Source organism: Crotalus tigris, unplaced genomic scaffold, assembly GCF_016545835.1.
Source record: "Crotalus tigris isolate CLP2741 ecotype Arizona unplaced genomic scaffold, ASM1654583v1 scf7180000017573.2180621, whole genome shotgun sequence".
Classification (NCBI taxonomy): domain Eukaryota; kingdom Metazoa; phylum Chordata; class Lepidosauria; order Squamata; family Viperidae; genus Crotalus; species Crotalus tigris.
The window spans coordinates 165,499-237,587 of NW_024096483.1; the positions used below are offsets into that span (position 1 = coordinate 165,499).

General features: G+C 36.9%; 2 protein-coding genes across 8 annotated transcripts in view; one reads left to right on the forward strand and one right to left on the reverse strand.

Annotated features, from left to right (window-relative positions):
• Positions 1-2,766, forward strand: part of SGCG (sarcoglycan gamma) — a 22,546-nt gene extending 19,780 nt beyond the window's left edge. For all 3 annotated transcript variants that reach the window (XM_039356106.1, XM_039356117.1, XM_039356128.1), the window contains exons 7-8: positions 583-706; positions 2,576-2,766. In XM_039356106.1, coding sequence (XP_039212040.1) covers positions 583-706; positions 2,576-2,746 — 295 coding nt within the window. In that variant the 3' untranslated portion in view covers positions 2,747-2,766. The remainder of the gene's footprint in view (positions 1-582; positions 707-2,575) is intronic.
• Positions 2,767-4,601: 1,835 nt separating this feature from the next.
• Positions 4,602-38,173, reverse strand: SACS (sacsin molecular chaperone). 5 transcript variants are annotated; one of them, XM_039356164.1, is made up of 11 exons: positions 37,994-38,173; positions 30,299-30,449; positions 29,092-29,179; positions 27,297-27,382; positions 25,611-25,722; positions 24,969-25,115; positions 22,882-24,364; positions 21,576-21,667; positions 20,875-20,901; positions 19,224-19,343; positions 4,602-19,136 (listed from the first exon to the last, which is right to left on the reverse strand). In XM_039356164.1, coding segments are annotated over exons 1-11 (13,659 nt in total). In that variant the 5' UTR covers positions 37,996-38,173; the 3' UTR covers positions 4,602-7,785. The 5 variants fall into 5 exon arrangements, with proteins under 5 accessions (XP_039212098.1, XP_039212079.1, XP_039212089.1 ...); XM_039356145.1 differs by having other exon boundaries at positions 4,602-19,343; XM_039356155.1 differs by lacking the exon at positions 20,875-20,901 and having other exon boundaries at positions 4,602-19,343.
• Between the last annotated feature and the right edge of the window lie 33,916 nt (positions 38,174-72,089).

Below are 72,089 nucleotides of genomic sequence, written 5' to 3' on the forward strand. Positions count from 1 at the left end.
TGCAGGATGTGTCGTTTACAAAATGACATTAACATGGCTGATGTACTTTCCAATTAAATGGACAATTGGGAATAACTGATTTTAAATGCCAGCTAGTCAAAGAGGGGCTTTCACTGTTTCCAAATATACAGTACATACAAGCCTCCAGGAGCTGCACCTCTTGTCTCATTATAGCAAATTATGTAATTTGAGTCTAGTTTCTAAAAAGGGATGTTTGACCCTTTGCAATCATAGAGTTATTCAGGCAAGCCAGATAATTAATAGACCAGCTGTTTGTGGAATTCTGGGAACTGAAGACCACACATCTTAAAGTTGGTCAGGTTGAGCACCACTGCTATACAGAATATGTTTCAGGCTCCCATTGATCAGGCTTGCAATACTTCCTAGGAAACTTAATATTCAGATTAAAATCCTACCATAAGAATTTAAGAGGGCAGGATGACATCACACTAAGGAAATCTGCCTCCAGAATCACTTTGAAAACATTATTATAAAACCCAGTTTTTTGTTTGGATTGAAGCAGAAAATACTTTTTTTTTCTTTTTTGTAATATTAAGATTACTCTTCTTATGATTGTTTCAGACTTGAATCACCAACACGGTCTCTCACCATGAATGCTCCAAGAGAAGTTCACATCAAAGCAGAAAATGGAGATGTTATTGGACTCTCTCATTTGGATATCACATTCCATAGTACCAATGGCATGGTGAGATGTTAAAGATTTATTTAACATTAATACATTTCCTACTCGCAGTTGGTATTCAAGGGGGGTGGTTGCTGCACGAGTCAAACTATCAGTTTTAATTCCAGTAAATAAAGACTACTATGGCTTTGGAAAGTTCAGGTTTATGATAAAGGCTATTTGATCCTTTAGAAATTCTGTTATTTCTATATTTTTATAATTTATATAAAGGCTCACAATATTCTTAGATCATTATCAATGTCAACAAAATGCAGGAGGAAAAAAGAGGAAACTTAGTATACAAAGGGATTTTTTTTTTTCTTAAATGCAACATTGTCTAGTTAGTGTTATTAATTTCCCATATTAAAATCCTTACTTTTTCGAATGTTTCATGTCTCAGAAATCCTTACATTTCCTGCACAGGGAGATTTGAAAGAATATCAGTTTCAGTGCAAGATTCCTGTTTTGCACAATTTGATTGAGCAATACAAAGCATGGTAATGCTGGGTGGAGAGACAGTGAGGGAATTTTAAAAGATGGCTAGATACAGGTATAGGCAGTCCTTAGAGTGCTCTGCAGGTGTTTGTTATGTGCTTGGCAACTGCCAATAGTACCAGATATAGCATGCTGTGGTGCAACTTGACTGGATAAGCACTGGTATGTGCACAGATCCATATTTGTTTCATTTGAGTTTGTTCCTAGTACTTATTTTCCAACATGATGTTAGCAGAACCTTCTTTGGAATCCACCATGCATCATCTAAGCCCCACCTGATTTTATTTTTATGTACTTTTAAACAAACAATTCTTTTAAACAAAAATTAATTGGAAAGCTAATATTAGGTAGAGCAAAGCACCAGACTCAAGCAAATCCTTTATTTTTAAGAATGCTTCTGAATCTCACAAATGAAAGTAGCAGAAGATTTCATTCCAGTGATTTCTTTAGAAAAAGCCAGTTAAAAGGGCAGAAGTAAATTAAGGTGATTGGAAGGCTAAAGGGAAACAAATTCACCAGTTTGTCTTCTGGTAAATTAATATTTTGTAACCAGTGACATCTCTTGCAGTAGCCAACCTATGAAACTGCCCATCATCTTCTTAAAATCCCATATAAACCCCCTGACCCCCAAAGAATCTCTGTTTTACCAATAAAAGCACCCTGGATGATGGAGTAGAAATGCATTAGAAATGTGTAATAGAAACTTTCTATGTATATAAAGCATCAACAAAATGTGCTGATTGGAATAGCAATTGACTTTCAAATTAAGAAGAGACAAGACTGTCTTCTTAATATACTGAAATAGAAGACCTTGATCCAAACAACTGCTCCTCAGACTGACCTGTTAGCTGTGAATAAAAAAACAAAAAATATACTTTTTTTTCCCTCTCAGCAACTTGAAGAAATGGTAGATGTGTTTTAAATAAATGAAAGCAGCAGCATGCTGAAATGTTTACAATTAGGAACACATATCTTTGGGTTAACTAAAGGGTCAATTTGAAATACTTTCCAAAGGTTTGGGGCACGATCTAAAGGAGACTTTCTTCAACAATTTGACAGTGTTTTCAGAGTGGTTTTCCAGGCTATATTTAAAACAATTTTAGCTCATTAGGACATATTGAATAATGTAAAGGAGGCTTTGAACTTTCATTTGCAAATTCATAATAAAGCTTCCATTAAATTGCTCAGTAATGAATCAAAGAAAAGAGTGGGCCCACTATAGCAGTGGTTTTTGAACATTTTTCCTTCCTAATATCTCTCTTCTTTTTAGGCTGAAGTTGTTTCTGGGGATATATTTGAAAACAGTTGGATATTTCTACCTGGTAAATGTTGCACAGCAAGAGTTCTCTCTGTTAACAGTAAAGCTACAAAGTAGATTGGTGTGCTTTTTCCTTGCAGATCTTTGATGCTCAAAATTTGCTACTGCCAGATTTGCTTCAAGGAACAAATGGAGAGTCTGAGAGATCTGATGGACTTTATGAAATTTGTGCTTGCCCAGATGGAAGGTTATATTTATCAGTGGCTGATACAGTTTCTACTTGCTTACAATACAGTCATAATTGTCAATAAAGCACCAGAACACAACTTGATATTCTTTGGCATTCTTGCTTGGTTTGTAAAACCATCAAGTGGAAGATTAAGATAATGTAATTTAATTGTTTAGAAAACATGAATGATTTTAGGTTATATCAGGTAGATAAGCATATGATTTGTCATTTGTACCTTGAACTCCTTCTTTCCCTTCATCTTAAATTTCTTGAATATATTCTTTTCTACTTTGTGACTTTGGCTTCTTCATAAGTACAAGTAGTCCTCAATTTATAACCATGAGATTAGAATTTCCATTGCTAGGTGATATAGATCACTAAGTGAGTCACAACTGATTTTATGAGGGGTTTTTGCTGTGGTCCTTAAGCAAATCATCGTGATCATTGACTTGCTTGTTGGAAGGCCCCTGGGAAGATCTGATCCTGGGTAATAAATACATGTTGGGGACCAGGCATGTCTAAGGAGTTGGGTTTAAGTAAGGGAGCAGTGAAAAAAAATTGCCAAGGTAAGCTGCTCTGAAATAATTCCTTGGTTGGATTTGTTAATCATTTTTCATCTACTCCCAAACTAGTAATTAAAAATAGGCATGGGAACATAGAGTGGAAGACAGGAGGTGAGCTGTTCCTGGGGAAAGCAGATTCCGCATTTTTCCTATGGTGCGTTCCAGTCTTTGTGCTCAGCCCCAGGTCTTGTTGTGGTAGCTTTGATGACTGTGGATTTTCTCTGTTGCTGCTTAATGCCTCTAATGTCAGTTTGTAATCAATCCTACCTCATCCTCAATTTGCTCTCCCAGTTTCTATTGAAAACCCACACAAAGCCTCTGGTAGACAGAAGTATCATCAGTATGCTGATAAAATCCAGGCATAGATCTCTGCCTCAGGCTGTTCAAGTGATGCTGTCTTTTCCACTGCCTGGAAGCTATGAGAGTCTAGAAAGAGAAAAAAGGCTTCAAGGCAAGAAAGACACCTTGCTATTCTTCTAAGCAAATTCCTTTATTGTCCCTTAGCTATAGGCAGAAATCTTGCCAAACTAAAGCAGACTACTTGCACCATAAAACATAAGGGAACTATTGGGGAGGAGCCATCCTCACCCTCTTTCTCTCACACAAACTATTTAAACTATGTTATCTCTTGCTTTTCCAGAATGCAATCTCTCCCTCCTGGGAAACTGAACAACATTCCATAAACCTAACTGGGTGGCTGTGGGTTTTAGTGCATGTACAAACTCCAGTCTGGTGATCTTCCATAAAAAAACCTCTGAAAGGGGTAACATTCCCGCAGACAGAATGGTGTGCAATATGGCAGACATGTCAAACACAAGGCCCGGAGGCCAGATGCGGCCCGTGGTTTCATGTGGCCCGCGAAGCCATCCTGGAAACAGTGAGGGAATGACCCCCTCTACTTTGGCTCTGGCCCAGGCCAGCCGGGAGCCAATGTACAATTTTGTGATGGCCATCTATGCTGAAACGCATTCAGTCTTAGCTCCACAAGGCTGTCTGGAAACAGGGAGGAAGCAGGAGAACGCTGAGCAGCAGCCTTGAGGAAGTGGAGCTGGACTTCGTGCCACGGGTGATCCAGGGCCAGGCTGGGCATTTGACCTCGCTGCCCAGGCTCCGGGCAGCCCGCACCACCATCCAGCCCCCCCCCCGCATGGCCTGAGAGGAACAGTGAGGCTCTTCCAGTGGACCATGCCTTGGCACTTGCCCTGGTCCCACCCCCTTCTGCCAGAGACCCTCAGATCTGTCCCACTCCTGCCCAGGCCCCCATAGGCACCCTTGACGTGAACGATGTAGAGCTGGCCACGCCCACCCAGTAAGTCACACCCACTCTATCCATGCCCACCCAGTAGGCCGCACCATCCTGGCCACACCCATTTGGCCCCGAGGACAACCGCAATGCTGATGCGGCTCTCAATTAAATTGAGTTTGACACCCCTGCAATATGGGGTCCTTATGGACTCACAGCTGTTGTTTAAGCAGAAGTGGCACTAAGGCCAGGAGACTTAATTCACAAATCCATTTGATACACCAATTATATTCCTATATCATGAGCCACTGTTCACAGTCACAGGTTAAATCACTACCCAGTTGCACCCCATTTGGGTTATTACAACATGCTCTACGTCCCTTTGAAGAACATTTGCCTGCTTCATCTGCTCCTGAATGTGGTATCGAATTTTGGGCACAGCACATGATGCCCATGCAATATTACTGCTACATGAGCTACACTGGTTTCCAGGCGCAATTCAAGATGTCAGTTGCATCTTTATAGCCCCATGTAGTCCAGGCCCAAGTTAATTGTGGGAATGCTTGCCTATAGTGACTTCTGCCTATCCCACCAGATTTGACAGTTTAGGCACACTTCAGGTCCCTTGTGTGAAGCAGTGTAATTTGATGGGACCAGGAGGCATGCTTTTTCTGCCTGTCTTCCTGTTGGACTTTCACAATACCCTAAAGACTTGGTTCTTCCTTCAAACACTGGGGCCTGGTATATGCGTTTTGCTTTTATGCTGATACAGATAAGTATGCCTCAACTATGTTTTCATAGATTGTTTCTGCTATTTTACACTGTGTGTATGTATACTCTTTTAGCTGCCTGGTTAAGAGGGATTGCTACATGAATTTGCTTGCTTGCATGCATGAAAGAATAAATGAACAGAAAACAAAAAACTTCACAAAAGTATGGGAGTCAAGGTGCTAAAATAAAGGGCAAATCCAAGATATGAACTCTTTTCTCAAAAGCAAGAGACATGGTAATTTTTCCTTCAGTGAATGTGTTCAAACAAATTGTTAAACAACCATCTGAATGTTTTAATCTGGGACCCTGCCCTGAGTGAAAGGTTGGATATGATAACCTAAATGATCCATTCCATCTTCAGCAGTTCTAATACAAAAGTTTCAACCTTGCAAAAGTGGTAAACATGGTTGAATATTTTTTCGGTTTGCTATCCTCACTAACCTACTTTCAATTTTTGGAAGCTCAAATTGACTCCCAAGCTTCTCGCTATGAGAGAATGAATTACAATCTTGTAATCATTTGGGAGGCCCTTTCCAGGACACTGAAAGCAATTTGGAAATTGCTATTTCCTTCTCACGAAAGCAAAACGACAAAATAATTAAAAATGTTCAGGTGGTGGGATGGACAGGTGTGTTCTTTCCTGAACACTACTGTAAAACAAATTATTTTAAAACCAACACACACAGCCTGAAGACTTTTTGAGTTTTATTATTAAATTTATTTTATGGCACTTAGCAGCAGAAATAATCACATGGCTTTGCAATCAAAGCCTTAAAGATTTCAAAGCCTAGAATTTGCTGAGCTATTTTTCCGAACACCTTTTTACATTTGTTTCAAGAGCTTCCATTTTTTTCTTCTGTATTGCAATTACATTTATTTTCTCTGTAATCATTTTTTTGTTTTGCAAATTACATTTTTTAAGTGAAATGATAGTTTCAGTGTACTAATCAGTGAAATTTACAACCATTATATAATGGAATACAGTACGAACTACAAGAAGTTTATTGGTACAACTTGTTTTACAAATATTTAATAATGTACATGGCATTATCAAAAGTATAACAATTTATAAAAGAAACAGTATGAACTAAAAAACTCAAATTTCTTTATGTGCCACTGTGTGAGACAAAATAAAAAAGCGTAATATTGCAGCACCATTTAAAATGTATTTTTAAAAAATACCCCACTGAATACCAAAATACTTTTAATTTTATATTATTTCTAATGGTGATTCATTAAAATAAATAAATAAAACACAAAGCTAAATCAAGGCAAGGTCTGAAAGATGGCTTGGTGTGCAGTTTTAAAAATTCGTACAGAAAGTGAAGTTTTTTGATATGTAATACACATGCAATTCTCATCCAACCAAAGACGTGAACATGTCAAAAGCACCTAAAGTTAATTATATGAAAAATATATTGTGTTGAAAAGTCAATAATTAATTAGGATTAAAATGATATGCAGTCCACGGTAACCTTTTCATGTAAAAATGCAGCAGAGGTATAACCATATTCCATTTGGAATAAAATGAATGTCCATAACAAACAAATGTATACAGATTATTCCAGCAGAAATTTTCTCCACAGATTTTTGAACTTCTTAAAAAAGAATAATATACTCAGTCTTCCATTAGTACACTGAAAATGACACCTCTTGGGAAAAAGTTGGATGAATACATACAAGCAAATTTTACCAACCATAATCCAAAGCAGTGTTTCTCAGTCTTGGCCACTTCCAGGTGTGTGGACTTCAAGTCCCAGAATTCCCCAGGCAGCAAGGGGAATTCTGGGAATTGAAGTCCACACATCTGAAAATGGTGATGGTTTAGAAACACTGGTCCAATGCTCTGGTTATATAAAGTGCACTTTAGCCGTGTTAATTGTGTACATATTTTACAGCTCAGTCTCCAACAAATCTTTAAATACATATTCTACTATACGCTAATAGGCTCAGATTTTTACAAAGTCTCTATATTCTTAACTTTGCATGCCTGAAGACAGAACATGGCATTCAGTGAAAGAGATAAAAGTTCTCATGGAAATGTTGCAAAGTAGCAGAGAATGGCACAACTTTTAGCAGGTAACGTTTTAATCATGATAAACTACAGAAAGATTCGGGACTGTTCGCCTGCCTAACGCTTCTCGGCTATAAAGCCAGCCTCTGCTGCTTTCTAGTAATGGACAGAGTCACTTATCCAAGTCTGCAGGACCACCTACTTTTGCCCTAATCAACACAGAATATATTACATTTACAATTTGCTAAAACCTGTGTATCCTCTGAAGTACAGTAACTACACAACTAAATCACATTTTATTCCATCATATTTAGTTAATTACTTCTTGCTTAACAAAAGTGAACTCAAATGTACTCTTATCACAGCTACAGCAATTACCTTCCATGGGGATAAACAAATGACTTCCATTCCTGTTAAACAAAAGCATCTGACTGAATACATGACATACCTACAATAACATGCCACCAAAAAGTAGCTTTTTAAAAAAAGGTGAAAAATATGGTGTGAATTCACCATATTTTTAACATCTCTCATATCTTCTGTTGTATAAAGTTTTCAAGTTTTATAATAATACACGCTGTACACTCCATTACTCTCATGGCAACTTCAGAAGTGAACCTGTCATTTGGAACCTGTGGGAAAGGAAGGAGGTCTGGATAGCGAGTTTTTAAGCTATCCACTCCATATGCTTCCAGTGTGTGGACATCATTTGTAAGACCTTCAAGCTGTTGGCTATATTCTTCAATTTTTTGTGCTAATGCAGTTGGTTTCACATCTTTATCTGACTTGCCCCTTACCGCATAATCAGCAGCAATCAGAGCTAATTTAGTAGATAAGTAACATTTAAAGCAGACCCATTCATTGGCATTTTTATGTAGATCATTTCTGGCAGCTGAAAAATTTGCTCTAGCTTGCCTCAACCATCTACGTGCTTCAACAGGATTTCCAACAGACTTGAACGTAGGTGGCATAAAAAATCGCTGTGAATATGAAGGCCCGGTAGAGGAATGACTTTTTTCTTTAGACTGCTGCCTTTCAGACTTGTGGCTTGTGGCTTCTTGATTCCACGAGGTATAAAACCTTTGAAATGAAAATTTGTCTGATTGAAATCGAGAAGTGGAGGATGAAAAAGTCCGCCTGGATGCCCTGTCTGTATTTTGATCGATAAACGCCTGCTTTTCTAGTCTATTAATCTCATTTTGTAAATGCTTGAAAACCTCATTGGCTATATCAAGGTTTTCTGCGTTTTTGTCTGGATGCCATTTAAGATAAAGCCTTCTTATAATCTTTTTCCTTTCAGATTCTGGAAGCTTCCAGGCTTGTTCTACCACTGATGTAACTTCCCTTAAAATTTCTGGTAGAGAATTTGCCTTTCCCTTTTTGGGAGAATGATGTTTAGAAGATGATGATGATGATTTATGACTCTCCCTGCCAGAAAAAAGAGGAGGAATTGTCCTTGGTCCATGTGCTGGAAACTCAGTAGGACTTGTTGGTGTTGATGGTGCACTGTCCTTGCTCTGAGAACTCTCATCAGGTCTTGAAAATTTGTATAAATCAAGGGAACTTACAATTTTGTATTCACTGTATCCAATGTCAATCTGATAAATCTTCCCCAAAAAACTGGAGTTTTCAGCATCTTCTCTTACTACTTCTTGCACTATTATAGCATATGTATATGTTGGATGGTAAGATCCATAGATATCACCCCCTTCAGCATCAACAAGATACCCAACATATTCACCTGGATAAAAAACATTCATTGGATCCATGAGAAGAGTATAATGGATTTCAGATGGAATAGGAGTACCAGGCATCGGTAGTTCAAGTTTGGATGGTTCTGAAGAGTCGTACTTTACACCTAAACTGTCGAGCTTTTCACTAATTCTGTAAATATCATTGCAGCCCAGCATTGCAATTAAGTAGGAAGTATCCGAAATTAGATTATCAGTTGCAGATTTCAGGGTCATTGCTAAAGCTAGAAGGAAATTTATGTCTTTGCTATCTGAATGCTGTATGTAGAGCAGTATTACTGCATTTCCATATCGCTTTAAAAAGGCGAATGTTTCACTTCTACTATGAGGAATGGGAGCAAAACCTTTAACTCTCAAGGTTGTTTGCAACTTCTCAAAACAAGAAACTTTCAAGCCTTCTCTTAAGGTCTTGCAAAGTTTTATGGCTTTTTCTTCATTGGCTAAAAATGCATTGTCATTTTCATGTTTCATAATTCTAGTAAGTCCTGTAATGAACTGTTCAGAAGACAACAGTAATTGAAGCCTGCCCTGAAGTGAACAGAGTGCTCCAAATTGACAAATTTTAGGCGATTCTTCATCCAACTGCTCTTCAAGTATACTACTGAGGAGGCGAGGTCTCAACTTCTGAGGAAACAGCATTATCAGCTTAGTGTGAAAACCATGGTCTTTGCCCAAGTAACACTGGCTAAGATCAACCAGCATTTGGACACCAATGTTTCCTTGTATTCTACTTTTATAATGTGGAGCATCATCAAAAACTAAGATGCTTGATTTTACCAATCTACCATCCTGGCTTGGAAGATAGAGAGCCAGTTCTCGCACATTCTCAAGGTCATTTCTAACTTTAACAGAATCATTTTGAAGGCTTTTAAAAAGGCCAGAAACAACCCGCTTAACAGTTCGCATTTCATTCGGGTCAAGCTGTTTTCCTTCAGAGTTCTTGAATATGCGACTCAAAACCTCCACATACTGCTTTGTTGAAATGACATCTTCAGTGCCTAGGTGTTTAAATAGTTGGTGGAAGGTACCAAGTTCTAAAGGTAGCTTGTATAGATAAGGTTTGAAGTCAGATTCATATTCCAGATTTACTACTACTTCCTCGGGTTTCAATAACTTCCAGCCTTCTTCAACCATCACAAAAGCAACTCCTCGAAGCTGAAACCGGAATTCCTTTTTCTCTGTACTAAGAAATTCATAGATGCTCCTTAGAACCTTAGCCCTTGTTTTTATCATATCTTCATCCAAAGTTGTTATATTGCATATATTTCTACAGTTATTTATAACTTTGTCTAAAGGAGGATCTAAGTTAACATTAAGCATTGTTAAAACCTGCTCAAGTTGTTCTTGTGGACCAAGACTGCTTCCTTCTTGTTCTCTGATACTTAAAGGTGTGGCTTTTTCTGGAAGTATAGGACATGAAGTCCAAAGAAGTTGCAAAACATCCGTTTGTTTGAATTTAGGGTTTACTTGGGCTCCACTAAATTTTATAAGAGGAAGCGTGCCATTAACTTCTTGATATTGTGGATGAAATCTAACAATTTCAGCAGGAGCACGTTCTGGACACAAGAAAGCAATTAAAGATAATTCTTTAAGGAAGTTTCCAGATAATAAATCAGTTCTTTCTTGAAATATATGGTGAAGGAGGACATCCACTGTATTCTGCAGAGTATCCTTGGTCCAATTTTCAGTGTTGGCTCTCATGCTGATCTCTTTAGCAAACTGCAATAACTGCTGTTGGGAAATAATGTACTTTAGTCCCATATTTCGAAGGAATGCTACCCATGATGTCAGAAAAGCAGCACGGTTTTTGGGTTTTGTGAGCTGTTCCAATTTTTTAAAGAAATCTTGAGGTATGAACAGTTTTTCAGGAAGCATAGCTTCAAAGACTTTTACAGTCCTGTCATAAAAATGTTTTGCAGGTTTTAGCCTATTACATGCATCATGAATTATCAAAAAGCTCTCTAACTTCTCAAACAGCTGCTCCTTTATTTCTGACGATTCTTCAATGCTAGAAAGCCTATTTTTCAAGTGAATCAAATGTTCTAGTTTTGCATCGTAAGACAGGCTTTCAATCTTTGGTAAAAGGTGCTTTAAATAAACTTCAAGATCATCTACTGGAACACAGTCTAGCACAGTGTACAAATCTTTTAAGTGGATTTTTTCTTCAAGGAAAGCAACTAAAGTTGTCTGTGTCCATTTATCCACTTCAATGGAGGGAATACTTCTTGTGAGTACATAGCATGCCCCACATTTTGATAAGCTAATGTATCGTCCACTGATAGATTTGTAGCATGGAAGGGACTTCAAAACTTTTATGTCATCTTCAGAAGTCAAATGATTTAGGTTGCAACTGAAATACATCAAGACGGCCTCAAAGTCATTTTCAGCTAAATTTTCTGTTTTAAACATTGAAGTTTGAATCATATAATGTATAGCTCTTAAAATGCTTGAAGGGTTATCTATATTTGCTGTATGTCCTGACAGTAGGGGAACTAGAGGATTGTCTTTGGAGCAAATTTTGTTCAAGGCAAGTTGAATACAACCGGTTTTCATCAAAGCATGGAAAACTTTATCAGTTTGGGAATTTGGGAAGAGAGCTATGTGCATAAGGCTGAGAGGAAGCAACACATCACAATCTGGTACAATGAGCTGATTAGAAGAGACAGTAAATTTTGTGCCTGGAAGCAATGTCCAATCCTTCAGGATCTCAATAACATTTTCAAATGTTGTTTTTTCCTCTTCCTGGTCATCTTTGTCATTTACAGATTCACCAATAAAATGCCATGAATTCTTAAGCCAGGATTCAGTTGCAAAGTTCTCTTTCCATCTCATACACCCTCTTGCTTTGTATTCTCTTGGCAACACAGACGACAATAAATCAGCAAAACTGGAGATATCAAATATTTTTGCTACATTGCAATTAAGTAAGATATTGCTGTACCGCAGGTAAAGTGTGTTCATAAACAAATCTTTACGAGATGGAATTAATTCATGGTAAGTTGTTAAGAACTTTGGGCGTTTTGAATCAAATACTTGCAACACACTATCAAGCGTAATGAGCAGAGGCAGTCCTTCAATCTGGATTACATTTTCTTCTGTGTCTTTAAAACAATAATCAACAAGAAGCTTTAGACTGTGGAAAAGTTTTAAATTTGTCTGTTGAAGACGACAGGGCAACTTTCCAATGTGGCAATTAGAATCCGGAGAGGAAAATGTCATCAAGAATGATCGAACATCAGCAGGAGTTACGTAGCTCACAGGAATATCAGCATCCACAAGACAGTGATAAAGATTTGCAGTTTCATCACAGCTGTAAATCAAGTTAAAGCCAATTTCTAAGAGAAGATGTTTGAGTCTGTACACATTTTCTGCTACAGTTTTACGAGTCGTGATGTTGTACTCTACATTTTTGAGGTGCTGCAGCTCGTCTTGTAACAAATTGTCAAAGAATGGCTTAGTTTTATTTGAGGTAGACATATTAACCCAAGTGATGATAATTGCAGAATGCAAATCAGAACCGTCAACATTTGGGGTTCGCACAACAGGTAGGAGACGTTTGGATTCCTCGTGAATACAGCTGTAAACTGCTTTCACTAAGCAATACCAATCCGGTTGCAAGTCAAGTCTATTAACTGGGAAGAATGATAGAAATTTTTTCAAAGTATCTTTCATAGTGTGCATAGACGTGTTTTGTAAAACTGACACAGTTGGATCAGTTCCCTGAAAGTAACGCTTTTTCAGCTGAATTAGAAGTTCAACATAGGCTGGTGCTATCAGTGCTGTCATTAAACTATTATTCCAGTCACTTCGGACACCAACTCCGTTGTCATCACGCCACAGGTTTCGCCTGGCAGAATCCAGAGCAAAGTGTCCATTCACATGAAAAGGAAGCCCAGTTTCTAAAGACAAAGGTAAGAAACAAAATGCCCGATGTGGTTTTTTATAATTGTGGGTAATACATGCTGCAACTCCCCCTCGAGGGAAAAGCGTAATGTCCTCGTTCTTATGTGCTGATACCACACTCTTTGAAACTTTGTCAATGGCTGAGAAACCTGACCTATTGCAAATCAACCAAGTTGTAAGGTTTCCTTCAGAGTCTTCTGTATCCATAGTGTACGTGATCTGCTGCACAGGTATCTCACTCAGCTGTTTCTTCTTCGTTACACTGTCAATTACAGAAGCATGGAACTGCTTTCGTTTCAATCTATCTCCATCGGTTACTTTGCCAGTTACAGAATATAACACATTAAGGGCTCCTGTTGTTTTCTCTATTTCACAAATAGAAATTTTTTCCATGTGATTCAAAAACATCAGAAGTTCTGCACCATCTGTACGCAGCTTATCTAGAAGATTTTGTACCATCCTGTCAGAGCACGGGACAGAAGAAATTTCAGAAACTTTTGCCATGTCTCCATTTCTAAGTGGAAACCTAAACATTGTGCAGTTGTCTAGTTTAAAATGGTCTCCTAAATAAAGATCCAACACATCAGAGAACTGGGTTCTGAAATCAGCATCCAAGTCCCGAAACATGCGTCCAGGACTAATTGATGTTGCCCCTGGAGCGTATCTCGCATGAGGATCAAAGATACAAAGAATATCATTTCCAGAAATGAAAGATGGACAATCAGTTATATGATACACAGAATTGAACCCTATTCCATATTGACCGGTTTTACATGGATTGCCTTCTTTAGTGCCTTTACCAAGATTCTGAATCCCTCTAACATCATCTTCAGTAAATGGCTGGTTGTTGAAGACACACAATGCCGGACCCTGAAGAGGTGACCATTTCTCATCAAATATTCTATCGACTGGGTGCTGCCGAGGATCAAACACAAAGCAGACTTCCGTAGCTTTTGCATCATCGGCATTCTGAAGGAGCTCTTTCAGCATTTCTTTCTCGGATGGATATGCATTAAGAATACTTTTAATTCTGCTGGTCAATTTTTCTTTCTGGCCAAACTCAGTTCCAGGAGCAGTGAAGCAGATATTTGATGCATACCGTTCTAAGGCTTTGTGCCGTTTAGGTATTGTCCCAAGCTTTACTGCTACTTCTCTAGGAATGTCCGCATGGCAATATTTTACAGATGTATCTTTCATTTTTATCCAAGGACAGTCATTGTAGCACAAAGAATTGGCTGGTAGAAGGGCAAGGCGAGTATCTGGTAACAAAATTTCTCCATACTTTTTTTCACAGAATTCCTGCTTCTTCTCTCTAATAAGACCCCATATTCCTTCACTGATGATTCTCCTACAAAGTTGAAAATTTGCTTCTGTGAGTGGATTATCTCCTCTTTCCTGATTAATCACTTCAAGAACTAGAGCAAAATCTTCAACCATAAAAGCATGACGTACTCCTACACTTTCAAAGAGCTCACGAAAATTATTTCTGTATTTATTAGGCAGCTGGTGAAGATGTGGTGCTGCCTCAAAATTAAGATGAAAAGCTACCTTGGTGGAGTCAACATAACCATTTTCAACCAGAATGAAACTGTAATTTTTCAATTCTTCAACAATGGTTGTTTTTGTGGTTCCATTCTGTAGTAGTGCTTCATGGAGATATTTATAGCAAGCATTAGTGATATTTTCCTGATACAAAGTAATTCCATCAAAACATTTTGTAACTTCCTTTAATTGTTTTATAACCATAGACACTGTTGGTTTCTTAAGCAATCCTAAAAATTCTTTGACAGCCAAGGAAATAGTCCCACATCCTTTAAAAGAATAGGAATTTTCATTAAGAATGGGTTTTAGTAGACAAAGTATGTCTTGGTAATCAACTGTGTAAAGGTCCATTGCAGAAAACATTGTTTCGGGCTCAAAATCAGAGCCCTTCCATTGTAAGGAAAAGCCTACAGGTTTTGTGAGAAACGGGAGAAATGGTATTGTTTGAAATTTTACTGCAAAATCTTTAGCTCTTGGATCTTTGTTTTTAAGTTTTTCATCTATGAGGTTTAATAGTATACTGGTTCTGAGGCATGCTGAAGCATGATCAGTCCTGTTGATTTCTGCTACAGAATCTGCACGTTCTAACAAGTCTTCCCATAAAATATCATCTTTAGCCATGCCTAACTGAATTAATTTGACCAGAATTACTGGGTTAAGGTAATCTTGGCTAGTTCCATGAGGAAACCTTCCATCTTCTTTAACATAAAGCTTTGCAACTCGACCTTCAGGATAGATCAATCTGGAAGGTACCACCAGAGGATGTTCAATCAGAGAACAAGGAATGCATGGAGTAATACAAAGTATTTCTGAGAACTCACTAATTTTCTCATTCAGTACATAATGCATTAAAGGATCACGAAGTTCTGCCTCTATTTCTTGAATATTTGGAAAAAATACCTCAGAAAAAAATTGTTTCTCTGAAAAGGTATTCTCTAATAACACTTGCTTGCACCCTGCTTCTTCAAAGCCTGTTTTAACCCAAGAAGGAAGATCCACAGCACAAAGATTCTTTGAACCTGTTTTTTTAAGATATTTCAGAAAAATCTTGAAAGCTGCAGTTCCTATGTCTGGACGTTTCAACAATGAATCATCCAAGAACCTGACATTCTTTACTGATACCCAAGATGAGCCATCGGAGAACACACTGATTCCTTCTTTGCCTTTTGGGTGGGCTATTTCTTCATAAAATCCCTGACATATAACTGAAAAATCATCATGCACTGAATCAGGATCAGGCCACACTGCAAAGCAACTGTAATCTTCTAGCTCACCAGTTATAGCCATATTGCGTAAAACCACCACAGCTTCCAAATAGGCCTTTACTATAACATGCCGCATAAATACAGCGTTCCATCTTCCTTTTGTGTCAGTTTTCCATATTTCTTTTCGATTTGAGGTAATGGCAAAGGAACCATTGATATGAACAGGTAGACCTGTTTTAATTCGAAGAGGTAAATAGCAAAATACTTCTCCTAAGTTGCAGAAATTGGATTTCACTTTCCATTTTTGATCCTGTCTTTCACACAGCATAACTCCTACTGAACCACATGGGACAAGTCCTAATCGTCGTCCACTTTCATGTAATGAGAATTTTAAGGCCTCTCCAGTGTCCATACAAGCACACAGAAGCCATGTGGTAGAATCTACTGTTTTTTGCGGCAGTTCATCAGGGGGCCTTTTGGTTTGTCCAGTTTTAGCCATTTCAAAGAACGAAACAGTTTCGTCTTCTGGCCCTCTAAAAACCGGGGAATGCAAATCAACAATACGTCTAAATACATGGTGAAATTCTTCTACGGTTATTTGTAATATGCATGAAGACTTTGGCAATTCGGTGGGAAGTTTTTTTGTGCTGCTACTGCAAGTTTTCATGAGTTTAGCAGCTTCCTTTAGAACGCTTGTAAAGGGTGTAGTAATTGCTTTGGACTGACATAGATTTTTTTTAATAGTCACAGTATCTTGAGCTACCTCAGGATTGGCTTCTTCAGCTTTCAAATATTTCAAAATCATTGAGTTTACACACTGAGTAAAGATGATCAGCCTATGCCCACAAATGCTAAACTCGTCCACAAGAGAATAAATATCTGCAGTATTGTAACAAGTAGTGCTGACCTCACTTACTTTAGCTTCCTGCTGAGTTCTAAAGGATAGTCTGAAAAGGGTCCCTTTATAACTGTAAGGCTCCTCCACAGTCAAAGGTAGCTGACAATCAAATACACCTATGAATGGCTTAAACTGATTAGGAAACTTTCTAAGTCTCTTTTGTTGTTTTTTCCAATTTATCTTGATCCCAGGATTAGATTTATCTCGTATATGTTTACTGAGATGATTGATGTTTGGATCAAACATGATCATAAATTCTCTGCTCATGATGATAGGAATGTCAGTGATATGATAAACAGAATTAAATCCCAAACCAAACTTTCCAACTTTGTCAATCTCTGCTCTTTTTAGAGACTCACCTAATCGTGTTATATTTAGAAAATCTGAGTCTGAAAATTCAGAATTGTTGAAAGACCACAAAGCTGGTCCATGACAAGCTGCCATTCCTGGATCCAAAAGATTTTCTCTTATGTCATTATTTCTCCTCATGTCAATCAAAAAATTGCACTCTGTTGCATCAGCATCATCGGCATTCTGAAGCAGCTCTTTGAAGATATCAGACACCGAAGGGTATTCCTCCAAAATGTTTTTAATTCTTACTGTGAGGGGTTCTCTTTGGCCCGATTGTTCAAACCCCATATTTTCTGGATTAATCAATCTAGTACTGAGACATGGCACATTTAACCATTCTGCAGTTTTCATGGGAATATCTTCATGAACTAAAATTATTGGCTCCATAGCATCATCAAGCAAATCATTTAAGTCATCCACTTTGATATCACAGTAGCAGCATTCATGGATTGGCTTCATCGCAAGTTTAAAAGGTTTTTTGCTACAATATAGAGGAACAGGTGTATTTAAACTGGCTGGAATCTGGCTACTGTACAACCATCTTATAATATTCAACATAATATGAAGATTTTGCTTACTCTTTTCTTCAGTAAGAGACTGTTCGCTTTTGAGATATATTTTTTGAATTACCATGGAGACATGATCTGGAGTCAGTTCTTCAACTGACCCACAACTGATGAACAACTGATGGAACTTAGCCATGGTTTTTGGCACACTATGAAGATATGGTTGGAGATCAAGATTGGGTGGTGATTTTATTACTGCTTGCGATAGTGAGCAAAATGTTTTACCAGTCCAGACCCAGGGAAATTTCAAGGCCTTAAAAGCTTCTTTTCCCTCACTTAAATGATCGTGCATAAAACCATAAATCTCAAGTAAGATTTGCTGAAACTGATAGTAATCTTCATCACTAAATTTCTTGGAACTGTGCCAGTCCACTACTACTTTAAAGTGTTTTAACACTGACTTTATATTAGGCTTGATGGTAATCCCTAGTGCTTTTTCAATACTAGGTTGGACATTTTCTACAAGGGGAACAGAAGAACCTATTAAAGTTGCTTGGGATATATCACACATTTCTGGTGGTGAACACAAATAGCAATGATCACCTTTCCAAATTAATGAACTTGGGTAATTTGGAGGCCGTTGTTTGCAAGCTGGAACCCATTTAATTTTTTTCAGTGCAGCTTTTGTTTCAAGTGAATGCAGTAGTGAGCGTCTGTTCAAAATCATTAACAAAGTTTTGGCTTTTTGTGTCAGTGCATCCTGACATGTACTAGCACAGTCCTTCAACTTCTCTATTTTATGGGCTACACCTAAGATATCTTTCTCTTCTAAACTGTTCTCAGATTTTAGGCCTATTAATCTCAAAGCATGTAGAATATCTGGAGAAGTTTTAAAAGCTGTAGGGGGGAAACAAAGCTCTTCTTCCCCATAAAACAGATCTTGTAATACTTCCACCTCATGATCAAAAAGTTCACTGGCAGACACCAATTTTTCTTCTGAAATTTTAATAAATTTTAATGGTTTCAACCAATCCAGCACCTCTGCATTTTCATTTTTGAGGAAAGTCAAATTTCCTAGAATCCATAGCATAATTTGTGTTGCTTCCTTGGTAGAATAAAAATCATTCTGTACATCTTTTAAAATAAATTTTATGCAGTCAGTGGTTTTCAACTGTTCTGCTTTCAGTATGTTTACTAAACGAATGGTGGCTTCATCACTGCTGTCAACCAGTGAAACAGAGAATTTTATATCTGGGGGAAGTTTGGCATTGTGATGCAGTACCTTACAACCTTTCAGAGCAGTAAAAGCACTATCTTCATCAAGTGGTTGTTCAATTTTCCTAAATATTATTAGCTCATTAATGACTCTCTTCTCTTTTTCAGTAACATCAGTTAAACTAGCAAGAAAGCTTCTAAGTGCATTTTTGTGTGACATGGGCAATGCGGTAACCTGATTTACCAACTTCTGTAAAGGAAGTTTTTCTGCTATCTGTAAAACTATATGTGGAGATGGAGCATGTATATATTTCTTTAAAAGTGGATGTTGTATAGAGGGGTCAAGTTTCTTAACAATGATCCCATCAAGTTGCTCAATTATCTCAGGTAAAAATTCCGGAAGCTGCTTTTCAGATCCATCATCCAGAATAATTGGCGATGGAGCCCTTAATCGTATAAGATCCACTGCATCTTCTTCATCTAGTAATGTCTTCGGAATAAGTGGCAGATCTTCAAATAGAGACAAATCTTCAGAGAAATGTATATACAAATTCTTCCATACCATTTTCAGCCATGAAACAGGTGGACAATTCTTACCAGAAGTAGGAAACCATTGCACTGTAATCTCTGAACTGGGCCATAAAGTATTCATAACTTCTTTGATGAGCCGTGCAAATCGTTCAGGATTTAGAAGCTGCAACTGAGTGCACTGTCTTCCTGAAATGAAACAAACAAAAAAAGTTAAGTCATACTGAAAACTAATCTGGAAATCTTTTAGGAAAAGTAAATCAAAACAAAAGCAAAGAACATGGTTTCTTTGTGGTGTTTTTTCACCCCACAAAAAAAAGCAAACAAATGACAAAAACAGCACCCAGGTAGCCTTCTAATGCTATACTAGGCAAAAGTATACTATCCAATTATATCTTGCATGCTAGAAACCCAAGAGAGATCAGTAGCTATTGTTACCCACAAAATGACATGTAATATAATGTACTTGGCTCTAACAAAACACTCATGCTCCTTTTTCATCAAACAGATCACTTGCTTTTCAGTCATGTATCTTTTCATAGCATGAAAAATGTCAACTACTGGCATATACAGAGTCTTGATGCCATCACAATTCATTCTATTTTGTTCATGTTAACAGACAACAGAGTGTGTAAGATACCTTTACTGTCACTGCACTTTTCAAGTTTTTATTGTTCTTATTTGATCAGCCTATTTTGTTCTTACATTAATCTGGAAAGTTTAACAGAGTGCTGAGTTTAAATAATGGAATTCTATTAATGTTTATTTAGATATGTATATCAATAATACACCCTAATTAGGATGTCTTCCATTCACAGCGGAACTAAGGTCCAGCAAAGAATGGAGTCTCTCCTCTAAGTAATTCAGAGATGTCCATATGATATTGTGATTATTTTGATATACTTGTACTTATATACTTGTTATACTTGTACAGTTATTAAATCCAAGCAAGTAAACAAACAACTCTACCATGATTTTCAATATAATGCTTAAAAATTTGATAAATGCTATAAATTGGTGATTCATACTGTGGTAAACTTTGAATTTTCATTTTACCAAAACTAAAAAATTATGCAGATATATTTTTAATGCAAATGTAAATTTCAAAATGAAAGAATTGTAAACAGCAATGTCAAATCTATTGATAACTAATTTTTAAGTGCCAGATTTAAATCATTCATAAGGGCTGTCGTAAATAAAATCATGTTACTTTTTACACTATTGACATCTAAATGTCAAGATAGCATATTTCCTACAGAACCTGAAATGTATATGACAAATATTACACACATACATGTTTTACTTTTTATTTAGTTTCATCTGCATCTCTTCTAAAAATTAAGATGAAATCTTCAATTTTATTAGCTCAATATTTACCCATCTTACAAAATCCAAGTACATTCAAAAACAATTATTCCAATTTTGCTATTATGAATGTACATAAAACAAAGATTTTGCTCATCATGGATGTACATAAAATATGGATCATATATTTAATAATGCAATTTTGAACACTATTATAAGCATAACAAATTAATGGTATCATTAATTATTTTTCAAATATGTTTTAAGTAGAGTTAGTCAATTAAATTTGAAAAGCATAAGTCAACCAGCATGGAAACTGTTATGAATCTGACATTCGATATGAGCAGAATATTCAGTAAACCAACACACACAAGTGTTAGATTTCAATTCAGCAGCCATTCAGACAACTTCCTACCTTTAACTCCCCAGAGAAGCTGTTGGGCTAAAATACAATAAAATGCATTTTCAGGAAAGAAAAAAGGTTCATTTGCTATTTGGAGTTATAATAATGGCATATACTGATTGTGGGATCTAACGGTTCTGAAGTGCCAAACAAATCCAAGTAAGTAGCATTCAATCCATATACTATTTTGGTATTATGGAAATCTGATGTATTTGGGGATTCCTTGTTCCTGCAATATATGAAATTGTACGAACCAGAACAAATACGGTAAGTGTCCAAACAATGCTAATAATCAGAGCCTTTCAATTTCTGTATCAAGAACACAATCAGCACTTTTGTTACGGGACCATCAGAACTATAAATCTAAATAGGTAATTTAAATAGATTATATAACCTTTCTTTCTGTTCAATTGCACTTTATATTGTTCTACCATTAATCAATTCATTTTGTGATTTCTGTCACCCTCTCTCTCAAGTTGGTTTCATTTTTACAGAGCATGTTTCTCATTTCATTTTAAGCCAATTATATTGCTATCATGAATTAGAACAGTTGATTATCAAGTGATGTGGCTACATAAAGCGATTTCTTTTTAATTACATTCCTTTGTGAGTTTTATGCACCATTCTCTGTAACCTAATCACTTGACACTACTTGTGCTTCAGTTCATTGCAGGTTTTTTTTTATTTAATCTACAAGATAAAGATATATTTACCTCTACTTTTCGAAGCTTCTTTTAAAGCAGCTAACATTTGAGGCTTCAGGTTATCAGCAAGTAATCTTCCTTCAAGACCTGGGAAGAGGGACCTAGTAAGTCATTAAAAACAGAGTATTGATCATCTTGATATTTTATATTATTCATGTAATAATATAGGGATTTTTTCCATAGAATCTGAGTGAATAAAAGGTTTTGTTCCTTTTCACAAAATCTGTCAATGAATTCTCTCAATGAACCAGATACTTTTCAGCCTCCATAAACTTCTTCTAGTTAACTCCATTTCTAAGTATATTTTTACAGAAAATATGGATATCACTTACCGCTATTTTCTTCTTCATTTTTTTTTCAATTTCCCAATACCACCTACATATTTGGGAAGGACCCGACGGGCTCCCATAAAAATACCAACTAGCCCTTACCCTACATACCTTTTTCAAGATCAGCCAAAGATGGTTCTAAATGCACTAAGATAAGTCACAACCTGGCCTGTAGTTCAAAGACGACAGGATTACATTCCATCCAATAGCTTCATACAAAGTACTAATTTGTGATTTCTTGGTACAGAATTATACCATTTGTCAAATGATGAAAAAGATAAGGAGTAGATACTACGAAAAATATATTTGTTTTTATTATGTAAAAAATATTTCGGGAGCTAATTAAAATAATAACTTGTGTGCAGCAAGATGGGACTTACTACTTCCATCTAAGCCAAAGCTCTTATAAAAATCAATCTCTTCTCTACTGCAGGTACAAGTAACACTTGGGGCTGGTGGGCCTCTTGAAGGAATCTGGCAGGCTTTCTCCTCAGTCTGCAAAATCAAATTATGCTGCTAAAGGCAGATTGAACTATTAAACGTTATAATTAAATACAGGTAGTCCTCAACTTACAATTCATTTAGTGATCATTCTAAGTTACAACTGCACTGACAAAAGTGACTTATGATTATTTTTCACACTTACGATTGTTTCAGCATCCCCATGGTCATATGATCAAAATTCAGATGAATAGCAACTGACTCATAGTTATGACGGTTGCAGTGTCCTGGGATCATGTAATCACCTTTTGCGGCCTTCCGACAAGCAAGGCCAATGGAGAAGCCAGATTCACTTAACTCTATCATTAACTTAACAATTGCAGTGATTCACTTAACAACTGTGGCAAGAAAGGTCATTAAATGAGGCAAAATTCACTTAAAAATTGTCTCAATTAGCAACAGAAATTTTGGGCTCAGGATTGCCTGTAGTACTATCAGTATTTCAATGAAACTCTCATTAACAGAGTTTATAAAACAGGTTATACCTTGGATAAGTTTCTGAAGTGATATAAACTGCATCCTGAGCTGATGTTGATGAAGAGAATGAAATAAAATCCCCATTTTGTAATGGTAGAAGCTCCAATCCAATAAGTTCACCATAATTTCCGTCCCCAAGCACAAACTCTAGAATGCAAAGTTTTTCATTAGCAGATCCTTTATGCCCAGATTTTCTTAACACGTGTCGTACTGTTCCCGGAGTCACTTTCTTGATAGGTTTTATACCGGAAATCATAAGATTGACTGCATTACCAATATTGTCTGGCACTTTAGCAACCTCTTTTCCTGAGTCCTGAAGATAGTTTAACACAGCTTGGGTACATTCCAAGCTCTCATCCATTTCTGAAAAATATACCTCTTCCACCTTTACCCAATTGCCACTGATGGAATAAATAACATTGTGCTGGAATAACTTTTTCAGAAGAGGTTCTATAATTGGCTGCCAATGAACCTTTGTTGTATTTTTTTGTGGCCACAACTTGTAAATTAGCTCAGCTGTCAAAGGAAAATCTGAATTTGTTTCTGTTTCCATTTGCTTAATGGCTTCCAATATCAAAGTTGCATAGGCTTCAGGGGCCACATTGGCTACAAGAAGTTCATTCCACAAGGCTGCTGGATCTCGCCACTGATCAAGTTCTCGCCATTTTATACTTCTTCTGTTGTCTGTAAGGCCAAAAAACCCACTAACATGAACTGGCAAGCCAGTCTTACTTTCCTCACCAGGAGGTAATGGAAGAAAACAAAATGCACTTCCCAATAACTGGGCCTCAGCTCCTTTTTCTTCTCCACTGCTTGATAAAGACATGGCTATACCGATAGTTGGAATATATTTCAAGTCATCAGCCAAGCAGTCCAATTCACTACATATTCCTCGTCCTCCGACACTATTACATACCAACCAAGATGTCTTTTGTGCATCTTTAATGCTCTCATCTTCTAAAACGATGTTTACATGGTATGTGACACATGTTATACTATTACTTGGAATGCCTTTACAATACTGGTTTATTGCACTTCCCAAAATTTTAATAGAGTTGGGTCTTTCATGCTTCAAAGCCTTGTTTTCACTCGCTGTAACTCTAAAAATAAGCCGCTCAGTTCCATCAGTTTCTCTAACATGTAAGGAGACATCTTGCACGCTTTTAAGGAATAAAAGAATTGTGTCAGCATCCGCTCTGAATGAATCAAACAATTCTAGAATTTTATCCTTATTGTATAGATTGCTACTCAGCTGGGAAGGCTGCTGGCGAAGAGGGAAACGAAAGAATGTGCCAGGGAAGTGTCCATTTTTGAAGGTTTCTTTTGTGCTTCCAAACACACCAATAAATGGTGCAAATTGGTCTGTTAGTTCACTGATTTCTTTGATGTCATCTTTCAGGTTCCAACACTGGCCTGACTCAGAAGGTCCAAAAAGTTTTTGATGAGGATCCAACATTCCAATTTGGTCACCACTGAATATACTAGGAACATCTACAAGATAAAACCAGAAATATGTACTTTGATGTCTGCATTAAGTACAAAAATAAACATTTTGAAGACTTTTCTTTTCTTCCTTCCTTATCCAACACACCTTCCCCACTTTCTATTCCCCCCCCCCAAAAAAAACCGCTCTGTGAGGTGAATTGGACTGAGCAAGTGACTGGCCCAAGGTCACCAAACTAGCTGTGATAGCTAAGGCAGGACTTGAATTCCTAGTCTCTTGTTTTCTATGCCTGGTGCCTTAACCAGTAGACCAGACTGGCTCTAACACTATTAAGAACCATAAAAATGACAAAACAATTCAGAACCCATATCCCGCTCTCCCTTTTTTAAATTATGTGCCACAATTAGCAACCATACAGATAGCTTTTCTTCATGAAGATCTATTCCTAATCTGGTCTCTCAGGTCTTCCAATGGTCTAGACATCTTGCAATCTCATTTTATTTCAAAGAGATCTTCTGATGGACATCTTTTTCCTATTAAATTCATGTAAAAACAAACTTATTTTTTTTAAAACAGAGCAAATCCCAGTGCATACAGAGATAATATGCCTTAATGTTAATTCTAAAGTATTCAAAACATAATTGCAAATACCAGTAATGTGGTAAACTGAATTAAAACCAATTCCAAATCTCCCCACTTTGAGCGGATCATCTTTCTTTCTGCTCCTTGCTATCTCTTGAATGCCATGCCAGTCCTCAGGAGTGAAAACAGCATTGTTGTAAACATAAAGTGCAGGACCTAGAGGTGAAAAAGCAATATAAAATCAAAACTGTTATCTTACCAGATAAAATTGGCATACAATTTTGACAAGATGTGAAAGTAAATTTTGCAATGGCAAGAGTTACTTTGAGCTCCTGCCTGCTAATAAAAACCCAACATAAGATTCTTCCATCAGACCAGAAATGGGGTTAGAAGAAATATAACTAACTCTTTGCGTACATCTCAAAGGGAATTATAATGCAATTGTATATGAGTTTCTGTTTCAATATTACTACCTTTCACAAATAAAGGCAATTATACGTGTCGCAGAATAAAGTTGCAGGATCCAATCTGGGTTAGTCACCGGAACCAGAGGTTTTGTCTTCCGAGTTTTTGGATTTGTGCCAGAACCCATCCTCAAGGAACTTTTCTTACTAACTTTATATGGGCACACATGGAATTTTACAGTTTGTTATGATGTTGCAAGGAAACTGTAATTCAGACATGAAAATAAAGCTCAAAAAAATATCTTACCCTGGTACTGAGCCATGTCTTTAGACCAGAGGCTCTCTGTTCCATATTGAGTTTCATCATAAAGAAACCTAACTTCTGTGGCCTCAGCATCTTCTGCATTCTGAATTAATTCCTGGAAATAGAATGGAACAAATATTAAAATATTCTAATTCATATTAACCCAACGCTCAGTTAATTAGAATTAGTGACAGTTGTGACACAGGGATAAAGGTGAAGAAGGAATGTTGCAAAACACAGTTACACTAAAATTATATTAAAGTTACAAATAGGTATCTCTTGTCAAAGGTGGTGATGACACACTTGGAAAAATAGTTCAGCTCAGATAAAAGATTGGGGGATTAATTTTTTTTGTTTGCAGTTGGAAATGCAAAGCAGTTTGTAAATTTTAAAAAGTTAGTCCTTTATCTCAATCTTGTAATCTAAAAGTTATAAAAGGGAAGGGAACGCACAGGAAAAAGAAAGCAAAAATATTCAGGCACACAATCATGAATGACAGAAGAATTATAAAATTGAAAGGTCAGTTAGATTGCTGAATCAAACTCCATACTCCATAATCTGAATTAAAATAATCACAACATATATTTATCCATTAGGGCTAAGTGAAGTATTTAGAGGGGTGCTTTAAAAAGCAACCACCGAACATCCTTCCTCCCCCCCCCCAAAAAAGCCCCATTTTCTTGAATACTTACCACAGATAGTGTTTTTCAAACTTGGCAACAAGCCAACTGGCTGGGGAATTCTGGGAATCCACACATCTTAAAGTTGCCAAGTTAAAAAATACACTGGTCTACATACGTGAGGGCTTCCCTTCATCCTCTGAAGATACACATACATGAACAAAAAACTTTTCAACCAAGATTGCTGCCAAGGCAAAATAGGTTTGGACAGATACTTTGGTCACTCTGGATAATTGGTTCTGCTACTAAACTGATCTTACTGCTAGAAAATATTCTACAATTTCAAACTGGAATTTGCTTTCCTATAATTTAAACTGCTGTATCCTGCCCTTTAGGATGACAAATAACAAGTTTTGGCTATTCAGTAAGAATCAGTTTAAGGATATTAATCTGTTAATTAACCACAACTTTATATAAATCTTTAGATAAGAGAAAACCTTATGGAAGGTCAATGCTGACACTGTCTTTCTCTTCTCTCTTTGCCATAAATTGGATCAAATATTTTCTTATCAGCACTTAATTCTTCTGCTTCTTAAAATATTTAGGCGTGGAAAAAGGCTGTTTATACTTTTCCTTCATAGTTCTGTTTCTATATTTAAATTAAATATTCAAATAAAACAATATCCTTCACATGACAAATCAGTAAGTTACAATTTTAGATCTGCAAATTGCTATTTCTGTGGGGAAAATATATTTATAAATCTATCTGGGATACACAGTTTCATTTGGGGTCTGCTTGTGCGCAGTTAGTTAATTTGCTCTGCTATCATGATATACCATGATTTATCAAGATGGAAAAGACAGGAATAAGTCTCACGTTCCCCGTTTCTTTTAGCATTGTTGCTAATTTTTTTAACTACCATCTAGAATTCTAAACCTAACATCCTTTAGTCTATGCTCATTTCATTACAATTTCTTGGAAACAGTAGAAAGGGTGAACTGACAAACAACATTACATAACTAACAAAACAACAACTTAATATTAGATAAGTACAATACTTTTAATTACCTTAAGAATTTGCCCTCCTTCTGGGTACCTTCTTAAAATATCTTTAAGGAAATCAACAAGTGGAGGAGTGGTTTGTCCAAAGCGACCTAAATCGAAGAAATAAAACTGGTGTTTACTCCTGCAATTGAAAACATTGGGAAATACACTTTTCATTGCAGAATTGGTTTCAAATGTTTACAGGAAGAATCCCTATAACAGTTTAATTGCACTTACCAGAAGCTGTTCTGCAAATAGGCAGGTTAAAAATCAAGTCAATAGTAATCACAACCAGAGAATTAAAACAAAATGTATAAACCAAAGTGAGAAAGACATAAAACTTTAAATCCCAAATCTAGTTTCATATTATGAGGATCCTTAACAACATGAGTGTTCTTGTAGCTCTCATGAAAATATATGCTCAGGAAAGCTACAAGATCCTTGTTGTTGTTAGCTGCGAAGTTGTGCCCAACCTATTGCAACCCCATGGACAACATTCCTCCAGGCCTTCCTGTCCTCTGCCATCTTCTGGAGTCCATTTAACAAGATCCTTAGATGGTCCCTACGTGTTCCTTAGCTCTCATAAGCTCTCCCTGGGTCAGTAGAATCAAGCACTGATACAATGCAGGAACAGCATCCTGAATCAAAGCCAAGTAAATAAAAGGCCTCACCTTAGTTTTTCATATTGCTCTAGAGCAGGGGTTCTCAACCTTTTTAATGCCGCGACCCCCAACCGGTCGTAAGTCGAGGACTACTCAACCGGTCGTAAGTCGATGACTACTCAACTGGTGCAGCACCGTTTGCAGAATGGGACTTTTGGCGGGCTCAGTAGGGCAGAGACAGCCTGGACAATTCCTATTGGCTTTTGAAAGCCAATAGAATTAGATACTATTCAAGAGGGTCTATTCTATTGGCTTTCAAAAGCCAATAGAATAAAAGGGAGTAGCACAGCTAAGGAAAAGGGGGAAAAAATGGCGGACTGCGTTGTTTGGTGACCCCCATGAAATGGTCGTTCGACCCCAAATGGGGTCCCGACCCCCAGGTTGAGAACCACTGCTCTAGAGGCACTGCTATATCAGATGTATTCTGGGAATTTAAAAAAAAACTACCAAACCCAGATACATTTTAAAAAGCAAAGCCAGTGCAAACATCTCCCCAGAGAAATCTGATTTTGAAATCTGTACAAAAATAGTACATAGTAACATCTGAACTCATTACAGAAAGCGACAGCCTATAAATCCATGGTATCTTAAAACATCAAACAACCAATATTAAAGATGAATAAAATATCTGTAGCTTATTTTGTTAAGTTACAACTTACATTGCTTTTTTTAAAAAAAATTGAAATTGCATTTATACTTCTTTAGATTGGTTAAAGATCTTGCCGAAGCATAAAAACAAGCTGGAAAATCTAAGTGCCCATATTCGTATAACTTTACTATAGCAGCAATAAGTAAGCCAATATAACTATGGCCTTATACTAATTTACTATCCTAAAATGAACCATAAATCACCTTTGTAAATTATGGTTTATATGATACACAAATTCAATCTCATGAACATATATAGGACAATTACTTTTGTGGGCACCTGAGAATTTAATACTGGTTGTGGCAAAGATTTTTTTGATAATATGTTACATTTGAACATCAATATTTAACACACACTCCTGAAACAGAATGAAGCTATTGCTACAATTTGAAAGAGATTTATTTCTACATCAAATTACTAATAAACAAGCTTAATTTATAATACACAAGACTGTCTACTGTATTTTTTCATTAGATTGCATCGGATAGCATATTATGATTTACTATACCTCCTCCTTTTAGCCCCTTGGACAAAAGATTTAGAAATACATGATTCTGAGAAGACTGAAGTTCCCCAACCTTGACACAATCAAACAACTATAAGAAAAAGAAAAAACACTTTTTTAAATGTAATATATATTCCTAAATAAGTGTCAACAGTTAGTTACTTTATACGATATCAATCAAACAATGTCTACAGTTATCAAATGCCACCTCAAAAAATCATTGGGATACAGAACATTATATGCTAATAAGAAAAGTACTATACTTTTATTGATATATTGGGAAGTAACAGGTAGTTCCATTAATAAGATAGAAATGTTCAATACAGGTAGTATTCAACTTATAATCATAATTGAGCCAAAATTTCTGTTGAGAAGCAAGAAAGTTGTTAAATGAATATTGTCTCGTTTTATGATCTTTCTTGACACAGTTAAATGAATCACAGCAGTTGCTAAGTTATAACACGGCTGTTAAATTATACTGGCTTCCCCATTGACTTTGCTTGTCAGAAGGTCACAAAAGATAGGATAGGATAGGGTAGGGTAGGGTAGGGTAGAATACAACTTTATTGTCACTTTAAATATAAACTAATCAACATACATTAAAATAAAATTTCATTGCACTCAGCTGTCCAAAAAATACCATTTGCGGACACCTACACACACACATATAATAATCACGTGACCTGGACATTACAACTGTCATAAATATGAGCCAGTTGCCAAGAGTCTGAATTTTGATTATGGGGATGCTCCAACAGTCTAAAGTGTGAAAACAGTCATGTCGCTTTTTTCAGTGCCATTATAATTTTGAATAGTCCCTAGACAAATGGTTGTAAGTTGAGGACTACTTGTATTCAGTTTCACAAATACAAGTAGTCCTCAAGTTATGACTCTAATGGAGCCTCCCCATTCCAGTCATAAGTTGTAATGATCACAAAATGAGTTGATCATCTTACTGACCTCATTTTATGTTTTTTATGGCGGTTGTTAAGCAAAAGCTGCAGTTGTAAGTGGAAACACTACAGTTATTAAGCAAATCCATTGTTCACTATGGTCCGTTTTGCCCAAAAACTGGAAATGCAGCAAAAGCATCATAAAACAGGGTGACATGATGCTGCAAACAGACATAAAAGTGACCATGTTGCCAAGTACCCAAAGTGCAAACATGTGACTGAAGGTGTGAAGGCGGCCTTTAGAACTTCTTACTTACCTCTCGTCCCTGGTAGAACAGACACTGCTCAGCTACTGGAAAACCTGTCTCAGGATAAATTAACTCTTTTATGGCTCCCACATTTGTTGAATAAGGTACCTCAAAGGTTCTGCAACCCACATAATCATGAAGAACAGTCACTGTGGCTGACCTTAATTGATAAGAAATAAATACTATCAGATTAAAGGCTCATCAAATACAGTACTATGAACAAATCACATTTATGAGCTTCCCAAAGTCTTCACAAAGTTCGTAAATTGGGTTTCTGTTATTTAACCCTCAATGCATAATTCTTTCATATTAATATCCATAGATACTAATACGGTATCCAATTCCAGTTACTATAAATTTTAGGCATGAACTATATTTTAAAAAGTATTTTTTTTCATCTATTCTGAAGTCAATTACGTTCAATCACACATTTTAATTTTATGAGATAATTAAGTTAATTATAACTTAATTTAAACTTTAAGTTTATGAGATAATACAAATTTATCATATATGCTTTCTTAGCTTTGAGAGAGCAGAGAAACTGACAAAATGTTAAATGAGACCATGATCCATTTATTACATTTATAAAATGGGTATATCTCGCTGAGGAATTATTGGATTTTGTTCTAGATATTGCTTTTGTTTTCGTTATCTTTCTCAGAACATATCAATAATTGTAAATATTTTCTTCATCTTTTAACTGTCTTTGAAAGAACTGTATTCCAAATCTATTGTAAACATATTTTTCCATTTTGTACATCCTTCAGTTCTACGCAATCCTTTCTGAACTAGGACAATTAATAATATGCCCAATAATTAAAACAGTAACTAGACAACTCGTAATCTATTTGGTCTTTTCAGAGATATTTCCTTACCTAAATAAACAGAATGACCATGGTAGGCAAAAAAAACAAAACAGTGGAGTGGGGCAATTTTGACTTTCTGTTAAGTTTCCTTGTGGGAAATTAGTGAGGAGTATTGGAAATCTTTTCCCCCTTCTCTCTCTCTCCCTTTCTCCCTTTCTTCCCCCTTGCCTTCCTATCAGGCAGGTAAGTGGATGCTGCTGGGTGGGGGAAATGAACAAGGAATTGAGAGACTGACTGGGAAAGTGTCACAGAATGTTGAAAATGAAGATCATGTCACTGCAGCAGCAGCCAGTAGCACTAAAGCAGTCACAACTTTCCCTAATTTCATGAGTGACTGATTTTGGATGCATTCTGTACATTAGCCCATTTGACGTACCTTGGTTAAAAAAAAATAGTGTGTGTGTGTGTGTGTGTATGTATATGTATATGTATGTGTGTACATATGGTTAGCTATATGGGTAAAAATCCGACTCTTGGGTATATCCATATTATAAAAACAAATAAATAATGATCACCAAGAGGATAAAGAGAAAAATATTTAATAAACCTAGCTTTCGTTGGGCACTCCCGATATTGTCAGGGTTAAAAGCAGTCATTGGGAGAAAGTTTATATACGGCCGCTAACTAGCTGCATCCGGCTACTAGATCGTGTCACCGGTCCCAGCTGATCATGCTGCATTCTAAGTGTATCTCTTGCGTCAGCGTGTGGTTCTTTCCTATCCCCTCTCCTTACTCTATTGCGCACAACTCCATCGTTAACTCTGGGGCTGAGTAGGGTGCTTTAACCTCCCTTTCAGGTGGTAGTTGTTTCCATCCTCCCACCTTTTTGTGTGTGATTCTCTTTACTAGGAGGGGGGTGCGGGTCATTCAATTTTCTCCTAGCCCCATTGCATGTCCCAGCTAAGTTGTGACCGATCCTCCTCACCCTTAGCAGTCGCAACTTACGTGTCTCGCCCCGTTCTGTGTTATCTACCCTCTTATCTCCTTCTTATCTCCTTACTATGTGTATCCATTCAACACCCGATTGGTGACAACGGGGTAGTCGCCCAACGAGTACAACTGGCAGATATACGATAGTAACCCGATTGCGCCAGAAAAGAGGGAGAGATTCTCCACCGGTCGATTTGATAGGGGAACAGGGGGCTACAAGCAGTGAATACCCACTATTGCATCAGAAGAATCTCCTTGTGGAGGATAAAGACAAGGGATTTGAATAGAACGGACAAGATATTGACCAACAGCGAACTGAGCGGCAAAGTGTCATCACCAGCACGGCAAAAAGGAATAGCCCTCATGAACATAGGGAGAGAGACGTCAGATCGGATGACAAACTAACTGGGAAACGCACATAGGAGATAAGAGGGTAGATAACACAGAACGGGGCGAGTTGCAACCGCTAAGGGTGAGGAGGATGGGTCACAACTTAGCTGGGACATGCAATGGGGCTAGGAGAAAATTGAACGACCCGCACCTCCCTCCTAGTAAAGAGAATCACACACAAAAGGTGGGAGGATGGAAACAACTACCAGCCGAAAGGGAGGTGAAAGGGCCCTACTCAGCCCCAGAGTTAACGATGGACTTGTGCGCAATAGAGTAAGGAGAGGGGATAGGAAAGAACCACACGCTGACGCAAGAGATACACTTAGAATGCAGCACGATCAGCTGGGACCGGTGACACGATCTAGAAGTCGGATGCAGGCAGTTAGCGGCCGTGTATAAGCTTTCTGCCAATGACTGCTTTTAACCCTGACGATGTCGGGAGTGCCCGACGAAAGCTAGGTTTATTAAATATTTTTCTATTTATCCTCTTGGTGATCGTTATTTATTTGTTTTTAAGATAGGTAGGTAGGTAGGTAGGTAGGTAGGTAGGTAGGCAGGCAGGCAGGCAGGCAGACAGACAGACAGACAGACAAGACAGACAGACAGATAGATAGATAGATGTTTTCTGAGGTTTTCGCGGGTGTTTGTATGTAGGTCTTTGGTTATTCGGGTTTTCTCCCGCTTCAAATTGGAAGTGTCTTGGTGACGTTTTGACGAAGTCCCATTCGTCATCTTCAGGCTGGTGTTTTCAGCTTCTTGCTCCATGATTTGAATGATTGGAATGTCACGTGTAACTCCACCGGCGACTCTGCAACTAATCCGCCCACGACATTTCCCTATTGAGCTGCTCTTGCCTTGGGAATGCAGGAGAACTACAGGAAGATGGGGAGACTGTTTGTTATAATCTTAGAGCCTCCACACGCTCCCACAGACATTTGAGAGGAACGACCCCCCCATAGGAATGTACAAAGAGATGCAAATCATGATCGCAAGGACCCCGCCTCTCTCCCTTTAAGGAGGGTTGCACACCCCCAAGTAATGAATGAATGTATAAACAACAGTGAGGGGACAGCCCCCTCAGGAGAAGGGGTTAACAATCAACTTGTAAGTGCCACGAATTCCAGGGAGGATGTTAAAATTACCCCGTTGAAGAGAAAATAGAAAGGGGAGTTAACAAAGCGATACGAAAGATTGGGAAACAGGATGATACGAACACAATGGAATCCTGGGCTACGGAGATGAACAATGAGGATATAGTTGTGAAGGAGGATCGTAGACAGAGAAACAGGGGGAGGAGAATGAAAATAGGGAGTACTAAGAGGGAGGATGAGGGGAATAAACAACATAAACACAGACAGTGCACATTTAACTACGTAGAATTAAAGAGTCCCCCCGACTTACAGTCATACGAAGAAGGGAGGAAGAGCTGTGGTATCGGCACAAGCAAGGAAAGTGAGGAAATTACAGCTTGTAATACAGAAACTACGATCAAAACGCAGGTGGATTGGCTGAGACCCATGATGAGGTCAAGAAGCCGGGTGCAAAGAGCGCCACATTTATAAATAGCTTCTCCCATCGACTGGACGCTACACTGATGATGCTGGCAGAAGCCAGCGAAAGCTTGGTTTTATTCTATTAAAACTTTTTAAAGTTTTATAACTTCCTGGTGTTCGTATATTTTATTATTTAACATGAGTCTACCCAGGAATCACCATTTTGTTTTTAATATTCATATACAACTGCCTAACATGCAGATAAGCCCAGGTTCGAATCTCAGAAGAGTAAGTCTGGCTGAAGAGAGTTAATGGAACTCGAAATAGCTATACCAGTTCTCTCTTTATTCTTTGTTAGCAACCTAATATATATATATATATATATATATATATATATATATATATATGTGTGTGTGTGTGTGTGTGTGTGTGTGTGTGTGTGTGTGTATGTGTGTGTGTACACATATATATATATACATATATATATACACACACAAATATAACAGCCATATCTCATAATTTTAAATATAGCACACCAAGGACATACTCTAAATAATCATGGTGTTTGCTGCTTTAAAATTCAAAATTCTCAATTTCCTTATTTATTTATTAAATTTATTGACTGTCCATCTTACTACAAGATAACTCTGGAAAGATCACAATATTAAAAAGATAAAATACTGCAAAATCTATACACGATACTCTATTTATTCTATTTATTTCCCCTCAATTTTCTATAAACTGAACTACAGCTAAAAGATCTTTTTCCTAGCTCTTTACAAAAGCCTAAACAGTATGGGCTAGCAAGGAAGCGTTGAACTTAATAGTTCGCCTGCAGCTATAGGTAATAAGGCATTATGTGCAGATAACCAAGTAGACTAACAGAAAAGAAATAAAATGCCTGTGTTCTTCATCTAACACAGAAATGTCTTAAGTGGCCTGCAAAAGGAAAACATTAACTTCCATGCCAAACAATGTAAGAAAGCAATGGCAGAAGATAAGGAACCAAGTGTTTTTCTTAAAACACTTCAGCAAGCTATTAAAAATTGGCAACCTGTTGAAATTACAGTATTTAGAAGTATACAATGTAACCATAAATCTTCAGTCAGTCAAAATAATAATAAAGAAAACCCCAATGTTTATTGTGATAAGGAAGCAAAATAAGAGGTGAAAAATCAACTACTGCAATAGCAGCGAAAGAACACCAACCAATAATCATTAGATTATTAGGAAAACAGTTTGAGGAGTATTACCATATTTGAATGGAACACAATTCACATTTATATGTCACAACCACAGAAGACAGGAATCAAGACAGATCAGCATTATATACTGTGTTTATTTCAGAGATTATCAGCACATTTGCCTCAAATTTATATTGTTCCCAAAACTCGCAACATCAAGGCATACGTGTATATATCTCTTTCATATATACATACATACATACATACATACATACATACATACATAGGAAATATAATAATAATAATAGTAATAATAAAAATAAAGTTGGAAGGAACCTTGGAGGTCATCAAGTCCAACCCCCTGCTCAGGCAGGAAACCCTATACCATTTCGGACAGATGGCTGTCCAGTCTCTTCTTAAAAACTTCCAGTGTTGGAGCATTCACCGCTTATGGAGGCAGGTTGTTCCATTGGTTAATTGTTCTAATTGTCAGGAAGTTTCTCCTTAGTTCTAGTTTGCTTCTCTCCTTGATTAGTTTCCATCCGTTGCGTCTTGTCCTGCCCTCAGGCGCTTTGGAAAATAGCTTGACTCCCCCTTCTTTGTGGCAGCCCCTGAAATATTGGAACACTGCTATCATGTTCCCCCTCGTCCTTCTCTTTGTTAAACTAGACATTCCTCGTATGTTTTAGCCTCCAGTCCCCTAATCATCTTTATTGCTCTTCTCTGTACTCTTTCTAGAGTCTCGGCATCTTTTTTACATCGTGGTGACCAAAACTGGATGCAGTATGCGAAGTGTGGCCTTACCAAGGCATTGTAGAGTGGTATTAATACTTCGCGTGATCTTGATTCTATCCCTCTGTTAATGCAGCCCAGCACTGAGTTGGCTTTTTTGGCAGCTGCAGCACACTGCTGGCTCATATTTAAGTTATTGTCCACTAGGACTCCGAGATCCCTCTCACAGTTACTACTATTGAGCAAGATACCTCCTATACTATACCTGTGCATTTGGTTTTTCTTGCCTAAATGTAGAACCTTACTTATGGGAAATATGTACTGAAAACATAGGAAAAAATTGTATAGGTAGACCTTGACTTATAACAATTGGGACCAGAATTTCCATTGCTAAGCAACAGTTGTTAAATGAATCATGCCTGATTTTATGACTCTTTTGTGCCAGTTAGGTGAATCACTGCAATTGTTAAGTGAATAATGCAGTTGTTAAAACCAATCCAGCTTCTCATATTGACTTTGCTTGTCAAAAGCCAGCTGGGAAGGCCGCAAAAGACAACCACAACAGGATGCTGCAACTGTTGGTGGTTGCCAAGCATCTGAAATTTGATCATGTGACTGTGGGGATGCTGTAACCGTTCTACAGTTAATAAGAGGATCAGTTGGAAGTGTAACTTTTTTCAGTGCTGTTGCAGTTTTGAACAGCTACTAAACTAATGGTTGTTAAGTGAGGGACTACTGTAATATAGGTATTTACATGAGAAATTTAACTGCAAGCCAGCATAATCCAAAGCCAGTGTGGCACAGTGAACCAAGTATAGGTTTACCCTCAGTCTTTGAAGCCTATACTTTATTTTTTTATAGATTTATTTTTCTATTGACCATACTTCCTAGCAAGGTTGTACATGTTCGGATTCTGTTCCATGAAGCTTCTTTGGAGCCACAGAGTTCAGACACAGTACCTGTCTGAAACCCTTTAAAGCAGCCATATCTTTTCCCAAGACAATTTAGCAGCTACCAGAGTTGCATTTGCCCTTCTGCACTGCACAGATCTATTTTCAGAGGTTGCTGAAGGGAAAAATTGCTTATCACCTTAAGCACTCCTAGGAAAGATGGGATATAAATACATTAAATAATATCCTGTTGTATGACTGTATATGATTATCAGCTTATATCTTTATACAATTTCATCATCTTTCAATTATTTCTCATTCATTTCCAAGTTTCTTTGTTTTTTGCAAACACTAGAGGAATTTCTCTCAAACCTCTTGGGCGGCCTTTCTGCTCTAGGAGCGAGGATGGTCACTTGTCTCTTATTCTCCAGGCGTTTTGCATTTACTCCAATCCGCAGAAGCATCATTAGGAGGGGAGTGGTAAGTGCCGGGAGTAGCACTGTCAGCTGAGTAACAATGCAGAGCTGGGTGTGGGCCTTTCACACCAGAATTTAAAATGTGATATATACCTACATATATTTCTTACCCCTACCGTACTAAGCATTCGTTTTAAAGGGAAACAAAATACAGAGATATGGGAAGACCTTCTGGGCCACTCTAAAATCCAGTACATTTATACTGGGTGTGTGCTTGGGCCTGAATCTACACTTTAAGATGGAAACGTTCAATGCAGATAGCTACATACAACACCCCCCCCCCCGCCGCCCCAAAGTGCCTCTTCCAGATGCACTAACCGTCCGGTAATTCCCGGACAGTATTAGGGCAGTTTAATTCTAAAACAGCCGAAGAGCACAAAATTAGCCACGGTTACAATACCAAGCTTGGCAATAAGACCCAATGTCACCCTATGTCACGTCTCCAACCCGAGGAACCAGAGGCGGCGCCCGGTTTGGGAATCCTGCCGCAGGAGACGGAGAGGGCTATGAAGCAAGCCACATTTCCGACCCAGGACATCCTCTCGAGGAAACACGGCTCCCATTGTAACCGGGTAACGGCCGTTCCCAAACTGCAGCAGCCTTCCCCGCCCCATTCAGCCGACAGCCGCAGCGCCATCCTCGCGGGCTAGAGACGAGCTCCAGCCTGGGACGCCAGGATCGCGCCAGAGTCTCAAGCGGCTCCCCAAGGCGGAACCCCACGCGCGCCACTCAGCTTCACTCACATGCCCTTCCAAAGTTTCCTCGCCGGCCTCCTTCGCGGGCCGAGCCTCCTTTCCGTGACGGGCAGGCTGTTGAAAGTCACGGCTGCGCCCGCCTATCCGGAGGCAGGCTAAAAATCCGCTAGCCGCAGCATCACACAGGCCTCGCGCCTCCCTCCACCCAGCGCCGTGCTGCGCCGCCGGTTCCGCACATGGGGAAAAGAAGAGACCGCCCTAAGAGGACTGACGGAGGGACGCCGACAGCGGAGGGGGGGCGGGGGAGAGAGAAGGAGGAGGGGAGGGAGCCGATGGAGGGAGGGCCTGAGCAGTAAAGGGTCAAATGGAGGGTAGTGAAGGAGAAGGAAAGGAGTGGCAGATGGGGTTGCCGTCGGCCTGCGACAGCTGCATGGTTTATAGCACTCAACTCCCTGGATGCGAAACGTGGAGGAATCCTGGCCCCGATGTGTCATGCTTCACACACACACACACGAGAGACAGAAACACATATGCCTCCATACGGTTTGCCGGTTACTCATTTTCCCTCCACCACTGAGTGACTCCTGACCAAAGGAGGGTACGTACACAAATGCCCTAATCTTGTACGGCCGTTGTTTTCTAAATGACAAAGGTGTATTTATTGAGTTTCTTGCTGGGCCAGATAGATAAAGGATCCGATCTTTACACCCATTGTATTCATTCGGCTTGCAGAAAATGCAGAGCACTGCCTGTCATAGGCGCGGGAAAGCAAAATTCTTCTGAAAGCTAAATTTACAAAAGAGAGACGTTTCTTATCAGTGCGGTGTTAACTAAACTCTACAGGTTTAAAGCCACTTCTTTATTTTTGCTTTTAGAATCTGCCAAGTATAATGTGACTTGGGGAGCACTTTTTCAGAAACCTCAATTAATAATGCAGTACAGCATGCAAAAATCCGTAGTCTACCCAGAAGTGTTACTATTTTCAGTAAGGTTTCCCTTGCTATGTGCTTTTAAAGGAGCAGCTTTGAATTTGCATTCAATTCTATCAGATCTGCAGTGTACATATGTAAGAAAACAAATGCAAGAAACTTTGAAGCCTGAGCCCATCTGAAAGCATATATACCCCTCAAAACTTATATTGGAGCTATACTTCCTTACATATTTGGAGACCTAAAAACCTAGGTCTAAATGAGAATGTTATGATGAATTGCCTATTTCCTAATGTTTTGATTTCAACATATGACAAGAGAAACTGAGTTTCTAGATCTTTCTCTACTCAGGATTTCTCAATTTTGACAAGTTTAAGGTGTGTTAGACCTCAACCCCCAGAATTCTCCAGTAACACTGCTCTACTGTATTGTTATTCCACTATTTTGAGTCTTACAAAAAATAAAATCAAGACATTCATTACTGGTAAACTTAAAATCTAGACAGTCAAAACACAAAAGGAAAGAAATGGAAGAATAAATAAAAGGTCATGTCATTTTATATTGTAATTCATACAAGAATTAAGACTGCAAACAAACCAAATAGTTGATCAGCTATTGTACTTTGTCATGTTACTTAATAATATTCGATTACCTACTTTTAGCATTATTTAAGTGTATATTGGACTTACTGGCAATACGTATCTAGTCAGTTGTCCCAAAGGTGCTTTTTCAGGAGGCAACTGGACTTTCTTGTTTTTTCCTTTGAAGACATTTTGCTTCTCATCCAAGAAGCTTCTTCAGCTCTGAGCAAAATGTCAAAAAACAAGAAAGTCCAGTTGCCGCCTGAAAAAGACCTTTGAGACAACTATGAGCTTGAGAATCTCCATAGACATATTTAGTCAGTTATATCTAAAAAAACTTTGAGCCCTCATAATTTAAAATCTCAAATAGTACCTAATATTTCCAAAAGGAAAATTGAAACATTCCTTAGGTAAAGATTTCTTAAAACTCATTTATATACTATAATAAAAAGCTGTATCTTTTATTTGTAATCTGGAATAAGAGAATGTAAAGAATGCTAAATTATCAAAAGAAGCAGAGGTGAAAGTGTCATTAAAGTAATTGAATCCCTTAATATGAAAGTGTCAAAAGTCTGCAATATGTTTAACACTTGTTTCCAAATCAATTAAAAATTATAACATTTTATTTGGCATTATTTTGACAAAAACAAGATTAGCTAGAGCATAATTTTTTAATTAGGAAAGGTTTATATTGTTACACCTCAAACTTCTTCCAATAAAATAGTTTCTTCACAATTGATATAATGACCTTTCTTGATACAAATATACACAAGGGAATTTAATGAAATGAATTGTATTTTCTAAGGTGGATTTTTTTTCAGGTCAGAAGCATTCCTGTAAACTGCAGTGAGATTTATTAGGAGTACAAGTCACCATGCATTTCATGCTTCCCTTGAATAAATGAAGTTTTAGAACTTCTGCTTTATAAAAAGATTATTACCTAATCTTCTATTCCAATGGTAAGGAAATAAAATAGGCCTAGAAAATGGCTGCATCGCTTATGCTTTGTTTTCTGTTCAGGCAAGGAAATACTAAATGTTTAGTAGCTCTAGCCAAGTTATTCAGAGTAACTTCCCCAATCAGGAATGAATGAGCCACTTCTCTTTTAGCTCAGCCACTATCTTAGTGGACTAGACTGAAAGTGTCACAATTTCCTATGCAGAATTTCTAAACGGTAAAAACTGGTACCTGTATCAGTTCTCGCCCATCTGTTTCTTCTTGTGACGTATCAATTATGAATGAGCTGTTTTGCAAGAAAGAAGGATATTTATGATAACTGGTTTGAGCATCTGTTTTTACTTTTCATTGGCGGTTTGGAGATAACAACACCAATAATATATAGATGGTGCCTGAGCATCCTTAGAATAAAATCTGTATCCAGCCATCATCAGTCTTGCTAGAACATGGTATGACAACTGTTTATGAAACCTAGAAATCATGAAATGAATGGATCCACACACTGTGTAACACCCTGGTTTTGTGGAATAAATCACAGCTTGAAGGGTTTACTAACCCCCTAGCCAATAAAGCATGTTTTTGAAACCACAAGAGATTTGAATCATGTTGTTATTAGTTGTGAAGTCGTGTCCAACCCATTGTGACCCCATGGACAACGTTCCTCCAGGTCTTCCTGTCCTCTACCATCTTCTGGAGTCCATTTAAGCTCACGCCTACTGCTTCAGTGACTCCATTCAAAACCATACAAGCTGCATTAGGGTCTATTTAATGCCGCAGATCAATTAATGTTTTAAGTAATCTTTAATGCATTGATCAAAGGTATCTTTGATAGCATACACAGTAGATTATAAGTTTTAGAACTGTGTTTATAAAGAGTGCTAAAACATGAATCGCTGTACTTATTCTTCTCTCAGGGAGCAGATACTTCAAGTAGTTGTACATATACATATACCAGATAATAGTAACAATACCAGGGGCAAGAATGCTGTTTAAAATTAAATTTCAGATGTAAACCAGTAATGAGCTGATTGATTAAATTAAATGCAGCATATATACCCACTTGGGACTGTATCTCAAGCCCAGTCTTGTTGTTTGACATTTTAGCAGTAAGAACTATTATTATACAATGATAGTTTGGTTGCTTCTTTATCTGCACCCTTATGTAGATAGGTTTTATAGCCTGAATCATCTACTTTGACTGATTGTCTGAAAAGCCAACCAATAGTTCATGTTTTGGAACTCCTGTTTTATTTAATACCGGTAGTATTAAAGTATTAAGCAGCATTTTGAGAGGTAAAAATTGTGGAATAAAAGATGTATGCCAAAATTCCACCATCCGGACAGCTAGCAAAGTGTAAGAGTTTAATGCTAAAATATTAGCCATCCCAGTGCTGCTGCAAGCATAACGGGATGGAATCAATTGCGATTTATTTAGTTGGGTGTAACAGTCTTTGTCAAGCTAATTATCATGGTTTATAAACCATGGTTTAATGCAGTAAGTGCAGCCACAGCAAGTTTGAATTGCTTACTCCAGAATTTAAAAAAGAAAAATTAGTTTTCCTCTTTCCTAATCTTTCATGCCATTTTGATAGATTTCCCCCCCCCCCCCAAAGCATAGTGTTTCACTGCCACATTCATCTGATGAGTTGCTCCTTTAAGACTGGTTTAAATTAGCGTGTATGGCCAGTATGGTGGAAAAAACCTGTGTTGAATCACTATCTTGAACCCCTACCAAGAACTGCAGCCAAGTACACTGCAATTTTGTGGGTTTTAGCATAAAACCAAAGGTACCAATAATCTTTTTTGGGGAGTTTGCAATAACTTTGATTCTGAATGACTAGCGTTGCTTGTTAGTTTAGGTTGTTTAATTGGAATCATCAGCAGGTTTTATTGGGCAAAACTATAAAGAAACAGATTAGAAAGAGCCACAGGAAGGTCTGCATAAACCTAAACAAATAATTGGGGCTTACTTATGCAGGCAGCTGTACTGCAGCAAAGGACCTATAGCTGCAGCAGTTAAGATTCTGCAGTGTTGGCAAGAAAATGCCAATGACTCAGCAACCACATTTGAATGTGAAATAATGCAATGCTATTGTGGAACTTTTCATACTACAGTATGTAATGTCCATCTTTTAGTTGTTTATATCTAATCCAAGTTTTTAGACCCCTTAATTGATTTTAATGCCATTATTTTAAATATTTCATGTAGAAATGGAGAGTTCTGATGATGATTTAAGTTGCTATTTAAATCCAGAGTATCTATATATTATTCAATATTCTATCATAGATTGAAATAGCTATACACAGCTTTCAGATCCAAGAAAACTGTTTTGCTGCATACTATCAGTTGGAGAACAACAAAGAGATTATTATCTTCAGTGCCCTGTCTTTATGGAGTCAAATAAGGATTTGGTTAGCCTCAGTACATGTGCTAGATTAAATACTGATAGGCTAAGATTCACATTTATCAGTAATTTTTTTAATATTCTGGATATATAGACATTCCTGTACTTAGGAACTTTCAAATTGCGACCTTTTGCCAAAACAAACTTGTCTGCAACTCCAACCTGGAAGGTTAACAGAATAATAGCATTGGGAGGGATCTTGGAGGTCTTCTAACCCCCTGTTCAAGCGAGAGACCCTGTACCATTCCAGATAAGTGATTGCCCAGTTTCTTCTTAAAATCCTCCAGTAATGGAGCACCCAGAACTTCTGAAGGCAAGCCATTCCACTGGTTATTTGTTCTCACTATTAGGAAATTTCTCCTTAGTTCTAGGTTGCTTTTCTCCTTGATTAGTTTCTTGTCTTGCCTTCTGGTGCTTTGGAAAATAGGTTGGCCCCATCTTCTTTGTGGCAGCACCTCAAATATTGGAACACTGCTATCATGTCATCCCTAGTCCTTTTCACTAGACTAGACATACCGAATTCCTGCAACCGCTCTTCATACATTTTAGCCTCCAGCCCAATGCACTTAGTAAATGTGGTCTTACTAAAGTTTTTTAAGGTGGTATTAATACTTCAGGTGATCTTGATTGTATCCTTCTGTTAATGCAACCTAGGATTGCATTGGCTTTTTTGGCTGCTGTCGCACACTGCTGGCTCTTATTTAAGTGATTGTCTACTAGGACTCCAAGACCCCTCTCACAGCTACTGCTATTGAGCCAGCTTTCACCTAATCTGTACTTGTGCATTTGTTTTTTCTTGCCTAAATGTAAAACCTTTTCTCTACATTGAATTTCATTTTGTTAAATACAACCCAGTGTTCAAGTCTGTCAAGAGGTTCTGGAAGTTGGAAGAAGGTGGGAAAGTTAATTTCTGGCATGTCACATAAGTGGCATGCTGAAAATTGACTCTTTCCTATCTTCTCCTGCCTTCCCCCAACTTCAGCTCTTATACCATTTGCATATCCACTCACATACTGTTTGTGTTATACTGTTTAGTTGTGTGTGGTATGTCGCAACTGCAAATGTTTGCAATTAAGTGCAAGACTGATAATGAAGAAGGGGATGGCATGAAGAAGCACCAAGTGCAAACGAAGGAGATATTGAATAAAATAGAGAGGGGGAAAGACGGTGAATGTCACCCCTTCTAATGACATGAATTGTTCCATTATTGGTGGATCATTAAGAACAAAGAGTAGATCATGGAATACATTAAAAATTCAGTACTTATGCAATTCACAATAATAAGCAAGAGGAGAAGAAAAGCGATGGGAAATATGGAGATGGTGCTCAGCTTATGGATTGAATCAGTGATGTGTACCACTTAGCTTTCTTCTTGATCAGCATTAGGCTAAGAGCCAATTCCATGACTTGTAGCAGAAGGCTGGTAAGGTCTGCTAAAGACACATTTATTGCAAGTCATGGGTGACTCCTGCATTTTAAGGCTCATACAAATCTCCATAACATGAAAGTGAGTGGCAAAGCAGCAAAGGCAAATATAGATGCAGCCAGGGAGTTCCTGGAACCTTCAAGTAGATCATCAAGGAAGGTGGTTATTTGCTCCACAAATCAGATGAAATGGGGCTTTATTGGAATAACATGCCAGACCGAACCTGTATCAGCTAGGAGGAGAAGATAATGCCAGGCTTCAGAACTGCAAAGAATAGACTAATTGTGCTACTAGGTGGCAACGCTTCTGATGACCTGAGCCTAAAACCGCTGCTGGTCTACTACTCCAAGAACCTACAAGCTCTCAAGAACTTCTCAAAGAGCTCACTTCCTGTTGTATGAAAGCCTAACAACAAAACTTGTATTACCCTTCTCATCTCTGAAGACTACTTCTTCCACCATCTCATCCTGGAATTGAGGAGTTGCTGCCACAGAAAAAAATGAATTTCAAGTTTCTTACTGTTTGGGATAATATTCTGGGTCATCCTTTTTCCTTGGACAATTTCCATCCAATTGTGAAGATTGTGTATCTGCTTCTAAATATTAATGCTTTCCTACAGGGAGTGATAGCAACCTTAAAAAATACTTTAAAAAAAAGTGATTGATAGGGCTTAGTTTGTTGATATTTAAATGAAGGAGGTAAGCTGGCATTCTCTTTGGTTTTGTACCTAATGCTACAATTATGTCTGAGATTAGAGACATAATACAATGAGGTATTCATATTGAGTCAATCTGTGCAACATAATACATATTAGCAGACCACTGAGAATATAGAAGTTGTTCATTGCTGACTTGGTAATATAAAATACAGCATGGAAATGTAATTTCTTTGTAAAGAACTTTCTAAAGTTCAAGGAAGAGAGGAAGAATCTGGTTTCCATCCATTCTAGTATTACCTTGCGTAGGCAAATTTTATCGTTCTGACACATGCCTGATGCTAGCTTGTCTTTGTACTGACATAGTGTGAGTTTGTTTTCAGGCAAAGGTAGATTTTCCTTATTGCTTGCTTCCTGTGCTTGTCTAACTTGGTGCTCTCTAGATGTGTTGGATCATCTTCTAGAATTCTTACTTGTATAGGCATATCACCTCTGCTTTCTAGGAGATGAAGCAAAACATTTCTGGAGGGTCCAGGTTATAGATATACTCTGTATATTAGAAGTAGATGGCTTCCTTTGGGTGGTTGCAATTAATGTTTTGAGGGAGTTTAAGGACAGCAATGGACAAAGTAATGATGGATCTGCATCCTGCACAAGGGCTGGGCTGCAGTGTGGTGGAGAAGGAGTTTGTAGCTATTCATAGCTTGAAAACCACCAGAGTTCAGCCTACCTCAAGATCAGAATAATTTTTACTATTTTCTGAATCTCAAAGTGACAGGAAACCAAAACCAATGGTTCAAGTAGAGTGCTGGAATCTGCTAAAAGGGAAGGGGGGATTATGGGTTGCAGAAGTGGTTTCCCATGTTGAAAACCTAAGATGTCTGCGACTAACCTGCATGCCAAGACCTATAACCTGCACAAATGTATTATGCTTCTTGAGTTTCTCTTTTGAAATCAAATCCTGGTTCTCCTATTAAAAGAAGGGCATACATGACAACTAAATTCTGATGCACAATTGAAACATGCTGCTGATCATGGAGGTTTTTGAAATGTAATCAAATTAAAAACATACAGTCATTATTTCTCTTAGAAATGTTGCTTCTGGTCTAAATATTCCATTAGTGCCATGCCGAAGCTTTATATTGTTAGATGCATATTATGATAATTTAAAGCATTGCCCTGAATAATACATACGCATTATCTGATGATAGCATGTCTCATGAGTAATGACATTTTGATCAGAATAGCATGCTGGAAGAAGTTACCAATTTCCAAACCAAAATTTCTCCAAGTTGCTCTTTATTTCCTGGGGGCAAAAAAAGACTACTGCACTATTCAGGTCAACTGGCCATCCTCTATTACAATTATGGTTTACCTGCATAAAATGTATGCTCAATTCTTGGAAAGAACAAAAATGTTAACAAATGCACATTTTGGAAGTTCACTGTGACTCCAGGTGTTTGTCAGTTAGCATAATATGAATTAGTATAATAAGGGCCCTTGGGTTTATCAGTTAATTCTTTTGGACAACAGTATCCCCTCAAATGGTACAACAGTTTTTAATTGTATCTTAGTTCGTAACTAATGATGTCAAGCAGCTGGACTTATCCAAAAATAGGTTGTTGCTCTTTAACATATGCACACAACACCCCAATGTATAAATTTATACATGATTTAAATATACTGTTATCTGACATAACATATTTGCTTGACAATGGAATTATTTACATTTATTATATGAAAAGCATCATTTGATCAACATAGGGTCCAGGTAGAAGCCACAGTGACAAAGTGACATAAATTATATATGTAAAATTCTCATATATTGCACAATGATATCTTAATATATGTGATATCATTTGCTCTTCTTCCAGTTACACATGACTTTCAAAAGTTTATAAATGACCTTAAGTGAAGAAGAATCCATATTACATCATCTCTTCAACATGGGGAGGCCTATAATGGTTGACATATTTATAGTACATTCCATCTTCTTTTTAACAGACTAGCTGGCAACAATGGTATCTTAAATGTTTGTTAAATATGAAATTTGTCATTACAGCTATTTGTATCGGTTGAATAATAACACAGATGAAGCAGTTTATGTCATATATACCCATTCACACCAATAATGAGACAAATCACTGTAGAATTTTGGTCCAGTGAATGTAGTGTGTTGTCACCAATCCCTATTAAATTGTGATTTCACTATATAATAAAACAGATCTTTGTTATGGAATCAAGATAACTGCATGATTGTATTAATAAAAAGTTAAATCAGGTTTGATTTCTAGTGATTGTGTACACGCCTGCCTTTTTGACCTACTTTTGGTAATAATTCATAGTTTTTTAAAGACCTTGTTTAACCAACTGGGGTCATTTAGGTAAGATGGGCAGGTAGAAAAGTGAATGAATGAATGAATGAAATGCTTTATTAGATATTATTTCTGGAGAGAATATTAGCAGGAATACATAACACAAAGCTTCTTCAAACAATACAAGAAGTATGACTTGACTTTATAGAGAAATCAGTTGAAGAATTTGAAAAGAAGGAAGTAATATTAGATTATTTTTGTAATTCCAACTGATGTTCAATAGTGGCTACCTGACATCCTGGGTTTTTTTTCTAGCAGACATGATTGTTCTTCACTAGCAATATGAAGCAGAAATAAATGCAGCATTTTTATAAGGTTATATATCAGTCTATCATCTCAAAATCTAGCATATTTTTAAGAAAAAAAATCTTATTTCCAAAACTTCTGCTTTTTATCTGGTTTCTTCCAAGTCATTCTCTTCATAAGGTTAGTTAGATTCAGTTTCAGTTCACAGAGGAGACCATAATGGGAAAATATATGGATTTGAATTGCAGCTTGAAAGAAAATTATACCATGTTCTCTTTTATTTAGGTTAATGGGCAGTAGAACTCCTCTGAACGGGTCTCATGGCTGCCTTCAATTTTTTTTTCCAGCAACCGGCATTCAAAATCAAACCAGTGAGATCCACCCGCTCAAAAACTTTTGGCAGGAGGTTTAGTTATTAAATATTTCTTCAGCATATTGCAGATATTGAAGAATACCTTGGAGGCTGAAAGCTTGTCAGTAGTAGATGATTGGATTGTTCTAGCCCGAATAGCAGCATTCTCTGTTTTGAGACTGTCTGATATTGCCTTTATATCAACTTTAGTCCAAATTAAACAACATTTAGTACAGCTCAGAACTTGAGTAAAATGATTTGGCTGAGATCAGCATATGTGGGATTGATTGGGGTAGATTGTAGGGGTGATACTGAAACATAGTTTTATCTTATTTTACTTATCTACATATCAAATTATTGTACTTTACTCCAATTTCATTTTAAACTGTTTTTATATAGAATTTTATTAGCAATTTGTTTTTGGAACTCTGTATTTTGATATGGCCTATGGACTAATCAATAAACTAAACAATAAACAATAGCTTAATGGTGTCCTTTAGTTGAGAATAAATTGGAATGTAGATGTTATGTTCTCCTACTTCCTGAGAGCCTAGGGATGAAGGCTGAAGCTGAATCCATTCTGTTTTCTTCTCTCAGTCTGATAATAAGCTTGATATCATAGCTTGCTCCTAAAGGATAAAAAAAGAAAATGAGTAAGGCTAAAGTGAAGGCACTGCAGGTTTGGGGAAATCATTGCCTCTGAAAATGTAGCTGGCTATCATGAGTCATATTTCTAATTATAAGTTCCTTAGCACATTGTTTTCTTTCCAATTTCAGCCCATGGACAATGTAAGCTACATTTACTCCCTCCCTTCAATGAAACTGCAGGACAATTGGATTCTGCTTAAATCTATCTGTATTAGTTTAAGGTAGTTTTCATTGTCTAAATGATGGTCTATTAATCCAGGACAGAAACCTAGTGCCGTTCAGATATTTTGGACATCAGTTCTTAAGAGTCTTAATTGGAATCACCAGTGGTAAGAGATTGGGAAAGCTGAAGTCCAGCTAGTAGATTCTTATAACATTCTTCTGCTCTCTGGGTGAATTATAAGAGTATAGAATTCCTTTGTATGAATGAATATTTTTACTTATAGGGAAGAAAATGGGTTGCAAACTACCAGTCTGATATAATCATCTGACTTTCATGTAACCCTTTGATTATTTTCATTCTTTTTTATTTCATTACTTTCAGATAATCATATTTAGGATATATATAAGACATACATTTTGCGGGAATCAAAGTTGTTGCAAAAAAACCCATAGACAGATTCTTTGAATCTTCAAAATTACATATAATTTTGATCATATAATTAATGATATAATTAAATCATTAAAAATAATCAAAAGTTCATGATTGCCAAATCTTGTGCATTTTTACTTACTTACATGAATTCTTGCAAAATGTCAGCCCTACAAAGTAGATCAGATCTGAAAATCAACTACATAGGAAGACTAAAATTTATTGAGCAAGGCTATAGTAGCAGGATAATGCAAGTCTGGTTGCACTTTTCCTTCCCTCCATCTTATACCCAGATCATATAAAATCATGGATCTGGGGTTGAGATTACCAAAATCTTGTGTGATTTGAAAAATATTTCAAGAATGTTAAGTCAGATATTGTAACTAAAAATAGAAAAGTAAGCATATAAACTATTATATATACTCCAGATTTCTGAACAGCCCTGAAAGTAGTGCTTTAGAAGTAATAACAGTTGCTAAAAGTAATCTGAATTCTTCAGTTCATCATACCCTAGGAAGAAAATAGCAGTCTATCAATTTTGCTAAATCAATTATTCTACAACCCTAAAAGGACAAAATGACAATTTCTCTTCATTTTTAGAATACACATTTAGAATTCAAAAGAATTAAGTATCTACAAAAATCAATGAGTTTTCCAAAACAAAACCAATATGTGAAATAAATATTTATCCAAGGAGAGACTAATACCCTAGAATCACACCATATGACTCTAGTTTTCAACAGAAAAAATAGAATGTGATAAAGCCACAGATGAATATGAGCTAGATTTAAGATGTGGTAACTATTGTTAACTTTTTCTCATGAAACTGTACTCATAATTTGTTTCATATATAACTGGAGGTTGATCCATTTAAAAAGGAGTAGCAGAAGGAGCATGCAAAGGTTGCAAAGTGTTTATAACTTAAATTGCTGCTTGATTCAGTTTGGAATAAACATCCCAAATAGATGACTATGTAGAAATTTAGATTTCATCTGCAAGTTTATATATTTAATTTTCCATTTTCCTTAACATATTTAAAAGTTAGTAATTTAACTGTATAACAAAAAAGAGAATATGCTTCAATTTAATCTAGCTCATGTTTATGGGAAGAGCACAAGTTTCTAAAAACTGTGGAAAGATTTTTAAAAACGCTACTTTTAAAAGAAGTGCATCAGATTGATTCCTCTGACAACTTTTTCACATGTATTTTCCTCTTTCCAGGAAAATTATATTATATTATATTATATTATATTATATTATATTATATTATATTATATTATATTATATTATATTATATTATATTATTATATTATAATATTATAATATATTATATTATATTATATTATATTATATTATATTATATTATATTATATTATATTATTATATTCCTTATAATCAATAATTCTAAGATCTGTATAAGTGGCCTATTAAGTTATTGAAAACAGTTTATTGCATTAGTATGCACAGTTATCCTAATATGGTTTATTTACTTGCAAGATCATTTTTTTCATCTTTCAAAATAATGGTCTTGGCAATTATTGTGCTAAGAATTTGTTCATTTACTGAAATTAGTTGGGTCAGAACCCCTGGGTCAGCCTCAGAAAATGCCAGGCTCACAGAGTTGCCAACATCAATGAATATCTCATTCATTTGCCAGTTGATGAATTTCTTCTCAATCTTTCTTTCTCATAATGACCTGGCCATCAGCCAATCAGCCCGAAGCCAAATATTTACTTCTTCCCAACCCCCTCTTTTTAATTATATGCATCAAAAGAAACTGGCCATTAATGAATAGACAAAACATGAGACTTTCTTAGAAAAGAAGCGATGTATTTCTTTACAGGAATTTGTAAGAGAAAAAAAAAATCAAGAAAGGCTTCTTAAGGCTAGGAGGAGAAGGAGATAAGGGTAAATTCTCTATCTTTCATGTTTCAATTTGTTTTAAAGCCTATAACAGACTTATAAACAGGATGATTTCCTGCAGTTGATGCTTCATAATTATATTGCATAGCTAAGTTTGCTACTTTTCAAGAAGTACAGATTGTACTACATAGACATCTGTATACCACATGAGATTATTTGGCCAAATATGATCTACTTTTTTAAAAAAAAAAACCCTCAGGCAGAAGTCTTTCCCATCATCTTGAGACCTAAATGCATTACATGAAGAATAGGTGCCCTTGTTGCTGGAGGCACAATCCACTTCCTTCATTTGTGTAGCCCAGGAGCACCGTGTTTCCCATGGTTAGGACCCTGGGTAGGAAGTTATCAAGCTGTATTCGAGACCCAAGTGCTGCTATGGGGCAGGGTAAGCTCCCATCCTTTGCTCCAGCTCCTGCTGGGGACATGAAAGGAGCCCCTAAATGGGCATCCCCAGAAAATGGTGATGTTACTGACTAATCCTTTCAACCAGGAAGTGCCTTGGTGCTTTCAACATGAGTATGATGCAATCTGTGTAGCCTGTTAGTTTGCACAATGGTTTCTCTCCAACTAAACAGAAAGAGGGAGTTACCTTTCAGATCTGTCATAGAAGACATATAATTTGAGCTTGTCTTCTGCACATTAGCTATAGTCAATTCCATATTGGAGTACTTGGAGAAGTTCCAGGAAGGAAAGGTGGATCATATATTTTATACTAGAAGTAGATGGTTTGGAGGGGCAGAAAGGCTTCACTTTTGAAGGGCCCTTTGAATTAAGTTGTCTTCCCCCTCGTTGATTATGTTGAGCTTTACAGCTGACATACAAATATATCATTACCCAGTTATATTGCTCTCTGATTTTACATCATGATGGGAAACCATAGAAACAATTGTATTCGGTTTCTTAGAATATACAATCACTGGCTTTATTTATGCAGTAAGAAAAATTAACAGACAGCAGTGTTCTGTTCAGTTTTATAAATTCATTTCAGAAGGCTTCAGTGATGACAAGAGATGGGGCAATGGCCAGAGACCTTTCTGATCCTGAAAGATGAACTCGCTATAAGGTCTAATGTCAAAAACTAGCATCGATCAATTGAGCCATCAAATTATTGCTGACTTTTAACAACCACATAGATTTTCTCCATGACCTAAAAAGATAAAAAAAAAAAAAAGGAACAATAGCACAGACAGGAGAAGAACTGCTCTTTTTTTTTTTTAACCAGACTACAAAAGAACTTAGACAAATGATTGTATATTGGAAGTGATACAGCGAATGTACAAACATTGATGGCTTTTTTTCTCTTCAGCATATTTGGTAGAATCTGCATTAATATCCTGTTATGAAATTGACAAGATTTAATTTGCATGTTTCTGTAGCTCTAATAACTCCATCTAAAAAAAAATAAACGGACACCAAATAGATTTCTTCACTAGCCACATTTTTCTTTGCTCACTTTTGCCTGAACCCGTGGAGAGTAGATGAAACCTTGCAGTGATTCCATATAGATTTTTATTTTCCTCTTCCTGTGGGGGATTGCTTTTCAGAAGGTTTTAAGGTACAGAGGCTGAATTGCTCAAATATTCATGCACAATAGGCAGCAGATATGTTTTCCTTCATGGGGCCCAGGAGATTCCCAGCTGTACTCTATTTGCTGATATAAGGCATGCAAGAAACATGACCACAGAGTGAACGTATAGCTGAGTAGTGCTTTCTGTTTGATGTATGTGTTCCATGTGCTATCTGAAACCTCTGCAATGCTGAAAATGTATCTGTAGGACAACTGAAGAGGGAAAATTAGGGTCATGATTTTCCTGCATACTTAAGAAGCATTTTCAAAAACAGACTACCAAACTCAGAAATAAGATTTTGTCTCCTTTAAATCATCGACCCAAGAATGGCAACCTGAGTAACAGATGTTATTAATGACAGCAGCTGAGTCTTTCTATGTTTTTTTTTAAAAATTAAACACTTTGCAACAAGCCTCACTTTGAGTTTTCTATCTGCAATATATTTTTAGCTTTGGGTAATTTGTGTCTGAGCCTTATTAAGATCTGAGAGCTTTGGCAGCAGTATATTCATTTGACTCCAATTGTCTTCATGTTGCCATCTATTTTTTTCCCCATTTTCTTTTGTCTACTGAAGTCAGCAAAACGATAATGGGGGGGGGGGGAAACTGAGATAATTATTTCTGTTTTACTAATGTGATCAGTGTTAATACCTTGAATGAAAAATACTGATCTATTTGATTATTTCATGTATTAAACTGTAATTTAGATGGTTCCCCCTCCATATATATAAATATTTAATCTAGAATTAGTTACTGTTTGTGAAATTTAATGCACTGATGTTATGTTTGCATTATAATACCTCCTTTTAATTTTATGTTTAAGCTTGATGCTTAAAGGTTTGTTATTGAATATTGCATTCAAAGATTGCTAAGTTTATTTGAATAAGGAATCATTCTAACTGTGGGAGACTGAACCTTCTTGAAAAGTGAGGTCTATCTTGCAAATTTAAAATTAACCACAGTCATGTACAAAAAAATTGTTCAAATTCCCAACACATAATCATCCTAATGGTTTCCATCCTTTATAATAATGAAGTTAAGCTGGGCAATGACATTTGATTAAATTTAGAATCCTTCTTCTTCGTTACAATATATTCTGTTATATTACAGATTTTTTTTCATAGGAAATGTTAGTGAAACCATTTGCTTTAGCTCAGTGGTTCTCAACCTTTTTAATGCTGCGACCCCAACCGGTCTAAGTCGAGGACTACTCAGCCAGTCGTAAGTCGAGGACTACTCAACTGGTGCAGCACCGTTTGCAGAATGGGACTTTTGGTGGGCTCAGCAGGGCAGAGGCAGCCTGGACAATTCCTATTGGCTTTTGAAAGCCAATAGAATTAGACTCTGTTCAAGAGAGTCTATTCTATTGGCTTTCAAAAGCCAGTAGAATAAAAGGGAGTGGCACAGCTAAGGAAAAGGGGGGAAAAATGATGGACTGTGTTGTTTGGCGACCCCCGTGAAATGGTCGTTCGACCCCAAATGGGGTCCTGACCCACAGGTTGAGAACTACTGCTTTAGCTGAATCTAGTTTAATAGATTTTATAGGATATATACTGACAAAACCCATAACGTAAACAAATATTTATAGTAGCTATCCATTTCTTCTCTATAACTTCTCTAACATTTTATGAACAATTACAATCTGTTTGTAATTAGGAATTCCTATGTTTAATGCTAATACATATTATCCTCCAGGTATTGTAAATTGAATTCAAACAGTAGATACATCAAAAACAAGTGACAATTTTGCATGAAGATTTCTTTAGGTGCTTTGTTTAACAAGCAGAAACTATACATTTATAGAAATAAGAAATAATGAAGAAAAAATATTATTTATTTATATGTGAATATTTCCTTCCTTGAAGCCCACATTATATGATCTGTACAGGGCATAAAGATATGATTCCATAGGATTATACTATACTATGCATTGCTTGCATAATTACATTGATGCTCATATTGTACCTGTGTAGTTACATTTTATGCTTTCATTTTATTAGTTACTTTGTATAAACACTGGATCAGCAAATATAGATTATTACATCAAAACTAAGAAATAAATTTGGGACATCCACATTAGGTTTTAAGATTATATGCTAAATGAAACAATTGACTGGTCTAAGTATGCAAACTTTGTTGCTAGCAGGCACATTTAAAAAATTGAGAACAAGTCATTAGTGCTCTCATAAAATAGTTCTCATGTGATTTAGCCAATCATAAACTATCTATTTGTTAGAAAGGAAGTTGCACAATTCTTTGTATCTCATCCCAGTGAACTCTCTATCATATCCTACCTTGGTCATTTTAGAGTCCACATGAGACACTTCTAAATGAAGCATGAAACCACCATTTTTAGTTCTTAAGAATCCCTCCAAAACTTCTCTGGACACAATTACATTCTTGGAGAAGAAAGGCAGAAGAAGGCTGGAGACTGCAGCTTTGCTTTGAAGCATTTCAGCTTCCCTGTTATAATTTTTTTTTAAAAAAAAATGTAATAATTAAGACTTACAGTTGATCCAGGAAACCGGGCACACGGTGAGATATGCAAGGGCACAGAAGGAATGTCAGCTCTAACTGAACTTTCATAAAATTGTTGAGCATTTGATGTGTTAGGTCTACAAATATAATGGTATGTAAGAATGACTTGGGAGACAGGAGGAAGAGCCATAGATTAGATAACTGTCATGCAAACGATATCTCAGCTCATGGAAGCAAAACAAGCACAAGAAGCATTTTAGAAGAGACCCTCCTTTCTTTTCTGGAAAAAGTAAAGGAGGAGAGAAATGCTTTCAGATTTGAAGATTCTATTACTGTAACCTTACAATAAAACTAGCGTTAGTACTCATGGTTTGTGGCTTCTTGCCTGGACTACTTGAATGGGCTAACGAAGCTCTTAGAATTCATGCCAGCCTATTGGGGCAATTTCATAAACCCCTAGATTAAACTCAGCTCTAGGTTTGTACCAACTGATTACAACTGCTGGGTCTAATCGGGATTGTCTTCTCTCCTTTCTCAGATAATCTAGCAAAATAGTCTTTACCTATTACAGCTATTCTTTGTTTGATAAACTCTTACCATTCCAACTAAATTTAAGAGAAAATTCATGAGAGAAAAAGCTCTTTTTTCATGGAAGGATTAAGCTAAACTTAGTTTGGGATAATGGCAATTTCAACAGACAAAAATAAGGGTGCCAGCCATCCAGAGTAGGGATTGAATGTGTAAATCAGTTGTGCAATTCATTTGAAGTCACTCCATATATGTATAATTGCATATGCAGATATAAATACATCATGAGATGTGAGGTTCAAAGAGATAGGCAACCATTAATTTTGCATGTACCAGAATTGAGGTGACTAGGCAAAAATTGAAATGATGCACAAATGATGGTAAAAAAAGCCCTCTTTCTAAGCTGCTTAATTAAAAGGGCTCCAGTTGGTATTGTTAGCATAATTATAAAACTGAAATTAAAGCAGGGACTCAGCTTAGCAATTGAATAATTTTGTGATATTTGATAATGTTCACCATGGCCATGTTTCTTCTATAATGTTTGTGTGTTTCATTTATTACTTTCCAATGTTTATTTTTTTTTAAAAAAAATAGTTTATTAAGATTATAAAGTTCAGTCCAGTTTACTGGTTTTATTGATCACGGCTTAATGAAGAAGATTCACAAATTGCTTTTCTTCAGGCTTTTTGCCTTACTGCATTTCCAGATTTTTTTTTCTAACCATTGTAATATTTGTTCTCTTTTTTTCCCCTTTGCTTTGCAATAACATCGTGAAACAGAAATCAATAAGAGGAAATTAACAATAAAACCTTTCCCTACCGGTTTTACCCGGCGGAAATAAAAAACGAAAGCAGATTAATAGGAAAGTTCTTCAGGATCAGCTGTTTATCATTAATCACTCATTGAAAATAAAACAGAAAATTGTATAATATGTATAACCATTCCCATAGAGGGAAGATGGAATGGCCTTGGGAAAAAGAAGAAAAGCCACTCCGAAGGTCAAGTAAGAGAAACCTGGATCCAGGACAAGAATGCAGTATGACTACAGATAATGACCAAAATTGAGATCAGCAACTTTGTCACAAGATTCTATTACCATAGAATCTTGCAAGGTTGGTTTACCATAAAAACAGAACTGATCTACATAGCTTGGATTTTTTTTTTGTCTGATTTACCCTGAAGGTCTATCACATTTGCAGGAAAAAACACAGTAGTCTGCTTTGTCAGTTGAAACAGAAGAAGGCAGTATTTTCTCCTGCCTCCCCCTTTCCCATCATCACAGTCAAGGTCTGAAAAACCACAGAAGACCATTAGAGACACATTAGCCTGCAGTCATTTGGCAAGAGCATTTTAAAACTCTCTATAGAGCATCTTAGAACTCTCTATTTTTTTAAAAAAAAAAGGTTTAAAAATGGTAACATTAGAGATAAAGTAGAAGAAACCAATGCATACTGAATATTCCAAAATAATTTACAACAACTCTACAATGCAACTATCTCTAAGTGTGTGATTGGGAATGCATTTGCACACACAAGTGTATATGTGTTCACAATAGTTTTAAACCAGCAAAGCATGTACACATACATATACATATCCTTTATACCATGCCTTTCTGGCTGCCATCAGGAAACAGAAGCAACTCCATAAAAATTATTCTAGCCAAGCAGAGAATCACACTAAGCTGTGATTAGTGCCACTTCATTTCCTCTTCCCCAGTTTATTTAGATTCTGCAGTAAGGGGATCACAGAGCAGAATCTTTCCCCAAAATTTCAGGCAGATGATGTAGGTCTGTACCCATTCCCACATTAGAGCCAGTGATGGAGTGATGAAAGAGGACAGAGAGAACAGTCCCTGTTTTCACCGTTTTACAGAGATCAGAGTTAGTGTCCGATGGACCCTTAGCTGAAACCTGAAATCTATTTCCTGATTTTTAAAGTAATCAATCCAGAACTGTTGATTTTCTCACATTCTTATTTTTATCATAAAACACACTTTACTGCTGCGTATTGCTTTGGGCAGTATTTGCAGAAAATAGTTGAAAGAAAGCAACTTGTATAAAGTACAGAATGGTGTCTCATATAGCTGCTGCATTGTTAGGACAAGGCCAAGTGCTCTACTCAATATCACTTACTGTGTTTTCCCACATATTTTTTGGCTGCTGCATAAATTCAGCCATAAGCTAGGTAAACAGGCAGGTCTTTGATGGATGCTGAAAAAGACTCACTTAAATAGATAGGTGGAATTCTATAACCTGGACACCAATGTCAAGAAGGTTATGGCATTCCTACAACATTCGGGTGATATCTTTGCTTTACATGAGCACACAAATTTCAATAAGCAATGTCTTTCTGATTGATGTTACTGGTGATGTTACTGAGAAGCCAGTTTCCACAAAAAAGGATATTTGTGATGTGTCTATACCTACAAAGTTTGGAATCATGGAAGCCTTGGTATTCCCAATGACACTCTGTGGAAGCAAAAGTTGGGTTTTCAAGAAGCAGGATAGAAAAGAGTATTATTGCTTTTGAATATACCATGAATAGCCAAGAAAACAAACAAACAGATTGTCAAACAAATCAGCACAGAGTTCTCACTTGTGGCACAAATTACCAGGCTCAAATTATTCTGCTTTGGACACATTATGCAAAGACCTAATTCTAATGCTTGTAAAGATGGAAAGAAAGAGAATAAAAGGATGGCTGTCAGCAATGTGGATGGTTTCAGGTACAGTGATGATGAGTGCACTTTTGGAGAACCTGAAAGACCAGGTTAAGGACAAATCACCCTGGAGCAAATCTATCAATGTTGCCTCTAGATGTCAACAATGACTTGATGGTTCATGATCAAATGTGAAGGACTGTATATATGGCTTTATAAGTAAATAGAATTGTCTGTCTCAGTAACACACAAGTAGCCAGCACAAGTCCTTCAAAACAAGTGTAAACTGGTCTAAAATGTTGAAGTGGACTCTTCAACATTTTACATTAGTTGAACCTTCTTCATCAATCTCAAGGCAGATCTATACAATTATACAACCATGAGGTTAACCATGCATGCCTCCCTATAATGAGGCTGTTCTTGTATTGGAAATGCTGTAACCAGATGAACATGGGAAGAGGCATCTCTAATTACAAAGATTCCTTAATTCCTTAATGGATATACATTAATAACTGTGAATGTATATCCACACCAGATTATAAATTTAGGCATCTCTATGCATCTGTGCTATGGCTGTAGCCCTACAGAAGAGAGAAAAAACAAGACTGTATTCAATCTCCCAACTTAGTACATTAGTCTAGATAACTAACATCCTCATTCTAATGATATCCAGAGTTTCCATATCATTTATTAAGGAATTCTAGTTTTAGCACTTCTTAATCCAAACAGCAGATTTCTCCCTGTGAGAAGACTAGCCAGGCACCAACCTTATTAGAGCAGCAAAATTAAACTGGTGGGAAGGATCTGGAAGCAAGTCTCCAACAGAAGAACAATTCAGAAACTAGACATGCATATCTCCTTTTGTTTCCCAGCAACTGAATAATTGATTCATAAGACTGTGCATGGGTTTATTTATAGCAGCACTCTACAAACTCATTAACCTGAACTTCTAAGCGGGCCTGCCTTAAAAAAAAAAACTCAGAATGTGACTTTTCATTCTCTAATTTGTTTCTCATGAGTCCACAGAGATTGTAATTTGTGCCTATGAGGCAGAGACCCAACCTCATAAAAACAGAGCACAGTTCTGAATCAATTTCATGTTTGAATCCACTGGCAACAATCCAGAGCTCTTGGACATTGATATCTTCTGCAGTCTCATTTTTTTCTCACGGATATTCTATGTTCTAACTCGGTGCATCATAGCTCAATCAGTAAGGCAGAAAATAATATGCTATCTTCTGCTCAAGCTTCTCAAGGACAAATTACCATTAGCAATGGCAGCTATTTCTCTCTCTATCTCTCTTATCTCCCAATTTATAGAATAGAATAGAGCTGTAAGGGACCTTGGAGGTCTTCTAGTCCAGCCCCCGTCTCAAGCAGGAGAACCTATACCATCTCAGACAAGTGACTGTCTCTAGCCTCTTCTTAAAAATCTCCAGTGATGGGAGTGCCCACGATTTCTGAAGACAAGCTATTCCACTGGTTAATTGTCTTCACTATTAGGAACTTTCTTTTTAGTTCCAGGTTGCTTTTCTTTTTGATCAGTTTCCAACCATTGTTTCTTGTCCTGCCTTATGGTGCTTTGGTGAATAATGTGACCCCCCTCTTCTTTGTGGTAGCCCCTCAAATACTGGAATACTGCTATCATTTATCCCCTATTTCTTCTTTGCTTTAGACTAGCCAAACCCACATCCTGCAGCCTTTCTTCCTATGTTTTAGTCTCCAGGCCTTGGATCATCTTAGTTGCTCTTCTCTGAACTTTTCCCAAGGTCTCAACATCTTTTTTGTAGTATGGTGACCAAAACTGGTTGCAGATGTTTGCCAGGGACAGCAGAATAGTGACAGAACTATCATAATCTATAGGCGTAGTTCTTGATTTACAGCCATTCATATAGCAATCCTTCAAAAGTTACAAGGGTACTGAAAAAAGTGATTTAAAGTTCTTGTACTTACAACCATTGCAGCATCCTTACATTCACATGATCAAAACTGGCAATTGGCATGTATTTATGACCTGGGGTCAGGGGACATACAGTTCTGCTGAATGGTGTGGAAAAACACCATTTTGAAATAAATTCAGACTCTCCTGGAATAAAATGTCTGCATTAAAGTAAAACCATCTTCTATTTTTGTGTTTTATAACACACCAGCTTCCTTTTAAATTTTCTTTAAAATTAAAATAAGCAGAACAGGGCAAAGAGCCAGAAAGAAACCAAAGAATATTGATACCCAGAGATTTACGTTTGAAATCTCAGGGATGTGATTAAAAAAAAAATGTTGCAGAGGAAGTAAACATCTGCTCTTTCTTTCACTGTGATTATATGACTTTTTTTTTTTTTTACAAGACAATGGACTCTCTGCAAGTAATTTATCAGGGCTAAAAAGTCAACTATAGCACAGTTTATTACCGTGCAATTGTCTCTCTAAGTTCCCTATGAACAAGAAAGTTTATCCTTTTCCCACCTGTTACTAAGAATATACAGTTTCATACCTAATACTCCTGACACATGGAAAGCATTATCCACTAACCAGCCACCCAAAGATATGGTATGAAATTTCCATATAACGTTTATTATCCAAAATCCAACTGGTGGCTTTTATAATGCTTTAAATCATTTTAAAAACCAAAGATCCCTAGTCACATCAGTTATACTTCACATCTGCTAATGAAGAGTTAAGAGAGACCTGCCAAGAAAACATAATGCTAAGGCATGAGGAAAAAATGGTCAAAGCAGAGGAAGAGTCTCTCATTCTTACAATGGGTTGGGTAAAAAGAATGCTTTTATTCTCCTGCTAGGTAGCTGACCATCATTTCAGACAAAGACAAGGATCATGAAATCAATGTTTTCAAGGGCTTCAAAGATTACTCCTTTGTTTCCATCAAAACCTTTCTAATATCAATATTATATTAATAGAAATTCAGGATGAATTCTATATACCAGCATAAGCCCTCTGTAATTCTGCAGAAACAAGAGCATTTTTACCAACTTTGGGTAAAAGAAAGACAGAAGCAAATCAACCAGGCCTGCATTTCATTCAGCTTCAAACAGTTACATCTTAGCATATATCAATAAAGTAATAAAATAAAATTTAAAACCTTCCTAGATTTACAGGCAAAACAGTGGAACTGCAACTGCTACTGACAATAAGCAGTGTTGAAAGAAAAATCTTCATCAAGGTCCAGCCCAAGCTGGGAATAATCAAAATGGAGACTGCTTTAGAAAGAAGGTTTAGTTTATTGAAGAGGAAAGCTAGACAGAAAGATGGCTCTGGGAAAGCTGACCACATGTAGTAGGGAGTGGTGGGTTTTTATACTTTCTTGAGCTTTTGTTTGGAGTTGTTCCTATGGCGTGAACTTTGACCTGAGACTTAGTGTGCCTTTCTGGTATTCTGATTGTGGTGGGTTAATCCTATTATGTCCCAAAGGTCATATCCTACTTCCCTGGTTGTGTGGCTGATGATTATGTCCTGTGTTGGATTTTTTTGGTGTGAGGGATTGTTGATTCTAGGGATCTTTGTCTTTCTAATCCCATCACCTCTAAACTTCCAGGTGCCAGTCTTTCTGAAAGGATTATGATATTTGCATTTCTACAGAGCTGGTTTCTGCGTGGAAGAGGGAGACTTGGGGCTATTAAGAAAAACTGGGCATGCTTTTCTGCCTTTTTAAGAACCTTTGAGGAAATATAATATTTTGCCCTTTTTAATATTTTCTTCTCAACAGCATGGGGCATCCTATAAAATTTCCTTCAGACCACCAACAATAATGCTTGAGCAGTTTTCAATCAAGCTGGTACTTACATCCGTAGAAGAACATCAAGAGTTAGATTTAACTCTTTCACTTTAAATGACATCCACATACTAGCCTGAATGATACCCTTTAGAGGTGTGTGTTTAACTGTATCAACTCCTTCAGAGAAGCACAAGCCTTACTCTGTGTAAAATTAGTTCTTTTTATGGAACGCTGAATGATCTTTTTTTGCAGCTTTAGCAAAGCCAAACAGAACTAATGCAGTAAAAGACTCTAGCGCCCTCTTTCTTCTCTTCTCTCCCTTTCTTTTAAAGGGCTGCATATCATTAATTTCGGGCATCTGTGGCAATACCTGTTACTTCAGTATTTTGAAGACCCAGAGCATTTTTCTGTTCCACTTACCTGGAAATCGCTTAATAGAGTTTGCTTTTGAGTAGATATATTTCAGCTTGTACTGAATGTCTACCTTCCAAGACATATGAGCCAGAGTGAATTCACTGGATGTAGACATATATAATAGATTCCATGCAGCGATGTATAGCATTAAAGTAGGAATTAGTGCAAAAAAAAGTATTTCAGAATAGGATTTTAAGGTACATCCATAAAGTTCTCAAATGTCATTTGATTTGAAGGACACTTTCTCCAAACAAAGAAGTATTAGCATAAAGCAGGGCAAAGAAAATCTCCAATCTATAGAAAGTTATAATCTGTCAAAAATAAGAGTAAAACTTGAAACTCTCGTCATTACTTTATTCATGGGATAGATCAAGGAATTTCTATCAAGTATTCTGAGTCTTCAGTTGATACAATTATCATTCCCTAGCTTCACTTTCTTCTCCCTTCAGCTACACCATAAAATCAAGACTCTAAAGATTAAGTAAGTCATTAAAAAAATTACTTGTCATGGTCCAAGAGTATTTACACCCTAACACATGCTCAATTTTTAAGGGTCAAAAGATTTCCTATTTTGACAAATTAGGACTCTCAGTTCCTGTATACACAAAATTAAAAGAGCTAAAATGTTCTTAAAACACAGTGTGCTGCAGCTGCCAAAAAAGCCAACATAGTGCTAGGCTGTATTAACAGAGGGATAGAATCAAGATCACATGAAGTGTTAATATCACTTTACAATGCCTTGCTAAGGCCACACTTGGAATACTGCATCCAGCTTTGGTCACCACAATGTAAAAAAGTTGTTGAGACTCTAGAAAGAGTTCAGAGAAGAGCAACAAAGACGATTAGGGGACTGGAGGCTAAAACATATAAAGAACGGTTGCTAGAATTGGGTATGTCTAGTCTAATGAAGAGAAGGACAAGGGGTGACATGATAGAGTGTTCCAATATCTCAGGATTGTCACAAAGAAGAGGGAGTCAAGCTATTCTTCAAAGCACCTGAAGGCAGGACAAGAAGCAACGGATGGAAACTAATCAAGGAGAGAAGCAGCCTAGAACTAAGAAGAAATTTCCTGACAGTTGGAACAATTAATCAATGGAACATTTTGCCACCAGAAGCTGTGAATGCTCCAACACTGGAAGTTTTTAAAAAGAGACTGGACAGCCATTTGTCTGAAATAGTATAGGGTTTCCTGCCTGAGCAGAGGGTTGGACCAGATGACCTCCAAGATCCCTTCCAAGTTTTATTTATTATTATTGTTGTTGTTGTTATTATCAAGGTTGTTATTTTTATAACTTTAATCCCATGGTTATAACATTAGAAAAGCATCTCAGAATTATTTTGACTTTAGCATTCCTTTAAAAAGAAATACATCCTGAAAGCAGAAAAAGCAGGAAATTTCACACGTTTGCCTCATTAACTGCAACCTAATGAAAGCACTGATATTTTTTCTTATTCATTCTATTACAGTACCATAACATCTCTGCACTTATTAAATATTGTTGACTGTACCTTCAAATACAACTATCTAGATTTTATCCAGCAGGGGCCCTTGTAGGACTATGGAAAGGTTAGCTGTTTCTTAGGTTTCTTAAAAATTTATTTAGTAACAGGACACCAAGATGAATATGCAAAAAAGTGAACATGATAACAAGTATTTTTATTATAAAGACTTTGTTCTACAAAGAAAATATTTTGATTAATTTTATCCCTACCTGGAATCCACTTTTAGACTTTGCAAAATAAAAAATAAAAAATGGGAGAAATGAAATTTTGATGATTAGAAGTATTTGGGCTTGTAGAAATAATGTAGACTATTGTTAATTGTAAAACAAGTGTTTGGTATATTTTTTATTTATATACTGTATGTACCAAGTTGAAAGTCATTTTTTTCTTTTTTCTTTTTTATCTTGCTTTCTTAGACATTTTCCTTCTTTTCAATGTTTTTCATCTTGCCTTATTACTTTTTTTGAAAATCAATGGACTTATATAAAAAATAAAGCTATTGTATTACAGCAAATGCAACTGAATGATTTAGGATTCCATTTTCCTTTTCATACTGCCTCAACAGTATTCACATACACACAATTAATTTTTCCATTTTAAATTGTGTTTAACATCTAGTTCAGTCATTGCATATAACAGTAAAATGATGCATCTCTATTTTATGGAAAGGTTGCCAGTGTTGCCAAAGTTTAGATTTTATTAAACATTTGACATAATATTGACTTCTCTCCAAATGTCTTTTAGGCAGAATGCTACTCAAGAATCAATTTTAATATGATATCAAAAGAAAAAGAAGTAAAAGAAATATTTACCAATATAGGACTGCAAATTTATGACATTCAGCTGTTCAGTGTTATGCAATCATGATCCTGTTTCAATCATGATCCTAAGCAAGGGAGTCCAAAGGAGAAGTAAAAAAAGAAAAAGTTAAGATGGTGAACACAAATATGCAACTCACACAAAAAAGAGTGCAGCTTTAATCACATGGCTGTGGCTGTCCTCTTGACTTTTTTTGACATATTTTGCAAAATAATCTTGATCCAAAAAAAAAAGGAATACAGATAGTCCTCCACTTACAACCATACATTTAGTGACTGTTCAAAATTACAGCGGCACTGAAATAGTGACTTATGACCGTTTTTACAGGTATGACCTTTGCAGTATTCCCCATGATCATGTGATCAAAATTTAGATGCTTGGCAACTGGTTCATATTTATGATCATTACTGTATCCCAGGGTCATGTGATCACCTTTTGTGACCTTCTGACAAGCAAAGTCAATAAGGAAGCCAGATTAACACTTAACAGCTGGGTTACTAACTTATCAACTGCGGCAAGAAAGGTCGTATAATGGGGCAAAACTCACTTGACAAATGTCTCACTTAACAACAGAAGTTTTGGGCTCTTTTGTGGTCGTAACTTGAGGACTATCTGTGTATAGTTTCCACAGGTACTAATCTGCAGACCACTAGAGTAAAATTATTTTTACATATTACTTATTCTTTTAAAAAAAATGGTTAAAATCTTGTGACACTCCTAAATCTTGTGACATTTCAAGTGAGAATCTACAGGATCTTCAAGGATGAAATACCCCAAATTTGCTGAAATTTATAAGTGTAATTATTTTCTCCAAGATGACATGGATTCCTGACACGCTACCCTACAAATTTTTCAAGTATTTATCTTTTGAGCTGACAAGGAGGCAGGACAAAAAGATGCAAATACCGTTTTTGTCCCTTTCAATTGTGTGCACCAGGGGTAGTCAACCTTGGCTGTTTTATGACTCGTGGACTTCAACTCCCAGAATTCTGGGAGTTGAAGTCCACGAGTCATAAAACAGCCAAGGTTGACTACTCCTGGTGTACACAGTATGATGAGCCTTGGGGTGCCCAAGGGCTCTGATTATGAAGGTAAAGTTCTTACTGTTCCACCAAATTAATTGCTTTTGATATATTATATATGGAGACATATGCACACAAAGTTCCCTGCCTCTCTGTTTCTTTCTCTTCACTGGTTTGTCTTTCTATTCCTTTTGCATCCTCTTTTGTTATCCAGCCACCACATTCCTTCCCCACCCTCTCTCCTCTCTCTCCCCCTCCCTGTTCTCCCACCAGTCTAACCATTGGAAACCCCAATCTCACAGCTTTGGCCTCAGCCTTCTACATTCTGGGATCTGGCTCTCTTCCTCCTTTCCAGGCCAGGCTCCAGCATTCCCCCATCTGTTGTGGTTGCTATTATTAATAGTTTCAAGAGAACAGCAGGAAATATAAAAGTTTGTGTATGGCCACAGGTTTGACAGTTACGTTGTATAAAAGTGTAGATATATATGTAGGGGCACCATGGGGGTAAAAAAATGTTAAGATGGTGTCCATGACTCAGGACCAAACCCCCCCCCCCTCATTTTGAGGCTTCAATCATAGAGTTGTCACTGCCAGCTTTACTTCAGAGCCCCTCTGGGACAACCCTGCATAAGTGACTTTGACTGGGGAGGCCCAAGTCTTTATTTGGCCATAGACCTCACCAGGTGATTGATGCAACCTCCCTCCCTCCCTCCCTCCCAGTAGGACGCTACTGTGGGATAAAATGGGGGAATATCCCCATGTACGGCATGACAGAAACACAAAAATAATGAACAAATAAAATTCCCATGGTGCATTATATGGGGCTCAGTAAGTAAATTAACCAACCTTAAACACCAAATCCCCTGTCATCAATTCTAAATGCTCACTTATTTCTTTATTCAAATATATAATAGCCGCCCAACTCCAAAGTTATCCAGTTCAATTTTGTTGATTAAAAGTTTAAGCCAAGAGAGCACACAATACATCTGAAAATGTTTGATGCCACTCTCAATGTCTTCCAAAATGCGCCACACATTTGCTATTTGTTATGTTATGGAAGGGGGAAAGTGCTATGTTTGTGGGGAATAATTATATTAACTGTATTCCAGTTTCATTAGATCAAATGCAGATTTTCCCCCCCCCCCAGCCTCACTTCTTTTGGACTATAGCCCTAGCATGCTATTCAAATGCCTCAAGGCAGTTGTCCTGAAAAAAATGTGTATCCCTAATTTAAATAACCGCTAATGCTATGAGGGAGACAAAGTCTTCTTGCCGGGCTTCTCAAACACAGGGATTATTAAGGGAAACTGCTGAATGGGCAATTTTCCTTTAGATATCAAGACAAAACAGGCTTTATTTTGGCACAGAACTACTTATGCAAATGTAGGAGCACTGCAGGGTTTCCAGAAAAATAATAGTTTTCTGGCTACTGATTAGAAGAGCAAAACAAATGCTATCCTCTTATTAGAAAATGAAAGAAATGTACATTTTTTAAAACCAAGGACCAAAACTGAAACAAAGCTTGTAAAGTATAGAATTCTACCCGCTACTATAAAACTTTTATTTGTTGAACAGGAAAGGGTATCTCAGGAAGAGATCATAAAGTCCAGAATGAAGAACACAAGATGCTACTTCAGCTATAAATGTGCATTTGTTTTGTTGTTATTTTTTGCTGTTGATAAAAGCTTGGCCAGTTGCTGCAAGTCTGATGGATTATTTTGGAGAAAACAGATATTTAAGCATTTCTTTGTTATACTTCAACCAGCTATTTGAAGTTCATGAAGCACATTTAAGAAAGGAAGGAAAAGAAAGACTATTTTTTTTTTTAAATCTGGAAATAAAAATATTGTTATTTGCAAGCTGGAAAGAACTTACAATAATATTTTTCTTTTGCAAAAACAAAGAGAAAAAATAATTTGACAACTGAATGGAGCCAAGTATCTTGGCAATAAAATTAATAGCTTCAGTGACAAAAAACATAGGCAAGGAAGTTAAGCATTCAGGAAACAAAGAATGAGCAATCTCTTGAATTCATTGAAGAGCTAATAGTACTATAGATTTGATACATATCCATATCCAAGTAGTGTGGCTAGCTATGAATGCGCCTTGGTACACTCATATAATACTTCTACCACAAGAACTACACTAATTACTTGGTCACTTTCAGATGCTGGTTGTCATCTATAGGGCCAGAATATTTGCAGAATTATCATTCTTCAATTGTTTCTGCTTCCCATGAGATCCAACAGAATTTTGGGTTCCATTTATTAAGCAGCGCCACTTGAAGGAACCCAGAAAGTGAGCCTTCTCTGTTGTAACAATATTTCCTCTCCCTCCACAATCTTGAGAACCCCAATTCATTTGTCCTTCAAGAAAACCTTGAAGACCTGGATCATTCTCTAGGCTCTGTGCTAGGTCACGGCAGGTATCTACTATGGAAGTTGTATTTATCCAATGCTAATAATTATATTTTTATCCCCCTGGCAAGACCATTTTTTATTTATGGGTTTAATGCTTAACATATTCTTCTTTTGCTTTTTAATCTCAGTAAGTTGCTTAGAACAGCTCTAGAATGTTAAATTAGAAAAAAAATGTTGCACCATTTTTTATTTTTGTAATGAGGGTACAAAATTTGGAGGCTTCAAACAGCCCTCTGAAGCCTTAGATTCTTCATCAAAATGCTATGAAATATAACTTTTAATGTGAGAGAAGAGAAATGTTAAATATACAGAGACTACTTATGTTAACTGTATTCAATTAAATATTATTCAATTCATTTCCTGTCCAGACCCTGCTGACTTGTTAGCATGATACCTCTGACATACCACTAAAGAAGTTTTTTTTGATCCAAAACATTTCTCCAGAACAAAGGAATGGCTGATGGATCAAGTCCTATAAAGATTGGAACAAAACACTATAATCCTTATGCCTTTCTTCGTTTATTAAAATGCACCTTCTATGCACAGCAAATTTAAGGTTTCATTGCTATCATTGAAAATTCTGTGAAGTTGTCCATCTTTTTAACCATTATCCAATGAAGGGAATATAAGGATTGTTTTTACTCTAGATGTAAAACAAAGATTCATATTAGATATATTATTTGAATTTGTATTGATCATTTAATTTATTAATCATCAGATATAGCCAAAACAAGGGCACAGAGCAGTAAAATCCTAAAGAAAAATACTGTGCAGAACCATTTTTACTGCCCTCTTCTACCAGAGGACTCTTAAGTAGTTGTATAAGACCTCAGGCTAATTTGTATATTTAAGACTTGGAAAGGAGATAAATTATACACAGGTCTAAATAGACAACAACAAGTATAGACTTCCTTATTGCAAAACTCTCCATTCAAGACCAGTTTAGGCTCAGTTTGCATGTTATATCTTGAACCATATCTTAAAATCTAACATTTAGGAATAAGCTGCAGATTTTGACCCTTTATAATCCTCTGATAAAATCTATAAATTGTGCAATCACTGATTAATCAAATGTTAGCCTCCTGTATTTGTAAGAGCTTTATCCTCTCTTAAATCCTCTTCCCACTATTCATTCCATCTAAATTTCCATGTGAGGCAGGTTAAGTGATATAGATTTTCTCTTAGTGGGATTCCTGATCAATGAAGATCATGAATCCCATTGTAGGTTCATGAATCCCATTCAATGGGTGAATCTCATGTACACAATTTAAAATGAAAAACAAAATAAAACCATGGCTATCTAATCTCGGACAGCATTTAGAGACAACTATCCAGGGCTGTAGAGCTTGGACAGGTATAGGAAGAAGACCAGAATCACCCAGAGTGGCCCCACAATAAGATGGCAGTAAATAAATTTAATACATAAATAAATACGACCAACTCTGTTGATATAAAAATGAGCTCTCACTATTGTCAAGAAAGCTCCCTCAATGAGCTATTAAATGCAGGAAAAAAAGGTACTGGTAGATGATTTTTTTTCCAATTATTTGTGATCAAACAAATATATATAACATCAATTAAAGCTATGGATCTGAAATAACTAGCACTGTTTTTTTATGTGGAGTGATTTTTACTCTGCACTCTGTAATAACTTGGAGATGGAGCATTTATTACATTATTTGTGTTTTCTATTCTCCGGTTGGTCAGCCGAAGATCAGTATTTGTGGCATTCCTTGCCGGATCTCAGTATTTAAAGTCACCAGGACTGAAGATTAGAGGAAGCAACTTAGGTTGCTAGAGAAATTGGGGTACATGCACTTCCGTTTAAAGACAGCAAACTCTACACTTACTTGCACAAATGTTATTACCTAGACAGATAATGAAATATCTGGAAGTAAAGAACCAAACTCAGAGAGCACCAAACACTCTACAGTTCTACCCTACAGTCTTAAGGGCAGCTATTCTCTTTATATCTCAAATATAAATGTCATCCTTGTCATCCTATTTATTTAGTTCTACACAAGTAAATAAATCATAAATAAACACATTGTTAAGTTTTTGCAATTAGATTGTCTTCTAATGTTATATTAATTATAATCTGAGAAATACCATCTACATATTTTATATTCATATGATTTGCTTAAACATATTTTTTTCTTAAACTATACTGAATTATGGTAGAATATTAATACCCATTAAACTAGCAACCAGTCAAATATCTCAACTATCTAATTCTAGTCAACCATTTTCTGTACTTCTAGTTGAAAGAAAACATCTGTCTTGGTATAGACTTCATTATTCAATCAATTTATTATAGCAAGATTCAAATTATAAATTCTCTGTCATTAGGATGAGCTGAATTTAATCCAATTTTGTAAATTAAAAACAGATGTCCAGACGTTTGGAAATTACCAAATAAAACAGATCTGTGTACATTCTCTTTACCCTCCCAGCATTAAGTGTTGTTGCCAAAAATTGACAATAAAGGAAAGATTTAGTGTGAAAAATTTGGCTCACCTTAAATTATATTGCAAGTCAGACTAATTTTACTGAGGATCAGATTTCAGTTGTTTAAAGTTAAAGTAGGCTTTTAGTTATCAGTCATCTCCTTTGGTGAATATAAATATTATGTATAAGTATTATCACAATGTATTCATTAGTAGAGATATTGCTTTGTATTCTTATGGCACAATAAGCCACTAAACCAGAGGTGTCAAACTGACAGTCTGTTGGACGGTTGCATCATGCGGAGGCCGCGCCCACCCCAGCTCCGGCAATGCAAAAAAAGTTGTGATACATTGTGACACGTCACATGATGTGGCAAGTTTGACACCCATGCACTAAACCATAACATAGCTTATTGACAAATAAGTCCTATGAAGGCTTTATTCTTTTGGGGATCTTTGGGTCTATTTTAAAGTTTTGAAGTCTCATGACTCCTGTTACTTACAAGATGAGTTAATGGCTGCAGGTAGAAGACTAATAAGATGCATTTGCTGCTATGCTAATATTCTTTAAGCATTCAATGTGTACATTTCAACACAGTAAGCAAACTGCACGTTCAGATTTCCTGTGCTATAATGGCTAGTGTCCTTCACTATTGTCCATTGCTGGTTGGGCTGCTAAGATGAAATTTGGTGGCATCTGAAAAAAAGACAAAATGCTTGCCTTGATATGCAAACTGGAAGCAAGAAGGAAAGACAAAACTGCCCTCAAGCTAGAAAACTGATTATCATAAGTCAATAATGCCTCTCACATGTTATTCCAGTCATCAATAGGTTCCATGGTTTTCAGAGCTGGGATCACACACACCCTCTGTAGAAAGGCTGGACATAGTAGATTGGTCTGTGGCAGGTGCCTGATGGATCCAATTGGTTTCAAAGAGATTTTGTTCTAGAACAGACATGTCAAACTCAAGGCCTGTGAGCCAAATCTGGCCTGCAATAGGCCCAGATCTGGCTGGCAGAGCCACCCAGGAAACGGCGAGGGACTGGCCCCACCGCCCCAGCCCATCCAAGCCTGGCACTCCCCCAGTCGTGGGCACAGGAGGTGGCAAGCAACCCCAGCTCCTCAGCCGCCCATCGGCCAGAACACCCCGGGGCCTTGCAGCCCACTCAGCGCAGGTGGGTCTGAGCACCATGGCCATTGATGATAGCCAACATTGTATCCCCACTGCAGGTTGCCTGAGGGATGCCATGGAGGTCCTGTCACAGTGTCTGGAGGCTGTGGGTTGCAATAGGCTTCAGCTCAACCCAACCAAGACTGAATGGCTTTGGATATTGGGGCACTCTGGTCAGGGGCTTTCCATTGTTAGTCTTGGATGCAGTGGCATTGCCTCAGATAGCCCATTGCACAATGTGATAGTCCTCTTGGACTCATGGCTCCTGCTCAAAGACCAATTGACACCTATGTCT

Coding starts and splice junctions, on each gene's coding strand:
- SACS (XM_039356145.1), bottom strand. Junction 29,180..30,298: donor TGTTCTACCAGGGACGAGAG/GTAAGTAAGAAG, acceptor TTTTTCTTATAG/TTGTTTGATTGTGTCAAGGT. Junction 24,365..24,968: donor TTCAGTTTACCACATTACTG/GTATTTGCAATT, acceptor TTTATCTTGTAG/ATGTTCCTAGTATATTCAGT.